This window comes from Silene latifolia, chromosome 6, assembly GCF_048544455.1.
Source record: "Silene latifolia isolate original U9 population chromosome 6, ASM4854445v1, whole genome shotgun sequence".
NCBI lineage: Eukaryota > Viridiplantae > Streptophyta > Magnoliopsida > Caryophyllales > Caryophyllaceae > Silene > Silene latifolia.
The window spans coordinates 28,004,361-28,076,449 of record NC_133531.1 but is presented as its reverse complement, the minus strand read 5'-3'; the positions used below and the strand labels follow the sequence as shown (position 1 = coordinate 28,076,449).

The following is a 72,089-nucleotide window of genomic DNA, read 5'->3' as shown; positions in this document are numbered from 1 at the left end:
GAAATTGTTGTCTTATGCCCAGGTCCTCACGCAAGGGAGAATTGCTTTCACCGGATTCCGATCCCGAGAAAACCTTTAGGAGAAGACGACGTTTTTGGAAGGAAGTGAAAGAAGCCTCTTCTCCCGTACAAGCCGAAAGTGCTAGAAAGTCTTACTTAGACGATCTACAGATTCTTGAAGAGGAGGAGGTTTCAAGTTCATCATCTCCACCACCATCACCATCTACTACCAAAAAGATGGTGAAACTTTCCGATCATTCAAAGCCCACCGCGGCCATGCTTCCGGCCGGAATCACAACCACTCAAATCACCGCGCCGGACTTCGAGATCAAACCGGCTTTCATTAGCCTAGTGGAGAGAAAGCAATTTGGAGGAAGTCCTTTGGAGGATCCCAATTTGCATGTGCAAAACTTTTGTGACTATTGCTCCATGATCCGTCAAACGGGCGTCACCCAAGCCCAAATAAGGGAAATACTTTTCCCTTTCTCTTTGAAGGACAAGGCCAAGCTTTGGATCAATAGCCTTGACCGCACCGCCATGGGAATCACCAATTGGGAGACATTGGCTCTTGCTTTTTACCAAAAGTTCTTTCCACCGGAGAAAACTCAAACTTTGAGGAGCCAAATCACCGGATTCCGTCAACAAGCTCTTGAGAGCTTATATGAGGCTTGGGAGAGGTACAAAGAGCTTCAAAGACAATGCCCACATCATGGGCTAGATGATTGGTTTCTTGCAATAACATTCTACAATGGATGTTGTGCCGAGTCCCGAAGGATTCTTGATTCCGCCAACAATGGGCGGTTTGATCAAATTGACACCGATCTTGCTCATGCCACGATCGAATCTATGGCGGTCCATGATGCCCAATATGTCAATTCCCGAGTTGTGCCATCTAAAGGTAAAGAAGAATCCTCTAACAACTCTGTTTTGCTAGCTCAAATTGCTTTGCTCCAACAACAATTGGCGGAGAGGGATGCTAGAGATTCCATTCAACAAGTCAATGCCATGTCTTCAACGAGCCAAATCGTTGTGTGTGAAGGTTGCGGAGGTGCGGGTCACTATGCCGCTCATTGCCAAGCTCCCATTGAAGAGGTAAATGCCTTTTTAGCTTTAAGACAAAATGCACAAAATGCTTATCCACCGGGTACATTCTCAAACACATATAACCCAAATTCAAGATTTCAACCGAACATGTCTTATAGAAGCAACAATGTGCTAAATCCTCAACCACAACCCCCACCACAACAAAATGCCTATATCCCTCAACAAAAATATATCCCTCCACCAGGGTATCAAAATCAACAAAGGCCCCCACAAAACAATTTCCAACAAACTCAACCTCCACAACAAAATGCCCAACAAAATAACCAAGAGGGAGGTAAGCTTGAGGGCTTGATAATCCGTATGCAAAAGGAATTGTTGGCTCAAATTCAAAAGAATGAGCAAGCTCAAAATGCCGCGATCAAAATGTTGGAGCAACAAATGGCTCAATTGGCCTCATCTAGCTCTTCAAGGAAATCGGGTCAACTACCCCCTTAAGGTGAGCAACCTCATGCTACCCTTAATGCTATTTCCTTAAGAAGTGGTACGAAATATGATGGGCCATCCATGCCCAAAGATGATGAGGAGGTACTTGTTGAGTTGGAGGTCTCTCCAAATGATAAGGCAATTGAAGAAATTCTAAAGAAAGTGGATGACCCACTTGTTGTTGTTGAGAAAGACAAGGAAGTGGAGGATGCTCCTCCAAAGAAAGATATTGAAGCAAAGATTCCGGAAAAAGTCAAAGTGTCATTCCCTCATAGGTTGGCAAAGCATCAAAAGAATTCCCAATTCGGTAAATTCATGGAAGTTGTGAAGAATTTACAGGTAACCGTTCCTTTTACCAAATTAATCACTCAAATTCCATCTTACACTAAGTTCATGAAAGACATTTTAACTAAGAAGAGGACTTTTGATGAGGTCGAAACAATAGCTCTCACCGCCGAGGTGAGTGCTCTTTTGCAAAACAAGTCCCCTCCTAAGTTAAAAGATTCCGGTAGCTTTTCTATTCCATGCACAATTGGCACCTACCAAATTGATAAAGTTTTATGCGATTTAGGTGCTAGTGTGAGTGTAATACCTTACTCTATTTGTGCTAAGCTTAATATGGGAGTCTTAAAATGCACTAGTGTCACATTGCAAATGGCGGACCGTCCTATAAAACGCCCTTTGGGAGTTTTGGAGGATGTTCCCGTTAAGGTTGGTAAGTTTTTCATTCCGGTTGATTTTATTGTTCTTGACATGGCCGAAGATGCCCAAATCCCAATCATTTTGGGAAGACCATTTTTACACACCGCAGGTGCGTTGATTTATGTCAAGAACGGTAAAATTACATTGGAAGTGGGTGACGATAAGGTCACATATAATTTGAATAGTGCTATGAAGAGTCCTATGATAGAAGAGTCTTGTTATTCTATTGACATTTTGGATGTTGTTGACATTGTTATAGAAGACTCTACACCTCGATCTTTGTCTAAAGATCCCTTGGAGGCACTCTTGCTTTTAGAATCATTTGCAGGTGATGATGAGATTGGAAATGAGGAGATTGATGCTTTGGAGCAAGAATTGGATGGAGAGGAGCTATCATTGGAGGAGAGCTCATACTTTATAGGCTTGGTTGCTACACCGCAAGATGTTGAGGTACAAAAACCCGAGCTTAAGCCCCTTCCTTCCAATTTGAGGTATGCTTTTCTTGATAATGAGGGATGTGTCCGTAATCGTTAGTGCTAAATTAGATGAGAGTCAATTGGCTAAATTGCTTCATGTCTTGAGGTCTCACAAGAAAGCCATTGGCTATAAACTTGACGATTTAAAAGGCATAAGTCCCGAATTTTGCATGCACCGAATCAATCTTGAGGAAGATCATAAACCATGTGTCCAAGGTCAAAGACGACTAAATCCTAACATGCAAGAGGTGGTCAAAAAGGAAGTGCTTAAATTGTTAGATGCGGGAATTATCTATGCGATTTCCGATTCTAAATGGGTGAGTCCGGTCCAAGTGGTTCCTAAGAAAGGAGGAACCACCGTAGTCAAAAATGATAAAAATGAGTTAATTCCAACTAGAATTATAACGGGTTGGAGAATGTGCATTGACTATAGGAGGCTAAATCTAGCCACCAAGAAAGACCACTACCCATTACCTTTTATTGACCAAATGTTGGAAAGGTTGGCATGTCACAAATACTTTTGCTACCTAGATGGCTATTCCGGGTTCTTTCAAATACCCATTCACCCGGATGACCAAGAGAAGACCACATTTACATGTCCCTATGGTACATTTGCTTACCGTAGAATGCCTTTTGGTCTTTGTAATGCCCCCGCCACCTTCCAACGTTGCATGATAAGCATCTTTTCCGACTACATTGAGTCTATCATGGAGGTGTTTATGGATGACTTTAGTGTCTATGGTTCTTCTTTTGATGCTTGTTTGACTAACTTGTCCAAAGTTTTGAAGCGTTGTGAAGAAGTTGATTTGGTGTTGAATTGGGAAAAGTGCCACTTCATGGTGAATGAAGGAGTGGTGCTTGGTCATATTGTTTCGGAGAGAGGAATTGAAGTGGACCGTGCTAAGGTCCAAGTTATTGAGCAACTACCCCCACCGGTAAATGTGAAGAGTGTAAGGAGTTTCTTGGGCCATGCGGGTTTCTACCGCCGTTTTATCAAAGATTTTTCTAAGATTGCCAAACCCCTTACGGAGCTTCTTTTAAAAGATGCTCCCTTTGTGTTTACTAACGGTTGTCTTGAATCTTTTAATAGGATCAAGAAAGCTTTGATTTCCGCACCTATCATCCAATCACCGGATTGGAACTTGCCATTCGAGCTCATGTGTGATGCAAGTGACTATGCGGTAGGTGCCGTGCTAGGACAAAGAAAGGACAAGGTTCTCCATGCTATCTACTACGCTAGCAAAACCTTGGATGCGGCTCAAATCAATTATGCCACCACGGAGAAAGAGCTACTTGCCATTGTCTATGCTTTAGACAAATTCCGCTCTTACTTGATTGGTTCCAAAGTCATTGTTCATACCGATCATGCCGCATTGAAGCATCTCCTAGCCAAACAAGAAGCTAAGCCACGGTTGATAAGATGGATCTTGCTTTTGCAAGAATTTGATCTTGAGATTAAAGACAAGAAGGGGGCCGAAAATGTTGTTGCCGATCACTTATCCCGTTTGAAGTTCAAAGATGGAGGTATTGAATTACCTATTGATGATTCCTTCGCCGACGATGTTCTAATGATGTTGGAAGCCAATACTCCTTGGTATGCCGACATAGCCAACTACCTAGTTGGAAGAGAATTGCCACCCAACCTTTCATATCAACAAAGGAAGAAGTTCTTACATGATGCCAAGTTCTTCCTATGGGATGATCCACACTTGTTCAAACATTGCTCCGATGGGCTATTCCGGAGATGTGTCCCACAATGGGATGTGAAAGGGGTGCTAGAAGGATGCCATTCTTCTCCTTATGGTGGTCATCATGGACCATCCAAGACCGTTGCAAAGGTGTTGCAATCCAGCTTCTATTGGCCAACCATGTTCCAAGATGCCAAAAATTTCGTGATGGCTTGTGATGCTTGCCAAAGGACGGGTTCCATATCAAGAAGACATGAGATGCCTCTCAATGGAATTTTGGAAGTAGAGGTATTCGATGTTTGGGGCATAGATTATCAAGGACCGTTTCCTTCCTCAAAAGGGAATCGGTATATTTTGGTTGCCGTTGATTATGTCTCTAAATGGGTAGAGGCAATTGCTACTCCTACCAATGATGCTCGCAACGTGATTAAATTGTTCAAGAAGATCATATTCCCGAGGTTCGGTGTTCCAAGAGCAATCATTAGTGATCGTGGTACTCATTTCGGTGAGAAACAACTTGATGCTTTGTTGGAAAAATATGGAGTCTACCATAGAAGAGGCTTGGCTTATCATCCACAAACTAGTGGCCAAGTAGAGGTTTCCAACCGCGAGATCAAGTCCATACTTGAGAAAGTTGTTGCCAAATCACGAAAGGATTGGAGTATGAAGCTCGATGATACCTTATGGGCCTACCGCACCGCGTTTAAGACACCTATTGGTACCTCACCATATAGGTTGGTCTATGGAAAGGCGTGCCATCTTCCTGTTGAGATGGAACAAAAGGCTTTTTGGGCAATTAAGGAGCTTAACATGGACCCGAAATTGAGTGGAGAGAAGCGGTTGTTGCAACTCAATGAGCTCGATGAATTCCGTTTGCAAGCTTATGAGAGCTCCCGTCTCTACAAGGAGAGAACAAAGAGATGGCATGATAAAAAGATCTTGAACAAGGAATTTCAAATTGGTGATAAGGTCTTGCTATTCAATTCCCGATACAAGCTATTTCCGGGAAAGTTACGATCACGGTGGTCCGGTCCATATACCGTCACAAATGTCAACAAGTTCGGTTCCGTTGAAGTGATGACCACCAAAGGCGAAAAATTCAAGGCAAATGGTCATCGTTTGAAGCTCTACCATGAGAATGTGATCGTTGGTGTGATAGAGGAAATGACCGTTCAACCTCTACCAAAGAAAGCTTAAACCGACTCAAGCTTTTTCGTCGTGCGGGACGTTAAACCAGCGCTTCTTGGGAGGCAACCCAAGCTTTTTATTGCTTTTATTTATTTTTGTCTTTGATTTTCTGCATTTTAATTGTTTTTCGTAGACTAGTAATAAAATATTCAACTTAATGATTTTTCTTTTGTGATTTTTTAGGTGAAAGTGAAGAAAGGAGAAAGTGGAGTGCATTTGACACGCAACCCCATGCAAAAACCCCGTTCGGGGACGTGGTTTTCGAAAAAAGGAAAAACGAGTTACTCCCTTATACGAGAAAGTCAAAAAGCGGGTAAGTGGTCAACCCCGATCGGGGCCGCCTAACCCCGATCGGGGTCGTGGTGCTGTAGCTCTTTTGCATTATTGACGGGTAAGTAAAAAAAAAAAAGAAATGTTTCTATCATTCTTATCTAACCCGACGGCACTCCTCTTCTCTATCTCCACCATTCTTCTTCACTTTTCTACCTCAAATCACAAGGAAACTTCATTTTCTTCATTGATTTGCAAGCTTTGTTCAACCATTAACATCAACTTGGTAAGATCTCTTCTCTTTTCTCTTTAAATTCATCTATTGCAATCAATTAGTTGGATTATGCAAACCCTAAATCAGTTTGGGAGAATTCGATTTTGTGCTTAATAGTGCTAGAAATTGGTTGTAGAATGATTGTTACTTGTTTGTAGTGTGAATTAGTTCACTAATTCATACTATTATGCCTATTAGGATGGATTTTGGTTTGCCTTAAGATGAATTTTGTCTTAAAATTTCAGCAATATGGCACCAAGAAAAGCTCCTTCACAAGGTGCTTCTAAGAGAAGGAGAGGTGAGGCGGAGGCTTCAAATGCAGCAAATGGATGTCCAAATGGAGGATGTTCCACAATGGCATGACCCAGAATATCCAAATGTGATCTTCAATTCACTAGCTCAATACAACAATTGGGTTGTTTTGAAAAGCAAAGGTATGGAACCAACGAAATTCATTAACCAAGCATCTTTAAACAACATTGGAATAGAGAAAAATGTTAAAGCTTTGTTTAAAAATCTTGGCATGAAATCCTGTTATACCATGAATTATAAGACCTTCCCCGAACTCACCCTTGAGTTCTTGAGCTCTTTTGAGTTCCATAGGTCTAAGAGACCCGGTTTCATTCTCTTTGTTACCTTTCGTTTATTTAATGAAGATCATAAGATGGACTTAGCGGATTTTGCCGCTATCTTTGATTTGCCTCATAAGTTGCCAACCGAGTCACCCGACGATTATAACCCCATTTTAACTTGGGATGCCATTTCCCACTTGACTTTTCCGGCTTTTGATCATACACCACATCAATTTATTCATTATCCCGACATAAGGGTTTGGCAAAGGTTTATGGGATGGACCTTTTTTGGTAGAAATGAACCTCACTCGGTGAGGAAGATTGAGTTAGAAATCTTGGGTGCTTTCTTAAATGTTAATGGTGATGAGAAGTGGGGAATCAATATCCCCTACCACTTTGCGGTCCACTTGACCAAACAAACTAACCCCAAGAATAGTTGCATTGTTTTAGGTGGTTTGGTCACAAAAATTGCTCACCATTTGTGTAGATTCAACCAAGAGACTACCGGTTTGAGACCATTGCTTGAGTCTAGGTCTAGGGGAGTTGGTCTTGATTATGAATACTTTCTTTCTTGTAATTGGTTTAAAGATGCTCATCCCAACATGATTTGGAAGATAGGTAGACAAGACTCCATTCGTCTACCCGAGGAAAAGAAAGAAATAAAGGCTTTGGTTCATACTAGGCCTCGTAGTGGAAGTGAACCCTTTGTTAGACCGACCTACCATTTAGCTCTTAGAGGTGAGTCAACTACCACCGTTGAGAGACGTGTGGGAGGTTCATCCTCCCAAGCACGTCATTCCACCTCTAGCATTGAGTCGCCATCTAGCATAGAAATGATGAACATGATGCGAGAAATGAACTTAGGTGTTAATCAAATTCGTGATGACCAACGACTTGCATTACATCCTATTTATGATCATTTTGCTAGGCAAGGAGTTATCCGACCCGAGGGGCCACACCCTTCATTCTATACTTATCCTCCGGGCGGATTTCCTCCTCCATCTCCTATTCCCCCTTCCCCTCCTCACAATGATGCAGGTACATTTGCTCACAATGAACCCGGCCCGGATTTTTGTGGTTCGGATTATGGGATTGAGGCATGCTATGGAGGCTATGGAGGCTATGAAGGCTATGGTGGCTATGGTGAGATTAGTAGTTATGGTGAAGGTCTTGGTAGTGGCCAAGATATTGGTGAGTATGTCACTCCTCTTCAAGGGGATGACTCAAGTGGTAGTGGCCAACAAGGAGAATCAAGTGGTAGTGGAAAGAAGAAAAATAAAGGGAGGAAGGGGTTCAATTTTTGGCCCTTTTCTTAGTTGATCAATGAAGACATCCCCCGAATTCATGCTAGCTTGGGGGGGCTAGCGAGTTGAGTAAGTTTTTAATTGCTTTGCATATTAGTTTAGATCTTGCAACCCATTAGACATAACCTCTAGTCCTTGCTTTGTGCTTTGAGCCATTTTTATGGTTTGCTTGGGTGATTTGGATAGTTGGCACATTGAGGACAATGTGATGTTTAGCTTGGGGGGGGATTGCATTTGCATATAGTGTAGTTTGCATGTAGTGTAGGAAATTTGAAAATTTTTGAGAGAAATTTTTGCTTTGTGCTTGCTTGTTGCCTACTTTCCTCTTTGCTTATCCTAACAATAGCTTGTTGCTAATGATTTATTCTTTAATGATGGGATATTAGCTACATGGGGATGTCTTGACATAGTAGGTGGGAGATGGAGAATGAACCGAATAGGCTTGATCTTGACTTATGGCAAGCTACAAAATGGTAAGGTAGAACCTCCTTTAAGGCCATTTCATCTTTATTTGGTCTCACTTAGGTGAGTGTAGGTAGGGCTGAGCAAAATAAACCGAACCGAATTTTTAAACCGAAACCGAACCGATAACCGTTTTTAGGTGACCGAAAATTCGGTTTTTTTTCGGTTCCGGGGTCCGAACCGTATTTTTTATTGTTGAATCGGAGCGGATACGGTTCTGAATAAATCAAAACCGGTGCCCGGTTTTTTAACCGGTTTAATTAAAATTAAAAATTTAAAAAAAAAAAAGAAAAATATTCAAAGTCCAAACCAAATACCGTAACCCCAACTCCAAACCCAACTTTTTTCATTTTTCATTTGAGAAAACCTAAACCAACAGCAGCCTTTGCCCTTTGCGCTTTGCCCTTTGCCCTTTCGCCCTTTCCTCTTCTCCTCTTCTCATCTTCAAATTAACTCCAGATCTACCATTAATTCACTGGAATTTTCGAGCTCTTAACTACTAAGGTTTGTATATTCATCCTTTTATACATCATATTGATCTTTTTTTCGTCTTTAATCATATATTTTTACTGTTTTGATTGTGTATTGATTGTATAATTGATTCGGATTTTACTTTGTTTTTCATTGTTTCGGTCTTGATGATTTATTTGTTTCGATTTTTCTGTTTTAGTTGATTGATTTTTATTTCGACTTTGTTTTTCATTGTTTCATTGTTTCGATTTTTATGTTTTAGTTGATTGATTTGTTTGTTTCGATTTTTGTTCATATATATTTGATATTTCTGTCTCAGTGATTTGTTTGTTTCGATTTTTATGTTAAATCTCTATGGTATTTTCTCCTGTCTTTGTTCATTAATTCGAATTTTCCAAGTCTTTTTGTTCATATATATTTGATATTTCTGTGATATTTATTCATTGTTTCCGTCACAGGCTCTTTGTTCTTATGAAACCGGTGGCAAAACCGGTGCGGTTTATCCGGTTTCCGGATTCGGTTTCAATTCTAAAAAAACCGGTTTACGAATTAATTGATTCGGATTGATGCAAGAAAATGACAACTTTTAAAACCGGTTAACCGCTCCGAATTGCAAAACCGGTGCGGTTAACCGCTTTTGCTCAGCCCTAAGTGTAGGTGTCTCCTTATAATGTGTGTTACATCAAAACGCACAAGTATGGTCTTCATGTCATTTCTTGGTGAGCATGCATTCATTTGTTTTAGCATTTTGGAGCCATTCACATGATATTTTAGCCTTTTTGACCCATTCACAAAATTTATCCTTAGCTACATCATGGAAATTGCCCACCCTTGTTGAGCTAGTAGCTTAGTTGGATAGTGTTTGGGTGCTCATTGGGATATATTTGGTTGTTTGAAGTCATGTGAGCTTGGTCTTAATGCTCAAAAAAAAAAAAAAAAAAAAAGAGAAAAAAAGAGAAATGAGAAAAAATTGAAAAATTGGAAAATGAAAGAAAATGAAAAAAAGAAAGAAAGAAAAAAATGAATGAATGAGAAAAAAGCATGGAAAAAAGAAGTATGCATTGAAAAAGAAAAGAAAAGAAAAAGAAGAAGAAGAAAAGATATGAGAAATTCTCAAGCATTATTCATCATATTTTGGAGAAATTTCTTATGGTTTGAATTGAAAAATTGGGTTAGAATTGGGATTTGAGCATCCTTGCATTTTGGTAGTTGCTAGCTTGACTTAGCTCCACATTACCATAACTCTTTTGTTCCCCCTTCTTACCCATGTTTATTTACCTTCTTCCTACCCATTTGGCTTCTTTATCATGCTTACATTTGATTGTTTTTGCTTGCTAGTTTTGACATGTTTACCATATTAGATTGCGGGCACATTGTTATAAGTTGAGGATAGTTGAGTGTTCATTCACGAAAATTGTCCTTTCACATATAAAAGAGTTTGAGTGTCCCGTGAGAGTCCATAAGTCGAAAGATCATGCAAGAGCTTAAAGGTTCATTCAAAGTTTTCTATGCTACGCCGTCGTGTAAATCTCATCCATGTCTTGCTTTATTCCTTGCCTATGTTGTTTCGGGTTTTTAAATCATTATGCTTAGCTTGTTTAGGATATAGCAATTGATGGGATTTGGTTTCTTGCTTGAGGACAAGCAAGGGTTTAGCTTGGGGAGTTTGATATGTTCATTTTATATATGCTTTTACCCCTCATTTTAGCTCGGTTTTTATTGATTATCATACTTTAATTAGTATATTTTTGAGCTAATTTTGTGTTCTAGGTGTATTGTTGTGTTTGTTACGGTTTTGTAGGAATCTAAGCATTTAGAGGCTTTTTCCTATGATTTTGTACACCAAGTTCACTAAGCTAAACAAGGCCAAATATTGGACTAAGTGTGTGAAGATTTCTTGGGTTTTGCATGAAGATTAGTGGATTGAAGTAAGGAATTAAACATGAAGCCAAATGCAAAGTCAAGCCCAAAATGAAGGTCCACATCAAGGTTGCAAGCATTGGATGCCAATAGAGCTTAGGATGCTAGGAATTTAGAACATTAACCGGGTGATTAATCGCATATTTAATCACCAACATTGGATACCTTAGCAATTAAGAGGAGATTTAAGGCGATAAACCGAGGATTAAGTGACCCCGATCGGGCCGCCAACCCCGATCGGGGTTGCATGCCTGATGACTCTTACGTTTTTTCCTTCCTCTCCTATAAATAGGAGAGGCAATCCTAGGTTTTGGGCATCCCATTTTACGTCCAAGTTTACTACATTAAGCCTCAAGCATTATAAGTTTTCTCTCATTAGTTTTCATTTCAAGTTTAAGTTGTTTAAGCATTCTTTAGTTAATCATTCAACACTTTGTATTTCAAGAGATTCTCAAGCATTTGTTATTCAATCTTTTGGTTCTAGTTATTTGTTCTTCCATACAAGTCTTCCTTATTAAGGTATTTCTTATTACAAGTTTACAATTTACATCATTGTTTTAGTTATCACATAGTTTTTATAATTGTTACTTTAGCTTTGTTCTTTTCATATGTTATATCACCCAATTAATATAGTTCATACAACCATGTTTAATATTCTCTACAATTTAGTTTGCATTTTATATCTTAGTATGAGTAGCTAAATTCTCTAGTCTAAAGGCTAGGGGAGCCATGCAAAATCAAAAATATAATATGATTAAATAAAGTTTATAATAATTTTGATCAATTGCTTCCATCACATGCTTGCTTTGTTACGCTTAATCTTTGATTATCGGCCGTAGTCGTAGATTAAAACTTGTTTATTCGTTCTAAAGTCGAGAGGCACGGAATTGAATTAGACTAAGCATGTATGGTAGGACGACCTAGTCATGGACGAGAGTTTTTCTAGGACCCGGTCTATGGTTGATACTAATGCCGTAAGGTGGGTATCTTTAAGCCTAAGTAATTGACAAGATTATTAGTACCAAGTTTATCATGTTCATATGTTTACCTTTGCATGAGTGACCCGACCCCTTTAGACTATCTTTTATCATATTATTTACATTGCAATTTTCATTAATCAACAAACCAAACAAATCAAACCCAAAACGTAATCGACCTTGATAAAAATCCACCCATAGCAATTCACGACGTAATTCCCGTTTCCTTGTGTTCGACCTCTATTACTACATTAACTTGTGTCTAGGGAAATTATTTTTGCATAGGTACGCGATAAGCCTATCAAAAACCTTAAATTTCTTAAACCTCACCCGCACCTCTTTTAATCCGGGTAACCGGTTTTTCTGAAATTTTCAAACCGGATTTGAAAACCGGTTACCCGCACCGGTTTTCGAACCCCGTTTTTGGTTGAATGCTCTTGAATGGCACAATAAACATGCTGTCAATTTGACTTTTGAAGACCTTGGTTGTCAAATGTTAAAATTATTTCATAAAAAGCCATACATATTAAAGTTTAAAGAGTCATATACATGTAAATGATGTTCAAAACTACAATTAAAGAGTCACAGACATCTAAAATTACTTCATAAAGAAATAGGGTTTTGATGTTTTGGACTTAAGTCTTGACTTGGTTGTGTTTAATTCATAGATGAAATTATGTTTTTGAGGAAAATTAATCCGGTTTTAAAAGCGGTCTCCGGTTTGGTTTTATTTAGACCCGCACCCGCACCTCATTTATGCTTAAAAATTCGGTTCGGTCCCCGCACCGGAAAAAACCCGAATTTTTCGGTCTTCATTATTCGGGTTTCGGTTTAAAAATGCAGTTCGGTTTTTTTTTGCTCAGCCCTACTAGTCTTGGTTCTTCAGAATGAAAAAAAGGGGTCGAATCGGGTCTTCTCAATTTTTAACGGGTCTATATTCCTTGATCACCCAACCTGTCCACACAAAACCTTATTGAAAGACCAAAGGTGCACACCACCTTCCACCTTTACCCAAAATACCTTCAACTTCAATGTAGACAGCAGACACATGGATCCTTGGGAGAGAATGAAAGAGGGATAAAATTGGAGTTAGGGTTTACACTTTCTGGGTTATTATTCTATGCGTAAACCCAATTCAAGATTGTATTCATATGCATTATTCCTTCCTTATTGAGGTGTACTGCAGTCTGCAGCAGCCATGTCGGAGGTAACCACTTTCTTCTTCAACTCTTTGATTTTCCCTTTCTAATCAATTGTATTTTGCAGCCAATATTACATTAATTCAAACTTTTTAAATCTCATATCGCTCTATATAATGCTGTTCTGTATTGGTGGCGGAGCCAAGGGAGGGCTAGCAGGGGCGCTCGCCATTTCGACCACAGAAATTTTTGAAAAATTGTTAAAATTTCTGAATTACCTTACCCTGAAAATTTTGCATCCCCCCACTATAAATTCTGGCTCCGCCACTCTAAAGAATATTACTCTCATTGTTCTATACTAATGTTTTTCATCTCAAGGGAGCCAAATACTCGCTACTCTTTGGTTTTGTATTATGATTTACATAAACATCAGACTCAAACGCATGACTGCATGGGATTCTATGAAAGTGGTTGTTCTAGCATAACTGTGTTTATATTATTACTTCATCTCTAATAACTGTGCTACAGCACCATTGCTGACAAAATCGCAACAGGCTCTTATTCCTTCTCTTTCTCTGTGTAACACCCAGTTGATTACATCCTAGCAGGACTCAAAGGCGATGGAAGTGTTGGAAGTTCTTGGCAAAGGCGAAGGTGGAGTTCAACATGTTGGACTCTTATGTTGTACCAATGAGTGTAATCCTCAAATCAATGACTGGAAGAGGGAGATTTCTACCTTTCACCGTTCTCCTCCAAAGATAAATGGTGTTTACTTCTGCTTTTATCTTTTGCAGCTAAGGTAAGTGAAGAACAAGGATAAATGACCGCCCTTTCTGCCAAAACTCAGCCAAGGGGTTAGTGTTCTTCATCTATTGCTTCCGTTTTTTTCTTTATGGAAGTCATTAATCATTCTGTATTTCTGTATGCATCCCCTTACTTCTTTGACCTTTTGATTTGATGAGTTTATCTTAGGGTGTTTTTTGTATGAAGTCATGATTGATGGTAGCATTCATGTAAAGTTAATAACAAAATTGAAAGTTATTATGAATTATGGATTGGATGCTATCAACAACGATAGTGTAACGCAGTGGAAAAATATGAAAAATATGAACATAAGTGATTGGCAACATGTTCATGATACGACCTTAATGTGGATATTATATTGGACAAAATACGTCGATCCGTATCTTGGTTTGCTTAAAGATTGACATGCAAAACTATTTTCTTAAAAATATTAAAATGGTAGAAAATCATAATATTGAATTCTGCTAGAGTTATGCTCCAAAATCAATTTAAGTTTATTTCCTATTATTTAGTTATTGTTATAATTAGTGGCTAATCTATATCTACTTTCTACAAAAGCAAAGACATTTCCTGTCTTCCTATTGGCCGCTGAATTTAAGGGAATGAATAAGCAAATTGGCCCCACGTTCATTTCTGCTAATTAATTACTCTCTCGCTTCTCCCTTCTTATATTCTAAATCTAAATAATCTAATTCTATTCTAATACAACAACATCAGAGCCTTAATCCCAACATCATAGCCTTGATCTAATTCTATTCTAATACTTAATAATTTTAGTGATTCATTATTTTATTAAATCAGTGATTAGTGATATTAATTCTAATATTCTGATAATTTAGTAATTTATTATTTTATTACATCAGTGATTCCAAATTCCAAATTCCAAATTCCTTTGCATAAATATTACTAATAATTATTACTTATACTAATACTAATTACGTATACTAACACTAATTACGTATACTAACACTAATACTAATTACTATTTACTAATACATACAATATGAACATCTAAAATCTAAAAATTACAAAATACTTACAATATGACAGTAAAAAAATGCACTAAAAATGCATATAAATGCACGGGTCGTAATAGCAATCGCTATCATTCGATATGGAAGCATATAAATGAGCGTGATTAAATTTGCAATGCCGTGACAATATAAATAGTCCACAATTGGATATTCGACGCACATATAATTTAAGTTACTAATCACTACTATAGTACCATACGATGCAAATTATCCTACAAATGTATAAGTAATCTAAAACTTTACAAATATTCCAAAATTTCATTGTAAACTGCTTTAGTTGTAATATTCGATGTACGCTTGTTATTGTCGCAAATCAATAGCTTCCGGCCTTGTTTGCTTGTAACCCTAGATATCACCACATAAAGTTGTCCATGACTGAAGACTGGTCTTGGAAGATAAATGCTCACTTGTGATAAGGATTGACCCTGACTTTTGTTTATTGTCATCGCAAAACAAACAACAATGGAAAATTGCCTTCTATTGAATCGGACTGGAAATTTACTGGAATCTGAAGGCGTAAGTGTAATGCGTGCAATATGCACCCTATCACCTTTATGGCTACCGGTCAAAATTGTACACCTAATTACGCGAGTTTCTAAATCGGTCACTATTAATCTGGCACCATTGCATAAGCCACGTGGTTGATCAATATTTCTAAGCAGCATAACCATAGCACCGATTTTCAAATCTTAATTCATGGTTAGGGAGGCCAGAACATTTACATGTTCAAGAATTTCGTGGAGTAAAGGTCAGGATTCACGCTTCACCTATAGTTGTATCACCTTTACTGACTTCATCAGAGCTTAGAGCTTAAATTCTCACATGCCCATCAACATATGAATTTACTTAAAGCTCTCAATAAAGATGATACAACTATAGGTGAGGTTGACCTTTACTCCACAGAAAGAATTCTTAAACAATATTAAATGTCCTGACCTCTCTAACCATGAATTAACGGTGCTATGGTTATGCTACTTAGAAATATTGATCGGTCACGTGGCTTATGCAATGGTACCATATTAATTGTGACAAATTTAGGAACTCGCGTAATTAGGTGTACAATTTTGACCAGTAACCATAAAGGTGATAGAGTGCATATTGCCCGCATTACACCTACGCCTTCAGATTCCAATAAATTTCCCGTTCGCTTCAATTGAAGGCAATTTCCCATTGCTGTTTGTTTTGCAATGACAATAAATAAAAGTCAGGGCGAGTCCTTATCTCAAGTGAGCATTTATCTTCCAAGACCGGTCTTCAGTCATAGATAACTTTATGTGGCGATCTCTAAGGTAACAAGCAAACAAGGCATGAAGCTATTGATTTGCGACAATAACAAGCGTACATCGAATACTACAACTAACGTAGTTTACAATGAAATTTTTGAGTATTTGTAAAGTTTTAGATTACTTATACATTTGTAGGATAATTTGCATGTATGGTAGTGATTGTAACTTAAATTATATGTACGTCGAATATTCAATTGTAGAGTATTTTTATTGTCATGGCATTGCAAATTTAATCACGCTCCTTATACTTCACATTTTCACAACACCATGTCAATAATGCTAAGAACTAATATACTCACCAACTTAATGCCATATTATTAGGAATCATATTAGCCAGTGATTATATCAATAACTAAATAATAGGAAACAAAGTTAAACTAATTTTGGAGCATAACTCTCAACACTCTTTTGATCCAAAATTTATTGGAAGTCTCAATCTCTGAAGTCGAGCTATCTTGTCTTCAGATCCTTGTCCCAACAAATTAATGAGACTTTGTTGTCCTCGTATACTAGTTTGAATGCCCGTGCGTTGCAACGGGGTAATTAACTTATTTATAATGCAAAAAAAAAACATAAGGGTTTAATAATGTTTACATTCTATGTCTAATGATTTGTTTACATATTATTAAAATATCTCTTTTAAAAAAAATAAAAGATTAATATATACGTGGGTTAACTCTTATTTATAATCATATAATCATCCCACCTTATACTAATCTTTCGATGTGGTACAATTCTACTATTTATAAGTAATATATTCACCAAACTTGGATTATTTTTCTGATGTGAGACAATTCTACTATTTATCCGTAGTATATCATCAAACCCACATTGTTTTTCAATGTGGGACAAATAACATACTCAGAATTACACCATCTTTTTTGCACTTAGTTCGACATTCAACCAGATCCCGAATACCAAATACGGTTAATTATTACTCATTATATTTAATAGTTATATTTAAATTTACTAATATGATCAAGTACTCTCCATTAATATTTGTCGCTGTTTTTCTTCATTTTTTTTTATCATAATTGAGATACGGAAATTTCCCGTGGTACCCCTTAATTTTGTCAGATTTTTCATGTCACCCCTACTTTTAAGAATCTTCCTATGGTATCCTTGAAGTTCCATTTTTTTGCCCATGGTACCCCCTAATGTAAAGGCTGTTAAATAGACGTTAAGTTTGATGACGTGACAATAAAATAACAATTAAAAAATAATACCTCCTTTATTGTTTTATTGGTACGGATATCTCTCTCTTTTAAATGAAAATTTAATTAAGTATATCATTATAATATTGGAAATTTCTCATAGTAACCTTGAACTTTGATAGATTACACATAGTACCCCTAATTTTAAGTTTCTACAAATGGTACCCATGTGTTCACCTTTTTCTTTCCCAGAATACCATTTGACAACTTCCGTCATAACGTCATTGCTCGTATGACTTTTGACCCCTTTTTCTTTTGTTATTTAGTACACAAACACTTCATCATCTAATTCTTAAATCCAAATTTTATTTAATAAACTAACATTTAATACCTAAATAACAAAACACAAATATCATGGCATGCTCATTACTCAAGTTACTCATAGGAGTAACGACGTTATGAAAAAAGTAAACACAAGGGTATTATATGTACAAACTTAAAATTAGGGGTATTATGTGTAATCTAACAAAATTCGAGGGTACCATGAAAAATTTCCGTTATAATATTGACCATTTTATCGATCTTTCTCCCACCTAAAAAAATGTTACAACTTTAAAAATTTAACATTTAATTCAAGATTATGTTTAAAGTCTCTTATATAATAAGTATACTTTGAGAGATTCAATATATTTGGGGGGATACCTAAGTTCCAAGAATAAATCCTATTTATAATCATGGGATCACCCCAGGTTATGATAATCTTATGATGTGGGACAATTCAACTATTTATACGTAGTATATATATTTATCACACCTACATTATTTTTCAATGTGAGACGAATAACATATTTAAAAGTACATCATATTTTTTGAACCTAATTCGAAATCCAACCCGATTTAATAATAAGCAAATACTACATTATCTATTAATATTCATTTGTTTGTTTTTTATTTTTTTTATCATAATTAAAATATGTGCAAATGATATGAACCTATACTCTAATGATAGAATTTTTTTTAACACAATTCTAATTATATTATTTAAACGTAGTACATTTACCACACCTATATTATTTTTCAATGTGGGACATATAAAATCTATATGTAGAAAATATAATGATATAAACTTTTAAGAGCTCTCCAAGACAATACTTAAGAGACTCAAAAGATTTTGGGTGGATACATAAGTTCCAAATATGCCTCCTATTTATAATCATAGGATCACATCACCTTATATTAATCTTTCGATATGGGACAATTCTACTATATATATGTAGTATATTAACCACACCTACTTATTTTTCAATGTGGGACAAAACATACTAAAAAGTACACAATTTTATATATTAAGAAGTACATCATCTTTAATATGTGCAAATAATATGAAATCTATACTCTAATGATAGCATTTTTGACCACAAAGCTAATTTTATTATTTTCATAATTTTTTTAACGATATTTTTTTGCAAAATGAAATGTAAAAGTTTGATATAAAAATTGGAAATATCACTTGAATATAATTTAGGAAATATACATATTATAATAATTAAAAGATTTTCCACTTTATTTTTTACATCAAAAATTATATTTTTTACATCAAAAATTATACTTTCCTAAATTGATTTTTGATGATGTGGACGCTCTCAGATCGCTCGAAAAAACTCTCTTTTATATATATATATATAGATTTCTTCAATATTATTCATCCATTCCTTAACGCAATTTGTTTGTCTCCATGATCAAGATCAATGCTTCATTACTCTATATACTTCAGTCTCCATGCTCCCTTGATTTCTTAGAATTCTTTGTTAAATTGACAAATCCTTTTAAGTTAATCTGCCACATACTGGTTATGGCACATGATCTTTCCATTATAGTACTTATAAAGCCTTCTTTCTCCATGACGCATTTCTTGTCACTTATTTTGTTGAGGCTCGTTATCTATTTGATAGAGTACTTTCTCTATATCAATTTCGAATCTCTTGTCTTCACTTTCCGACGCACTTCTCGTCACCAAGTTGTTGATGCACAGTGTCACTAACTTTCATTTGTAGCACCTCTTCAAAAACTGATTTTGGATGAGCCCTTCTCTCCGCCACTCCATGGTGCACTTCTCACCCTTTACTTGGGAAACACTTCTCTTCACCAAAACTTTGTAGAGCCTTTTGTTTTTCTCTACCAATCTTGATAGAGTACTTCTCTCTAGCTCTCAATGGCGCTATTCTCACCATTTTTTTTCATTTCTCTCATGGACACTTCTCTCACCATTTTGTTTTTCTGTATTTTTTTTTTTTTTTTTTTTTTTTTTTTTTTACTTGTGTCGCCCCATTTCCCAATCAAACCTGGCTACTTGAGTGGAGGTGACAATAATGTCTACCTTCTCGACTCAAGAAGCTCTGATTCGTTTCTTGTAATAACTAATAACGACACACAATAAAACAAGCTCCCTAATTGGCCTAGTGGGATTATCAGGTTCAACATCTCCTGATACTTGATTCAGCTAGGAAAACAAGGTATGAAACAAAGGTTAAGTCGATAAACACCAAGCTTTAGTAATGTCTAATCTATTTTTCACCACACTATGAATGAACTTGTATATGATATATAACTTCTATTAAGTTGCTCATTCGATTGTGTTTAGTAGATTTTGAAGCTTACTTATTCCTACGTTGATGTGATAAAATGCTCTATTTTCCTGACAGACCCGGAGCACCTTGTTGAACAACATAAATTAAATACTGTATATGTTAGTAATCTGCTATATCATATGTATAATAGATTAATAGCTAGGGAATGTTTACAAATGATTAATACTTCAATTCTTTATTTTGCTTTTTTTTTTGAAAATAAAAAAGAGCGATACCTTTTCTTAGCCATAATATCTTCTACTTCCCTAAGATGTTATCGACCTTGTATATTTCACTGGTCGAAATATGCATATTTTAGCATTTCTTAGAAAGTGTCAAGATGTTAAGATCAATAGATCATTTATATTTCCTTAAAAGAAGTTTCCGTTAACAATTTCAGCAATTCCATTAGCCCCCAACTTTCTAGAGCTCTCAACTTCTTTGTTTTACCTAATTTTTTTTGCTTTTCTGTTGATGACCAAAAGTAGCTAAAGTTTCTGTTCAATCCAATAACCTTTCTACTAACATGGTGACTACCAGATCTTGTTGTTCAACGACTTTCGGTAGCCCAAGGGCTTAAATATTGCTACAAAATGTCTATGATTGGCCAGATGTTGCACAATAATTCCAAAGTATCATTCAATGAACAATACTCTTTAACTTTTATTCAAACTTGTAAGATAAGGTACTTTCTTTAAATCCAGCAGTTTTTGGCACGTTATTAAATCAAGGCCACGACACCAAAACGCTACCGTTTGCAAATATTCTTAGATCACCATGACTGCATTTATTGCAATTTGACCTAGTCAGCTACGTTGATGAGTAACTAAAACCGAGAACTAATACTAAAATAAAATTGGTGAAGCTTTTGTGAATTTTTATAAATAAATTGGTTCTGGGATGATGATCTCTCTTTTTCTTTGTTCAAAAGGGAATGTGCGTTCTGTTATGAAGGTTAAGAAGCTTCAGGATTAGTTCCAGTTACATCAGGTTGGCATATATTCTCGCTAATTTAAACATTTATTTTTATGATGTTACAAGTACTATAAAAAAGCCAAATTGTTGCTTATATTCTTGCTGGTATTGGCAAGTTATATCAAGAGTGTTCGTTTGAAGCATTCAGGATCATGAAAGTCATAGACTCATAGGTGAATCATTATGGTTAAGTTGGATGATTTCTGCAAACCAGTTTCTAGTGGGTTTGGATTTAAGGAATTGCTCTGTTGGAACTGTGCTTTGGTGTTGTCATTCCTTCTCGAATACTAATTTTGGGTTTGAGACTATAGAATGCATGTTCTTGTGGCTGCTTGTCATGGATTGATCACATTTAGTTCATTGACATTTTAGAATCATATCATTTCATGTTCTAGAATCTAGAGTATGTAGGTCCGTCCTCTAGCACTCTGTCAGATTAATTCAGCTGAGATTTTATTAAAAAAGGTTCCGATCAGGTCACCTGAGTGTGGTCACTATAACTACTATTCAACTCGAGATTATTTTAGAACACTAGTATTTCACTTTATTTTATTCAGATTACATCTATTTTAGTGGGAGGGGAGCCTTGGCGCACCGGTTAAGGCGCCTCTTGCCAAAATAGCATAGGAAGGCTTGCCCCTATTACACCTTATGGTGGGACCCCTCCCAGGATGTACTCCCGCTCACACGTGGCAAAAGGTTATTTATGTTCGGATTTTGAATGAGCCTTAGGTTTGATTTTGGTTGATTCTGTAGAGCCGTAGAGGTTCATTTGGTCATTCATCTCAATCGAGTTTGTAGCATCAGTGAGATTGGAGTTTTACCATTATTGAGTTGGTCAACTTTGCGAGAATAACTATTTACCTTCTCTTTTCTACCTTCTCCTTTCACAACCAATTAAAATATCATATATTTTGCTCCCTCCACTTGCCGTCCGACTCCACACGATATATAGTAATTTAATCGGTTGTGAGAGGAGAAAGGAGAAGGCTGGAGAGAAGGTTGAAAGGAGAAGGTGGATAGAAGCTCTCCAATTTTGTAAGTAGTTTGTGTTAAATCAATAATTAATTATCTAACTTATACGAGTATAATGTTTATGAGAAAATGGTTTTGTAAGTTTTTCGTTCAAATTCTTTCATAGTAGAATAAGTTCAATTACATTAACGTATAAGTTTTCCTCATATACATAGTCAGTTAATTTAACTTCGAAGTGTTTAAAGTTGTATCGAGTTTGTGTTGCAATTTCGGTTACTCATTTTGAATTGTTGGCCATATATAACTTCAAATGCTTCAAGTTGGTTTTCCAGTCTCGATTTGGTTTTCTTATACATTTACCCTAATTCCTAGCCAATTCTCATTATTTACTTTGGATTTCTTTTTCAGTCAAATGTTTCAAGTTGGTTTTTCAGTCATGATTTGGTTTTCTTATACATTTACCCTAATTTCTCTCCGTCTCGGTCAATTGTTTACCTATTCCACTTGGATTGTTTCAGTCAATTGTTTGCGTTTTCTACTTTAGGAATGTCTTTGATGGATAACTTGATTCTTCATCATCAATTTGGTCAACTTATCATCCAATAATTGGTCGACTCCTTTTTCCTTGATATTTTACCGTTCAAAACCAAAGGTAAACAAATGTCCGGGATATAGGGTTTAACTTTTTGCTTGTTTTTGAACTGTAAAATACATTTCGATGTGACTTTATAGACCCCAAATCTTAACCCCTCACTAATACTCATGAGTGGTAGGAAGATGCAAGAAAAAGGAGTGACTTAGCATTGACAAGGAAATCTCAAAAGTTTCTTCAAAACGACGGGGTTTATAGTCAATCAACAAGTACCTAACGTAAACTTAAATTGGATAGTGGAGCCCACTGACACCGGCAAAGTTTCAGTAAAGACACAGGCAGACAATAATTTACATGTACCGTCTCGGGATTAGCACTAATCAATCATTTTTAGTAATTACGTGGAATCTCTTCCGACCATAATTAACAACCTTATATATCAAGCGCGTGGGAATAACTTCTACTCGTAATTCTATTTTGTAAAACAATTTTCGGAAACCGATGGAGGCCGATTAGAGGGGTTAGTATGAGCACTCGCTTCCACTGGCTTATTGAAATTTCAAAGTTTTTAATTCCAACTTTTTTCTAGTATTTCTTGTACCATTATTCGTTCACTTTGTTGAGTTTAAATTCTGATTCGGTCACTGGTTGAAGGTGAATGGTAGCATGGTGTCAGTTTGGTAGGCTGTTGTAATGGTAACGTTGTGGCATGAATGCATGATGGTGTCATATGGTGGTTGGGCACGGTGGTGATCAGTGTTTTAGAGGGTTTGACGGGTGATGCTGAATGGTGGTCGAAAGATAGGGTTGCTCGTTCATTACAGGTGACGAGTGTTACGAATTTACAGACATGGAATTTTTTTATTGTTGATATATCACATTGTTCAAAGAGTCAGATAATCTTAATAACTACTCCCTCCGTTCCAGTGAGATGTTTACACTTCCTTTATTTTGTGATGAGAAAATAAAGGAAGTGTAAACATATTACTGAAATAGAGAGAGTATTATTTTTCTTATAAACGTATTTTTATATCACGTCGAGTTGTAATATTATTTTATAAAGAGATGTGACCGTGTGGGTTAGGATAACATATCAAAACGTGAGTGATGCAACTTTATTAGGCAGGGAGAGGTCAACCTCGGCGGCTTAGAGTTTCAATATCATGGGCCATGGGGTGGCACCATCGACTGTGTCACTACAAGAGTAAAAGCTATAACGGACAAGGTTTTTATTGCAAACAATGTATGTGTCACGGAAATGTTATTTGATTTCCTCTCCTTTTTGAGGTGGCATTTGCCCAAAAGATTGTTAGTTAAAGAGTATTGACATTAATCAATCATTAAATCATTTTGCATGTAAATCACCTTTTTCTTTTTCTAGATTTTCAATTTTGCCAATTTAAATGAAATTATTAGACTATAGCACAACTAGCATTTGAAAATTAATGAGTTTAGCAACTATTTAAATTGTTTTGATTTATAGGAGAGTTGCATTTTACCTAATATAAATGATTGCAATGTATGTTGGAATTTAGATCATAAATGGAGTTATAGTTGATAAGAGGTCTCACCTAATATTGTACTGTCATCACGACTCATTTGACACACAAAAAACGAATCCCCTCCTATGTTAAGTGTGTTTTGTGGTGGTGTTAAGTAAAGCGGCATTGGCAATATATAATTTCTAAAGTGCTTTATATTAGAGGAAAATTGTAGAGATTGAACTATATTAGGCCGTAAGCCTGTAATAAAGGGATGGAATTAACAAATTTGAGCAGTGTATATATCTTTGGTTACTTTGGAATTTTTAACTCCCAACATCACGCGTTTTTATTTAGTTAAATTATTAAACTAACTAGAGCTACTCTTATAAATTAATTCATTACCAGACAAAATACCAACAATCATATCTTTGCTGAGATTGAATTATTTACACTTTGAAAGCCATACACGAACTAATGTCGGAATAAATTAAATATGAAAAAAGAATCACAAAAAGCCTAAAACTAAAGTAGGATTAATTAACAACGAAGAACCACCGTTAAACTAATGTAGTGGTCTATGTAAAACGGTTTTATATACTAATATAAGTTATCTATTAAAAACATTTATAATACATACCTCTCACATAGATATGTGAAATTAACAGGACAATTTATGAGAGGATATTTAGGTGAAATGTAGGGTACTCTTAACACTAATTTAGCGTAAAATCGTCAATACATTAATTAATGGTAGAGATTAATGTTAAAGAGAGTGTGTGATAATTAAACCGAAAAAATTCAACATATCTATAGTAGATTTATTATGCATGAAGGAGTACTCGTGTACAGGAAAAATGACACCCCATGCCGCATATCAGCATCATTATTGCCTTATTGGTGTTTTACATGTTCACCACTTGAATTTTATTTAATCTAATTAAAACGACAGGACATTACACTAATAAGGCACTTATAATTCTAATATTGTTAATTATTGATTGATTAATTGTAGTCAATAGACTTTATTATCTTCATCAGATTTTGTATATTCTCATCAATATAATAATGAAAAAAGTGACAATTGGATAACAGAGACATTACCGAGAGTAACTCTCCTTGAGAAACCGTCTCACATTATCTATAATGTGAGACATCGCATAACACATAGAAGACTAACAAAAACAAAAAAAGTAATATTTTGGGAAGAAACTTTAAACTTCTACTCGATATATATTGAGTGTGCATAAGCATAACTACTACTCTGTAAAACAAATCCACAAATTTGTAAGTGTGTAATTCTAGTAAAGAATACTATTTCCATGTTTTAAATAATAAAAAGTAATATCGTTATTAACTCATCCGTTACCTAGAACATAACTAACATTTGACACAAATTCTTATTTCAGACTGCTCTATCCGTCTAAAATGGTCAGACGGATACCATTTTCTCTCACAAAAAACTTAGGGCGTGAGTGGAAAAACACATAGGGGTGTCCCACCACCCATGTGCTTTTCATTTGTGAGAGGTCTTATTGCGGTCTAAAATAAGGCAGTCTTAAGCAAGACGGACTGAACATTTGAAGGGAAAACAAAAACCGACCATTGTGCATATACTCCATTACTCCTTAAAACTTAAAAGAAAGGAAAATCAAATGAGACGGCAATGAGACCTATATAAAGATATTTGAGAAAATTGTATTGAGACTCGGTATCACCTGGTATTGAGAAAATGGTATTGAGACTCGATATCACCTGTATTGAGAAGATGGTATTAAAACTCGACATAATGTGTACCGTTCGGAGATAGTACGTAGTACATAATAAAGATAAACATATACTGTACACTACCGTCAATGTGAACACTAACAGCAGACACCATCTATAAGGCCATAGTTTGTTTTATCTTAAAAATTGAGTTGTTGAAAAATAACACCCTTTTCCATCTCCTTTCCTACTTGCTCCCATAACTTCCCTCCATTATTATTATTACATAACATTCCCTAACTACCTTTGCCAAAACACCAGCACACCCACCATGCCACCATACCAACTCCCCTGCCTCTGCCTCCTCCTCCTCCTTTACGTCACCGCTTCGGCCGGTGACGACCTTTCAACCCTCCTCACTCTCAAATCCTCCTTACAACACTCCAACCCAAAACTCTTCTCTTCATGGCTTCCTACAAAACCTACTTGCTCTTTCCCTGGAATTACCTGTAATGATTCCGGTAACGTTACCGGAATTGACCTTTCTAATAAGGGATTGTCTGGTACTCTTCCTTTTGAATCCATATGCTCCATTTCTTCCTTACAGAAACTCGCTTTCGGGTTCAATTCTCTGTCTGGGAGTATCAAGGATGATATTTCTAACTGTACCAAACTTGAGTACTTGGACTTGGGTAATAACCAGTTTTCCGGACCGTTTCCGGATATTTCATCCTTAAACCAGTTGACGTACTTACATTTGAACTTAAGTGGGATTACTGGTGTGTTTCCTTGGAAATCCTTATCCAACATGTCTGGTCTTATCCAACTAAGCGTTGGCGATAATTCCTTAGACAAAACGGTTTTCCCTAAGGAAGTTACCAAGTTAACGAGTTTGAACTGGTTGTACATATCAAACTGCAGTATCTCTGGCGAAATTCCGCCAGAGATTGGCAATTTGACAGAGTTGATTAATCTTGAGTTAGCTGATAATTACTTGACTGGTTCAATCCCACAAGAAATTTCCAAGCTCAAAAAGCTATGGCAGCTCGAACTTTACGACAACGATCTTACAGGAAAATTCCCTGTTGGGTTCGGGAATTTGTCTAGTTTACAGCGTTTTGATGCTTCACATAACAACTTAGAAGGCGATTTGTCGGAATTGAGGTGGCTAAACAACCTTGTTTGGCTACAACTCTTTGAAAATAACTTTTCCGGCGAAATTCCTGCAGAGTTTGGGGAGTTTAAGAGCTTGGTTAACTTATCTCTGTACAGTAATAAACTCATTGGCAGAATTCCCCCGCAATTGGGCTCATGGGCCGAGTTTAATTTCATCGATGTTTCGACAAATTTCCTCTCCGGCCCAATCCCTCCTGATATGTGCAAGAGAGGTACTACGAAGAAGCTGCTAATCCTGCAGAACAATTTTTCTGGTGAAATTCCTGCCAGTTATGCTAACTGTACAACATTGACTAGGTTTCGAGTTAGCGAAAACAATCTCACTGGTGAAGTGCCTGCAGGAATTTGGGGTCTTCCCAATCTTAATATTATTGATATTGCGGATAATAAGCTTCATGGGTCAATCTCTTCTCATATTTCTAAGGCCAAAAATTTAGGACAGATTTTTGGAGGGAACAATATGTTGTCCGGGAATTTGCCAGCAGAAATCGGAGGTGCTACGTCGTTGGTTTTGGTCGATTTCAGCGATAATCGACTCACTGGCAAAATCCCGGACAGTATTGCTGAACTCAAGAAGTTGAACAGCTTGCATTTGGAGAATAATCGGTTTTCTGGTAATATTCCTGCTTCACTTGGGGAATGCCCACATCTAAGTGATATTAATTTGGCTTACAATTCATTTTCCGGTCAAATTCCCGTATCAGTAGGTTCATTACCCGTGTTAAATTCGTTGAATTTAACGCGCAATGAGTTGTCAGGTCCAATTCCGAGTACTCTGTCGTCATCTACGCTTAGTATTCTTGATTTGTCGTACAATGAGTTGTCGGGTCCTATACCGAATTCCCTATCAACTGATGCGTATAATGGAAGTTTTGCTGGTAATAACGGCCTTTGTAGCTCGGATATCAAGCATTTTACCCCGTGTTCATCGAGCTCTCGAGAGTATCACACGTTTGTGATATGTTTGGTTGTTGGGTTAGTGGTCATTGTTTCTTTGAGCACTTGTTATGTGTACTTGAAATTGATGGTAGTACGAAAAGAGAACGAGGATCGATCCTTGTCCTTGAAGGATGATTATTCTTGGGATATGAAGTCCTACCATGTGGTCACTTTCTCTGAAGAACAAATTCTCGATTCCATAAAACCCGAAAATTTGATAGGGAAAGGTGGGAGTGGTACTGTTTACAAGGTGTCCCTCAAAGATGGAAAAGAGTTGGCTGTTAAACATATATGGACTTTCGACCCTGCTGGGGGCCGAAAAAAGAGTCGGTTGAGCACTCCAATGCTCGACAAGAAAGGCGGTAGGAGTAGGAAGTCGAAAGAGTTTGATATGGAAGTCGAAACATTGAGTTCAATTAGGCATATCAATGTTGTTAAGCTATACTGTAGCATAACAAGTGAAGACTCGAGTTTGTTGGTTTACGACTACTTCCCTAATGGTAGTTTGTGGGATAGGTTGCACAAAAATAAGAAACTCGGTTTGGATTGGCAAACTCGGTATGAGATTGCGTTAGGCGCTTCAAGAGGACTTGAGTACCTTCATCATGGATACGAGAGGCCTGTAATTCATCGCGATGTCAAGTCTAGCAATATTTTGTTAGATGAGTTTTTGAAGCCTAGAATTGCTGATTTTGGGCTTGCTAAGATTGTTCAACCTGATCTTGGTCATGACTCGACTCATGTGATTGCTGGAACCCACGGCTACATCGCCCCAGGTAAAACCGTCATATATACTCCTATCGTATTTAATTTAACTACTCATTAGAACTTTAGAGGATTAATTATTTTGGAAACTTTTATGGCAGAGTACGGATATACATACAAGGTGGACGAGAAAAGCGATGTGTATAGCTTTGGAGTTGTTCTGATGGAGTTGGTGACAGGGAAAAAGCCAATTGACCCGGAATTTGGAGATAACAAGGACATTGTTAGCTGGGTGTCAAGCAAGTTAAAGAACCAAGAAAGTGTGTTTAGCACAATCGACTCAAACATAGCGCAACCTCTGAGAGAAGAGGCCATTAAGGTTCTTAAGATCGCAATCCTCTGTACTGCCAAACTTCCAGAGCTGAGGCCAACAATGCGACGTGTGGTTCAGATGCTCGAGGAGGCTGAACCATGTAAGCTCATAAGCATTATCATTACCAAAGACTGTACAAAGAAGTTGGAGCAGGGTAAAGAGCAAAAGTAATAAACTGTAATGCGGCAAATAAAGCGCTAACAGGTACACTGAAGTTCAGTATCACCGTATTCACAGAGAATATTACTCCGTATTATACTAATATGATATTCTATAATTCGGATATATATTCAGTTTAATATCATCGGGTGATACAAAGTCGTGTTTCATATCGGAGATGATAGAAGAGAGACAGGAGACGGAATCAATGTAGGTGTAGACTGTAGTGCTCATCGATGCAAGGATGCTTAGCGCGTTACGTCAGGTGTAACATATTCTGTATATCTATTGAAAGTAGAGAGTGTTGGAAGGTATCACTGTTGTGAACCAAGTAACTGCAGAATAATTCTTGTACTATGAGTAATTATTATCAGTCATGTAAAATTAATTATAAGGAATAGGAATCCCAGCCTGCTTTCTTTCTTTCATTGCCTCCCTACTTTTTCTGCTTCAGGAGTTCATGTGTTGCTGTCAAATTCCAATATCATATCTTCAAGGATTGTATATGCTTTTATTTTAATGGGAACTGATAAACATCTCAACTATTATTTATTGATACGGACTAGAATATATATTAAATCCCCCAATCCTAATTATTGTACTGTCATTGCGACTCATTTGACATTAAAAAAACCGACACCATATTTCACAAGAATTGCATTTTGTATAACTTTACAAGATTTGGACGAGACTTGTATTTTGCATATCAATATTTTGAGATGCAAAACTGTCATGGAAAAGAGAGCAATCGTCATAGGAAGGGATGTAAGTATAGATCCCTTAAATACAAACATGAATGTGATTGGGTGAGAAGCCCCACAAAGATCACAAAATGTATACGAGAGGCATGTGAAAGCAAAAGTCCAGCAACCATGTGCAGTAAAAAAGTATGCGTGTCGATGTGTGTGACTATGTGTACCATCAACATTTAGCGTCATCTACAAGAATTGGTCGTAGTAGGGTTGGCAATCGACAAATCGAAACCAAATTTGTATCAGGGAATAAGTGGAGCCGATCTACTGTATATAAGCTCATATTCAAATTACTATCGAAACACCGAACCAAATTCATTATCAATCCACTCTACTTGAACACGATCATTTTATTTTTATTTTAAAAAAAAAATAGGCTTTACTATTAAACTTGGAATTTCAGTTTACGCATATAGATTGGTAGAATGAATCAAAACCCTAAGTACAGGAAATTATTGATGGTGCAACGTATCATTATATATTTTCAGTAATTTAAAATTTAAATTATAGCCTTTTATCAATAACACAACATAATTAAATAAAATAAATACACCCCAAATTAATTAATTTCTAAGGACAAAAAGATTCACTGTTCATAATGCGTCCCCGGAGGGACAAAATTTGAACCATTAAAGTAGGTACATGAATGCAGTTTTGATTGGTTGACTAAATTTAGTATTGTGTTTGACTTGTCAATGATGAAGACATGATATATATCTGCCCACCCCTTCGTTCACAAAAACAAAAATGAGTAATCTCCATCTCGCTTAATTGCTGTCCTTTAATTTTCGTATAAAGATAAAAAAAGTGAAGGAGACCAATTACTAAATGATAAGTGGACTAAATTGGGTATGAATGATCAAATTGCTCATCGAGTTCATTCTCATAATAGAAATGACAACAATTGACTGAGACACCCAAAAATGAAATAAGACAACAAATGATCGAGATATAAGGAGTAATGAAGTAGGATAATAATTAACAACATTTCGTTCTAAATGAGTAATTCAGGATTATTAAAAAAAAATATTTAAGAGAGATAATCTTTGTAAATTATTGATAAATAAGTCTCGTATATTTTTTAAATATTTTTATAGTTGATTATGGATAAGAGTAACGACTCTTTATTTGATTCACGATTTTTAAATAATATACATTTTACCGTTAACCATGCTCATTTTATTAGTAAACATCTTTATACTTGACGCATCTATTTCCTTCTAACAATTTTTATTTAGATTGTAAAATAGTCTCATAAAATATTTGCCATGAACGAACTCTATTGAAACCTACTTAGTGAATAGTGATACTCCATATGTTAGGCTTTCATCTAGTCCTACATACATGTTGTTAAATCATGTGTAAAATCATGCATACGGGCTTGGGATGCACCCAAATGAATGAACGAGAGATGGACCACTTAACAACACAATGAAGGTTCCATCCTAAAACCAATTGGCTATAGGAGGAGTAACCCCCTTGGTTATAAAGTGGTACAATATTTCTTTTTTGTTCATTGTGCGACACTCACATGTAAATTAATATGAGATTCTTCACACCTGCCGAGCTAAACAATTTGCCAAACTCATCCAACTTGCATAAAAGAACTTATCTCCAAGGAATTAGAGGTTTCATCGAACTTTTAACTTCTTAATTAGCCAAACGACTCCTTAATCTTCCGATTTGAAGTATAGGCATTATCTTAGAAAGTGTTGATTGCATATTTGAGTAACATTTGGGTGCCATACACAACTTGAGGTAGTTTTACTTTGAGTGGCTCCATAGACCACTATGATATCCTCAACTTTGATCGATCGAAATTGTTGAAGAGCCCACATTAATTTGCACCAAAAATAGTGCCTAGTGCACTCAAACCTATCCCAAATCAGATCGTTTAAAAGTTGATTTACGAATGTGCTATGCTAAATAGTACTAGTGCCTTAAAATGATGCAATAAAGGTCTTTTACAAGTCACCCTGATCTGATAGGGAGCACTTATTTGGAAATGAACCTGTTTTTTCTTTACGTCCTATAGGAATGTAGCATGAATTTGGAAAAAGTCAATCATTTATTTTAGAGAGCGAAAATAAAACGTCATATGATTATTTTACGAAAAATTATTTTTTCTGCACAAGTAAATATACATAGACTACATTTTTAAGGGAGAAACTTCATATAGCGGGCTTTTATATTATGGTGGCTTCCACGTGTTACTCAAACTCTAAATGGAGTTCTTTAGCAAGCGTGAAACGGATCTAAAAAGTTTATCCATATGATTAATTAATGTTCATTATCAATTAACCGGGTACACCACTTGTTTTAAATTTGTTTCATGCTTCCTGTCTCAAAAGAATTTATATATCATCTTTGACAATAAAGATAATACTAGCGGGAGCAAAAAATCTAGTCATGGCTCTTGGCATAATAAATCTACAGGTTTGCTATCACGATATTGGGACATATGAAGGAATATAAAATAGGACAGAAAATCCGCTCTCTGATTTAACCTAACTAATTCAACCTTTCAAGCCTTGTTTTTATACATGACTCTAAGCCAACCTAAAAGTGGATAAGAAGAGCAAAGTGTAAGTTATTCGGGATAGGAAGAGACGGATATAGACATATAGTGTGATGAAGTTATAGGGTTATAGGGTACTTTAAACCTAGAATATCACAAAGAGGAATGGAAGGAACTATTTGAAAAAAATGAAAAGGGTGGCGAGGATGGAAAGAGAAGGAAGAAGACTAGTGATTAGACCCAAAGTGAAGTGCTCCATTTCATATGGTCGCACCTTGCAAAATGGATGGCCTTCCTCTTAGTTCTCCACATGCCTTGTTTGTGCCACTTCTATTCTTCTACTATTGCCCTTAGATATCTTCTAATAACATCTGGTATATCATGTCATCAGTATAATAAATAAAAGTATTAATTACAAGTAATTAAGATAAATCGGATGGCGGTATCCAGATGTCAATGTGGTATCGACTCTCGATATCAAGATAAATGAAATAGCGGTATCCAGATGGCAAATTGGAAGGCGTTCCTCTTAGACCCTATTCTTTTGGACTTCTATTTCTTTGAATCAATCGAATCAACTTATAAAACCGAATCGAATCCGAACTTATAAGAGCCGAATCCGAACTTAGAAGAGTGAATCAACTTATAAAATGAGCCGAATCAATCGAATCAACTTATAGAATCGAATCAACTTATAAGAGCTGAACTGAACTTATATGAGCTGAACCAATATATTAATTTTTGTTACAACTACTACAATACATTACAATAAATAATAAATTACATGTTAATTTTTTTTCTAACCATCTATTTCCATGTTATCATCCTCCTCGTCACTTTCATCTTCATCTTCATTTTCACTAACATTATCGAATCCATTGCCTCGCCAAATGTCTTTTACTACTCCGTCCATACCACACCAATGGTAATATTGAGAATCTTGGCACTATTCATGGTCGTAGGGATTTTTGATATTATTCTTAATCTATAAGACAAAATATAGTAATGTGAGATCTTGTTTGATTTATCGTCATGAATGCTATAAAAATATCAAATTTTTATAAATTTTAATAATGTGTAACTAAAGATATTCACGTTGCAAAACGTGTCTCGACAAGTGTGAAAAAGTCAATATTACCATTGGTGTGGTATGGAGGGAGTATATTATTTCGTACCTTGTACATAGCATCCTTACGCTTACACTAACTTGTTAGATGTTAGATATAGAAGAAGATAACAGGTAGTATGTATTTAACTATTTGACTTACACTAATTTGTGTGGATGTAGTTATTGCGTGGGTTTAATTTATTTTTATTTATTTGTTTATTTTTTTTAAGAAAAATGTGTATAGGATAATTTTAATGTTGGATTTTTTTGCATTGATTTTAATGAAAAACGTACTATTTTTTTTCAATTCGTCAATATTAAAAAACGGGTATGAATTTATAGTTAATATAAGTTGTATGAACTTGTCTAAACTGAACTGAACTTATAGAAACTGAACTGAACTTATAAGAACTAAATTGAACTTATAGGAACTGAACCGAACTTAAAGAGACAAATAAAAGTCCAAAAAAACAGGGCCTTAGTCCTCCACATGCCTTGTTTGTGCCACTTCTATTCTTCTACCCATAATTTCTTTTGATGGCGCGATCGAGTTTGGCAATATTGCTCAGTTTTTTCTGACTTAGTTTTATCTCATTTCAGTTAAGATCGGTTGTATTTAGTTTAATTCAGTTCAGTTCAGCTTAGTTCATGCTCATTTCTTCACAAATTAACTTTTATTTTAGCTCAATTTAGTTCAACGACTCACCTCCATTCAATTCAGTTCATTTCAACTCAGTTTAGTTCAGTCAGCTCCTATCAGCCGAAAAGAACAGGGCTTATGTAAAGATAATATATTTGGTTTGTTAAGACGATACTTTACGTAAGAGTGTCAAACGTTTTATGTTCTTAAAGTGATCAGATTAGAAAAATGTAAACTCGAGCAGTCCATAATGTAAAAATAGTTTATCTTTCTTAAAACAGACATATTCAATGTAAAACTAACCGGGACAAACAACGCCCCAGCTGGATAGCGAACACAAGCTTTTTGTTAGTTCCTACAATTTTTTTTTTTTTTTTCATTTATCTTATTTAGCCTACTTTAAAGTTAAGAATGATATATCTGTTTTAAATCACCCTACACTCTAATTATTATTTTGGTTAGTTCTCATAGCAAAGAAAAACTATAAGAGTTAGGGGTCGTTTGGTTACCCACTAAGGCCATGTTCTTTTAGACTGAAATTGTCTGAACTGAACTTAATGAAGCTAGCTGAACTGAACTAAACTAAACTAAACTTAATGGAGCTAAATTGAATTGAACTGAACTAAAGTGAACTGAACTGAACTGAAATAATAATAACAAAATTATACTAATAGTAATAACAATAATACCAATAATAATAATAAATATTATAATAAAAATAATACCAATAATAATAATAAATATTATAATAATATTATCATTAATAATAATAATATATTAATATAATAATATAATAATAATAATAATCTAATAAGATATATAAAAAATAAAATAGTAATATAATAATAAATATAGTAATAATAATAATAATATATTAGTAATATGAATGATAACATTATTAATAATAATATAATATATTAACAATAATAACTAAGAAATATATAATATAATATAATAATAATAGGTCTAATATAATAACTTATTAATATAATAATATTAAATATAATAGTAATAATAAATATGTTATGAATAATATTAATAATAACGAATATATTAATAAAATAATAAATATAATATAATAACTTATTAATATAATAATAATAACAAATATGTGATGAATAATATTAATAATAATGAATATATTAGTAAAATAATAAATATAATATAAAAATAATAATAATAATAGTAATAATCATAATAAATATCAATACTACTAATATTCTCATTAATCATAATATAATAATAAATTAATATATTAAATATAAATATAATAATGTAAACAATACAAATTAATTAATAATAAATATAATAGTAATATAATAAATATAAAGATAATATAATAATAATAACAATAGTAAATAAATTAATACAATAATAATGATATCAATAAGAATATAATATAAGAATAATAATATTAATGTTGAAATAAACTAATCTGAACTAAACTCGAATCGATCTGAATCGAATCAATTGAATGAATGGAATCAACTTAACTTAACTTAGTGAGTTAATCAACTCATTAAATCCAAATTAAGTCCAAAAGAATAAGGCTTAAATAATATAGGATTTTAAATTCATGTGAATTGCAAAAATGTGCATATTGTTTGGTTACCCCAATTAACATGAATTAGAAAGTCCCATGAATTTCAATTCTTTCATAATGGAGGAAGTTGCTTACCTAAGCCCCTAGATAAGTGGAAATGCCTACATGAATTGCACTTCCTTTATGACAACCAAACAATATTTTCTAATTCACATGAATTCTAAAATCATGTGTTTTATGACTTTCTAGGCAATACAAATTTCTACCTGCAACCAATCAACTCCTTAGACGTTTTTTCTATAAATAAAGAAGTAAAATATAAAAAGAAACTTCAGAAAAGTTATATTATTACGAGTAATTGAGAATATATGTATCAAAATTGTTCTCTTCCATGACACCAAATATCATATCTCGTTATCTTATCATTGCGTTATTGTTTTGTTTACTAGTGCTAACCAATCATGTACAGAGTATTCGGCAATCAAATAAAGGTTTGCCAAATCCAAACCTCATATTCTCTAGCATAGAATAGAATCACCTTGGAATCACGTATTCGACATAGTACAAAATGGAATGCAATTCATTTAAAATAAATACATTTTGCAAGAGGATTACTTAACTTCATCCAAAACCATTATTTTTATTTGGTTGCTATTCAATTAAGGGTTAATTCTAGTGCTAACAAATTGGTAATTGGATACAAGTTGATATCAAATTAACGATATTTTAAAAAATTATCGACTAGATCAAGTTATTTTGGAATCATGTCCGATTCAATGCTTAGTCGCTTGATCCAATTAAGTTCATTTTGATCAAGATAGATTTAACTAATTAGCTTGAATTAAAAAAGTTTAGGGTGAACAAGGACGAAGTCTATAATAACACCCTAATTTTAATATATTCGTCACAAAATATTCTTCTTAGATTAATTCATCTCAACAGTTGTGGTGGATTTTGAAACAAAAATAAGAGGGTTAAGATTTAGACACCTACTATCACGTGTGAATACTTATACTAAATCGTCGAGATACAAAACTTCAATAAGGAGTGGTAGAAGATAAGGCTTCCAAATTTCCAATATAGCTAAAGTCCTTCACTAAATAGTGGAGCAAATTCTAATTACAACAACTCTCATTGAAGACGGGTATATTTGTCACAAGCTGAAAACGGGTCAAGTAATATTTAAGTGCGTAGATAAGACAAAAACAGAATATTATTCCTTAGGCATTATGCTTCACATGTCCCAAGAAAACTTATTACTCGTATATTGCAACAAAGTGGCCACTCATTGATGCAAAGAACTTTACATGTCCAATACGTTGAATCCTTGGTTCGCAAAATCACAAGTCAATGTAATCATTAAAATAGGAGGTGATGACCAATGAATTTGGAGCATATAGACCAAAGCTTCAATAACTAAACTTATTACACGGGATGTGTCATGCCCTTCTTAGAGAATGATCGCGATTAAGTGCACTCAATCTTCATAGAAATTATAAAACACAGGCTACATTGTCCGGTGCATGTCCACCTTTCTAAGTAGAACCCCAGAAATCCGAACCAAACTACATGAAAATGGACCCGGTTAAACCTCAAATTGTAACTTAACAACACAATTTGACTTGAGATTACACTAAATCATCAACCCTAAACTGCCTTGGTCCATCCTGACTCCTGAGTAACTCGCCTGATGGGCCGGTGGCTATAATGCTATACCGTGGGCCTTATTGCACGGTAAGCTACAGATCCACATTTCAGAATACTATGGCGTTGGGCTGTTTGTTCAATTGGGCCAACAATCAATATTTTTCGAAATGAAATAGCATGGCCAAAAATTTAGGGTAACAACTAACCAACCAGCCTTTTAAATTTTTTTGGTTACATATAAGTATACGACCAAGTTTTTAGTTAAATTTTCAAATATTTTTCAAATTTAGCTAATGAAATTACTCATTTGTTCATGCTGAAATTTTTCACTCTTCTAACGGGGAATCCTGACTTTATCATTGATCTTAAATCTATGAAAGTGGTAATTAAGCCCCTTAACTTTGTGAAATTAGGCCCCATAAATTTCATTTGGAGCAATCAAGCATCTTTCACCAAAATTGAAATTCAACCCCATTTTTAAAATTTTCACAAGAATTTTAATAAATAATATTTTATATTAGTATTAAATTTTTTATTAAATACTAAAAATTACTAATTGCAACTTTACGAATTTCTACATAATTTATTAATCGTGAAGAACACTTTTACATACATATTTAGTAAATTGTTTATAATTTATATTGCATTCATACATATATAATAAATTGTCTATATACTACGGAGTATAAAATTCAGAAAAAAAATTTATCAATATTTAATATAAATATAAAAGTTCTAAAATTACAAAACAAAATATTTTATACTCCGTATTTGATAAATTGTATTAAAAGTGATTTGGTGAAAATTAAGAAAATGCGGTTGAATTTCACTATTGGTGAAACTTAAGGGGTTTGATTGCTCCAAATGAAACTTATGGAACCTAATTTCACAAAATTAAGGGGCTTAATTACCACTTTTGCGATCATAAAACATTATAAGCTATTAGAACACTAATTATTACGAGTGCATAATTTCCTATCACAATTATTTCTTATAATTAACGTCATTAAAATTTTACTCGATTCAAAATTACCAAATCAATTAAAAATCAAGCCAAACAGATTCGAAAGCGTATATACTCGTATTATTGAATGCATGCAGATTATGTAAAATACAAAGAGTATCTCATACCCAATATTCCAAGAAGAGCACCCCCTATCCTACGTAATATGACCATGGGTGGTGAATGCGGTGATTCTTCTTGAAAACAAAATACACAAATAAAGGATCACGACTCACGAGTTTCAGGATGATGATGAGACCATAACATTAGTACTACTATTACACGCCGTCACTCAATCAGCTTAATTTGTCGGTACACAACGTACACCTTACGTACATAAAATGGTAATATTCGGAAACATTCAAACAACAAACAATTACTCCCTCTATTTTTTTATATATGACTTTCTCACATTTCGAGACATACACTTCTTTTTTCAATATCTCTCAAATTATATGCTTAAATATAGTGATATGTATACTCATATGAAAGAATTTTTCATAAAGAATTTAATGGTATAATTTTTATAATTTTCTACCAAATATATTTTTCTAAATATTAAAGTCAAAGGCTCGCCTCGAAAAAGCAAAACGTCATATATTAAAAAATGGAGGGAGTACTCCGTATATTAGGTCTACTAGCTTATTTCACTTGCAAAATGGGTTATTTTGCTAAGGGTGAATACCGGTCAAAATCAAACTGGCAAAAAAAACCAGATCTAAAAATTTGATGGATCGATTACCGGATTACAACTTTCGGTCTTGAACCGTACCGAATTCAAAATATTTAATTTAGTTTGGTGTAGTCTTAAAACGAAACGGACTTAAGACTATTTTCTTCACTATTTCGTATACGATAATTACGCGTTTTCGGAAATCAAAGTCAAGCTGTAACTTTCATAAATCATCATTAAATAACCGTTACCTTCTACATTGAGTTTTTATACTTTCCAGAAAATATAAAGAGTTTTCAAATTATGAGAAAAAGAATTAATCTCAAATCTCGAATAATCATTTTATAAAGATTTGAGTAAATTATCAAAAACTACCTTTTATATACAACTTTTTAAAATTTACTCCCTTTTAATTTTTTTTTTTAAAAATTACTACCTTTAAACGCACTTTTTTTAAAAATTGCTACCAAACTTCTATTTTTGTGTTTTTGTGACGAAAATGCCCCTAATCTTTCTAATTGGGCAGAATTGGGTCATTTTGTTTGCTTCATATCTGGAGTTTTATATAGACAAAAATTACGTTCTTTATACGGATAGAATCTTGAAGAAGTCTACTTTCCAATGGCGTTGGAATCAATAAGTTTTACCGTGTGAATTTTGCCCAACAAGCCTTCAAAGACGATACGATTTTAAAACGAAATTCCCTGTTTTTTCCAGTTAGTGTCTCTGATATTGAGGAGCCATTTCCATGCTGTTATTTTGATTTAATGTAAACGCCCTTTCACATGGTTGTAGCCCTTTGAGTCTAGTTTCCGAATTGGTAAGGTAGACTTCTGGGTGATTTGTAGTTTGTCGGGAATCGCAATTCTCGTGGAAAGACGCAAATCTGTCATAAAATCGTATCAGTCTTTGAAGGCTTGTTGGGCAAAATTCACACGGTAAAACTTATTGATTCCAACGCCATTGGAAAGTAGACTTCTTCAAGATTCTATCCGTATTAAGAACGTAATTTTTGTCTATGTAAAACTCCAGATATGAAGCAAACAAAATGACCCAATTCTGCCCAATTAGAAAGATTAGGGGCATTTTCGTCACAAAAACACAAAAATAGAAGTTTGGTAGCAATTTTTAAAAAAAGTGCGTTTAAAGGTAGTAATTTTTTAAAAAAAATTTAAAAGGGAGTAAATTTTAAAAAGTTGTATATAAAAGGTAGTTTTTGATAATTTACACTAAAGATTTTTACAATTCAGTGGGTCGAAACAAAAACTGATCAGCAAAAAGTCAAAAATTTAGGTCAACTTGTAAAAATCACTATTAATTGTCAAAAATTCACCTGAAAACATATTTCAGTCCTTTAAACAGTGGAGTTGGAATTAGGTAAAAATCTTAAGTACAAATTAAATAAGAAATTTTACAAAATCGTTTGTCGAAAATTTAACTGTACAGGAATATTCCGACCATTGTCCACTAAATTATTTATTTCTCCCAAACCATAAAACTTTTAAACATGAGACCAACGGCTTTGGTAAGCTAACTCACTGGGTTATCTCTCATAAAAATGTCAACCTTGTATGATGAACGGAGGTCAAATGGCAACTAAATCAAATAGGGGTAAAATCTGACGGAATAAAGTTCAGCTCTAGGTTCATTTTTACTAGGTTGCAAGCCGTCATTAACACCCTCCTACTCCTATATCAACACAACTTAGTCAATAAACTTTTGAGAAAATTGTTGATTACAGCCTTTTATAAACCTCATTTTGAAAATTACAGCCTTATATAATTTTTTTTTTGCAAATTACAGCCAAAAGTTTACTTCTGATGAGAAATTACATCCAAAATTTTTACTCCGGTGGACAATTGATATCAAATTGAATTTTCGTCACTTAAGTTCATGTTTTATGACCAAATTGCCCTTACCCTCCTTCTTTATAATCCCTGGTTCATCTCCTTCTTCTATTATACTCCTCCTTCTATTTTCACTCCTTCATCATCTCTTCAAATTTTCAATTGAAATTTCTTCATCAATATTACCAAATCATTTCAATTTAGTTCTACCCTATTTAAATTTTCTTTATTTTATTCTACCCTATTTCTATTATATTCGAAATTTCTCCCCTATTTTTAATTTTATACCTTGTAAATCATATTTCCCCAAATTCAAGTTAATTAGGGTTCATCAAATTTGGGTAAAATGTCTTCAAATTGGTCTGAGAATAGTTCTTCCCCTTGTAGCTCAGGATGTAGTATTGGAGGTAGACGAACATGCTCTTGTGCAACCCAATTTATTATTGCCACTTCATGGACGACTAATAACCCAGGTAGGAGGTTTCAAGCTTGTGCTACATACAACCCAGTCAGTAAGGTGCGTGGTTGCAAGTTTTTTCAGTGGATTGATCTTAATCCCACTAACTGGCAAAGGGATGTTGCGAATGAAATCTTGTTTCAAAAAAATCGCTTGAAAAGTGAGGTGCGTATGTTAAATTGTGAGGTTCAGTCACTTAAGGAAGAGAGGAAAATGATGAAGATGGAGTTGGACAACCTTAAATCATAAGTGAAGAAGATGGATGAGAAGAATGGTAGAAATGGAAGACATGGCATTTGCAAAGCTGTTATTGTCACAGCAATATTGTTGTTGCTTGTATGGAAATTGTTGTAGGTTAAAATTGTTGCTTGTACTTGTCAATTTCCATATGTATTGATGGTTTAGCCATTTAGGTAAGTTGATAAATGTACTTGTAGTGAAATTGGCTATTAATCTTGAGAAATATAACAAAAAAAGACTGATTTGTTCCAAAATAAGCTTTCACATTGCATTCCAAATACTTGTTCAATGTTACATCCAATACTTGGCCAAAATCAGGCAAACTTGTCCAAAATCAGAAGTTTAAGGAAACAGACTTTCAGAAACAACAAACAAAACACATAACTTGAAATTCAATTACAGATTTCTAAACTAATCCTTCAACAATTTTCCCTAACTTGACTTGGCTCACTCATCGAGCTTCCTTGTGTGGCTTTCGAGATGAATTAGCTTGACTTGCAAATTGAGAAGGATGAGCAGCTTTGTATGCTTCCTTTATTGCCTTTCTTGTTGCAACCTTGTCTCTTTTTTCCTTTGCCCATTCTGTATTCACCAATGGTCTGCCACCTGCATTTTTAGGAGCTCTAGCCTCTGCTGCTGGATTCTTGCAGGTCCTTTTATAGTGTCCTAACCCACCACAGTTACTGCATTTGTTTGACCTCTTCTGCCTCTTTACTTTCTCTCGTCTCTGTGCTTCACCAGACTTCTTTCCTCCTTTTCTTCTTTGAAGGCCTGCCAGGCATCTTCCTCTCATGTGGTGGTAGAGGTTCAGGTAAGCCACTCTTCTCCCATTGTTTAGACCCAGGCATAGGTAAAACAACAGGTGCATATGCTGACTCATACTTGGCTTTAGAGTAGGCTTCATCAATATAATCACGCACAACTTGTCTTTGCTTCATATAGAAGCAACAAAGCATGAATACAAGGGAGTCCAGTGAGGTCCCAATGACGACAAGTGCATGATCTTGTGTGTAAATTAACACTGTGAAACTCTCCCCTATATTCCACCTCAAACAACTCTGTTGTTGCACGTTCAACCAAACAAAACCTAGACTCTTCAATAACTTTCTTAGTGTACTTTTCAGCATAAGGCATGAACTTGGCTTTATATTTCCCAACTCCTTCCCTTTTCGCAAAGTTTCTCTTCATCACATATCTCCTCATCCACTCCATGTGGGTGAGGATAGGCTTGTCCCTTACCTCTCTCAAAACATTATTAAAGGACTCACACAAGTTGTTGAGGAGCATGTTTGACGTACTTTGAGTGGAAAATGCATGTCTTGACCATGCACTAGGTGGGATTTTATTCAACCATTGATGAGCTTCTTTGGATAACATCTCCATTCCTTTCATTTGAGCTTTAAATTCAGCCTACATATAAATAGAAAATTAGGAAAACTCTAATATAAATTGAATAGATAGAGTTTCAAATCTTATATAATTCCAGAAAATGAAAGATCTTACCTCAGTTGTTGCTCTTGCTGCTGACCAGAAAGTATCTTTGTAAACTTCACCAGACCAAGTAAGCTTGAAGTTAGACCACATGTGTCTCACATAATACCTAACCTCGGCTTTTGGCACCACTCTATTTAGTGCATCAAGTAGTCCCTTCTGCCTGTCTGACATAAATGTCGGACCTTCCCCTTCCACCTTGCCTAAATCAGCTGATAACAACTCCAGAAACCAACACCAAGAGTCCTTGTTTTCAACCTCTACTACTGCCCATGCTATAAGATAGAGGTTATGGTTCCCATCTTGGCCAACTGCAACAAGACACATCCCTGGATATGCTCCCTTCAAATGGCACCCATCAACTCCCAATAGTGGCCTACAACCATTGATGAAGCCCACCTTACAAGCATTGAGGCAAACATACAACCTCTTGAAAACAACTAGAGGCCTTTCAATGCCCTCACACTGAACAGAAGCTGTACTACCAGGGTTATACTTCCTTAAAGCATCAGCATAGTCATAAACCTTGGCATACTGGTCTTTGTTGTTTCCATAAATGATCAATTTAGCCCTACATCTTGCCCACCAACACTTATCATAGCTAACCTCAACTCCCAAGTCCTTTAGAACATGGTCCTTGAATTTTTTCAATTTCCAGTCCATGTTTGTCCTCCAGAATTCAATGTATTTTTCACAAAGAAATTAAGAGGTCACTTTTCTATTATGGGTTCTAAAACTACAAGTATGCTCAAGATTAGATGTTTTAATTTGAAAATTATCAGTCATATCTAACTTTGTAGCATGAACCTTGTAATGACAATTCCAACCCTCACACTTACACTCCCCAAACCCAAGTTTAGATCTTTTAGAATTCCACTCACACTGACACCTTTGCACACAGTATGCAGTCACCCTACCACTACAATTGTGAGAGTACCAAAAATCATAGCCATTTTGCACAGAATGATAAATAAGAGCTTTTCTAAATACCTTATTACTTGGAAATATGAGGCCAACCTTTAGAACAATTGGCTTGCCGAAATCAGTCTCTGGATTGAAGACTTGATAACCTACTGCTTCATCATCTGAGCCTTGTATACTATTCAGCTCATCCGAGTTATAATCAACATCTTCCCCAACAAAAACATTCAGATCATCAACATCCCTAATACCAGGTTGTAAATCTCCCTCAACTCCCAAGCTTTTCTCAAATCTTTCTAATATATCAACCTCTTCAATGTCATTGTTGTTTAAAAACAAATCAGGTTCATATTCTGGATCTGACACATCATCATCACTTAGATTTGTCTCACTCTCTTCTGAATCACTGAACTGAACAGCTGATGCTTTTTCAGATAACCTACTGCTTCTTCCCACCCTCTTCCCATTTCCCTTATTTCTAACAGCAACAGATTTTACCCTCTTTCCCTTTTTATTCTCAGAGACAACACCCTTCTCATTTACTTTGTTCTTCTCAGTAACAACCACCTTCTCCTTGCCTTTGTTCTTCACAGTCACACCAACTTTCTCTTTCCCTTTACCCTTAGCAGATACCACCTCAACCTTCTCCTTATTTGTAACAACACTTTCAACTGGCTCTTCAATAAACAGCTTCCTTCTAGGTGGCAGTTTACCAGGTCTCCCCCCAAGATCTATAGGAAGTTCAGGAAATTTTTCTTTTATTTGTTCAGGAGAAAGATTGATAATAGGGCTGCTGGTATTTACCCTAGGGCTCCTCCTTAAAGCTGTGATTTTTTGTGGATTTATTGCAATGCCACTGACTTCCTGTCTGGGTGGATTAAAGGCAAGAGTGGTGGGTTGTAAAGTGGTCCTAGAACTTTGACCAATGACAATATCAGGCTGTGATTTTTTTTGGACTGAAGAGTTGATGGACTCACTTTTTTCTTGGGCTAAAGAGATGCTGGGCTGTGATTTATGTTGGGCCACAGAAATGGGCTGTGATTTTTCTTGGGCTAAAGATATGGGCTGTGATTTATGTTGGGCTAAAGAAATGGGCTGTGATTTTTGTTGGGTTATAATTTCAGAAGTTTCAGAAGTTTCAGTTGGTATTGGAGGAGGGATTGATTTCTTCTTGGTAATGTAGAGGTTTATGAAATTTGTCTCATCCTTTGTATCCAACCAAACCCTTATATCCTCCTGGATTTTAAGAAACTTTCTGGCTTTTGGCAATAGTATCTCAGTAGTGAAATATGACAGCACTAAACCATCTATATCTTCATCATAGAATTTGTCACAAATAGAGCTCAACAACTCCATATTCAGCCTATTATGCCAGATTGCACATTTAAATTTAACAGCACCACCCACATATGCTAATTCACCCTTCCTATTTACAAACCTCCCAGAATGGTATATGCGAATATTGCTCATCACTTCAAAATATGAAGCCCCTACAAATTCAGTCGAGTAAATTGAGTAATTAAAGATTCAATTTCTACCAAATAATCAACACCCATTATATCTACCACTTTTAAATGCAGTAAAAAACGAAATTAAGAACAAAATCTAAATTGAGACATAAACCCTAAATTACGATTCAATCAATTGAAATACGACATTTTGGGGAAAACACAAATTTACAGCAACACTACCAACAACAACCAAATTGAAGATATATTTAAGATAAAAAAACAAAAAAAAGGGTGTTTCGATACTTACTTTTTGCAGTTGTATCATCTGACTCTGGCACCGTCTCCCCACTCATGATCTGCTGCCTTTCTTTGACAATGGAGGATCAATCACAATAGAGGATAGAGGTACAGTACAAATTAGGGGATAATTTGGGGATTATGTGAAGAAGATGAGAGGGTTTAGGTTAATTGAGTGTAAAATGTGTAAGGAATGAGAAGTAAAAAGAAACAAATTGGGTAAAGTAGGGAGTTAATTAGGCAGGGGTAGTTCGGTCACTTTTTAGCAAATTTGGCTGGAAAGAGGATGGTGGTGCAATTTTGGAAGAAAAGTAAACTTTTGGCTATAATTTGCAAAAAAAATTATATAAGGCTGTAATTTTCAAAATGAGGTTTATAAAAGGCTGTAATCAACAATTTTCTCTAAACTTTTACACATGACTAGTATCTACTCTAAAGCATTCATATCACAAGTTTAATCATTTTATAATATATTTTAAATAACATGGCTTTGGGATTCACACAACCGCATATCACTAGACATGATTCTACTATCACACAACGTCCAACCACATAATCAACATCAATTTGTAATTATTTTCAAGCTCATGATCAAAACAATTCAACTTCAAATCCTCATTTCACCCATTCCACTCTCCTAAAAATCAATGTTACGTTCCGTAACCTCAGTTATCCATTAAAACAACATTCAAGGAAAGCAACCAAAACTCCTACGACAAAATAAACAATATTCATTTTAATTTACCCCACTCTTTGATATCTCTCGAGGTAACCGGTTCAAAACTGAAAGGGCCAGAAGTTTGGTGTGAGGCCCCCCCCCCTAACTCATCCCAAGTCTTAAGTGGGCTCCTAAAAGTTTCTATCCGGGTTCATTTTATTAGACACATCCTATATTTATTGGTTAGGCTTGAGGATCGTTTTTGCTCTGATACCACTTTGTAACACCCCCATTTATTCGGGAGGCTTTACCTAGACATTCCCAAATAAATAGGACTGTTACCATCTCGGTTTCCTGAGGTAGTAGATAACAAAGTCCAACTCACCAAAGTACTTTAAATAAAAACTTTAATGATTACATATGTTTTACAATTTTAATCAACTAAAACTTAATATAAAAATAAATACAACTCGCAGCGGAAAATAAATAAGTGATATAACTATATATGTGATCTAGACTTCATTTAAGGTTCCAAGTTTGGCTCTCATCCCAATGCTCCCAAGTCAGCTAATCTTTGGTACCTGTCAAATCTGCTCCCCATAAAACGGTTCACCGCAGGTGTTCACGAATACACAGTCAACCGCGAGGTTGAGTAGGAATAAAGTAAACAACAATAATAATCCAACCAAATTAGACATCTTTCAAGTTTTTATCACTTCATTCGTACAACTTACTTACATCTCTGGCAGTAGCACAACTCCCTTAACACCGTGCTATGCTCAACTGGCAGTAGTACTTGCGTACCATGCTCACCTGGCAGTAGTACCCTCCGTACTATGCTCAACTATCTATGGTAGTAGTAATTACTTACTATGCTCATCTGGCAGTAACGATTGCTCGCTATGCACAACTGGCAGTAACACCCTCCGTGTTATGCTCAACTAAATAATCAACTCTCAACAACAAATACTCAATAATAATCCCGTTTTATTGCTCAACCAACATCTTAGCATACACAATTACTCTATTTCCAACAAATCACAATATTAACCTTCACCTCATAAAATCGTCACAATTAAATATTCATTCACTGAACAATAAAACCGAGTTGAGTAGGAAATTCCTACCTGGCAAGCAATTCCGAATAATGCAATCTACTAAAAATATTATTCAACAAACCCGTTCACAAGCCCGTCACCCATAGGTAAATATATTTATAATTTAATTATTAATTATCCAATACATATCATAATTTAATCGATAATAATTTATTTACGTTATATTATTTTCTCGTGTAAAATATTACGTAATCAACCCGTCTTAATAAATAAACAATTAAAAACTATGGTAAACCCACTAACACCCACGTCACCCACGCAGCACCCCAAACACACAACCCCCATACACGGTTGTATCATGTGTACCCCAACCCCTTACACTCACCATACACGACACCACCGACCACCTAGCACCACCACACAACCCTCCACCTTCTAGCCCGCACCACGATGACCCCAGACAACTTCCTTCTGCCATCCCAACCGTCCCCTACAGCTTCCAAATTCACGCCCTAGCCACGACAACCACAAACACACAATTTACCGAAAACCCGACATCAACCAACACCACATACTAAACTCCTCGCCAACACCACCACAACCACCACTACCACCTCTGGCCACCACCGTTGACACCTATGTCCCACGGTGACTCCAGGGGTGGTCCCCTTTCCCCGGTGCGGTCGCAAACACGGTCACAATGCTTGTCTTAAGACGGTCACGTCGCTTCCTCTGTTTCCCCCTGTTTTACGCGAACTCCGGCCACCGTCGCACAAATACTGATAAAAACCACCAACGACCACCCCAAAGTTGTCGACCAACCGCCAGGAACACGGCCAATCCTCGCCCAGGTCACGACTCCCTCCACATCGTCCCACAATCCCATGTTTATACATAGGGTAACTAACCTATAACCACCACTAATCCTACGAGTTCCGGCGAGACACCGCACACACCACCACCTGTAACCACCCTTGACCTCCCACTAAGGTCTACCAGCCACCACGAGCCAACCAACCAGGTCTGGGTTCAAAAGAGTCACAACAAGGGTAAAAATACCAGGTTCAACGTGTCCCAAACACCCACGAAAACCCAGTAATTACCACGCCCCTGACGGTCAACGGCGGTCAAACGGAGGTCCGGCCAACCCCCTGGTGTCCCACAGTCAAGTTCACGGTCAAAGCAAGTCCTATGGTTGTCTAGTTTACGAGTTATATTAGTTACAAAATCAATACATTAAATTGTCAGACGATGTTACCTTTTATCGCTAATTGCCTCTTCCGTCTTCTAAATCTCCTTCCTCTTCTTTTATGAATTACTTTTCAGGTTTGTTAAGTATTTATAGTCTAGAATTAAAGAGTATATGAGACCAATTAGGAAACTATTGCCTTTTCTAATTATTATTAGGAATTACCAATTTATTATTATATTATTAAATTCCGCTTTAAATCTCGACTACTACTCTTGTTAGGCCTAATATAATCAGCCCATTTATTCACAACACACGGCCCAAGGCTTATTACTAGCTAAACCCAATTCCCGACTTGCTTATTTATTTATTTATTATTTAATTAACGTCTTTCTCGCAACTATTATTAGAAATCTCATTAATTAATTATTTAAATTACATAAATTATTCTCATAAATTATTATTAAATTATTGGGTATTACAGGTAATTATGGTGCAAATGGGAGCTTTTTTCAAATTTTCTACCACAACCTATGCTCCAGAAGATAGCTTCAATCTTCCTTATTAATGACCCTGATCTCGAAGACACGTTGTATTGGGTGGGCACGTCATCCAGAAAATTTTATATTAGATCTGAGTTGGGGTTCTTGAAAGGGGAGGATATTTCGTCCGAACCCGAGTCCATTATATAGCGCACAATATGGCGATTACCAGTCCAACAACGAGTCCGAATGTTTTTATGGCTTGCTGCTCATGAGAGGACTATGGTTAATGTTAATCGAGTTAAAATAAATATGGGAGATAATCCGATGTGCCCGTGATGTGAAGAAAGCGAAGAAACGACGGAACACCTTCTTCGCTCTTGTCCAATATCACGGCAGCTTTGGCGCATAGTAGGTATTGATGGTTCAAATCATTCCTTTTACAATTCTTCATTTCTAGATCGGTTATCTAAAAGCGCTAGCAATGACGTTGATGCATGCCAATTTCATACGTTTATTATGTTCATTTGCACGCATTTCTAGACTATTTTGAGTAGCGTGAGCTACTATCCTCCCAGGAATTGGCTACTTTGTGTTGTTTTGCATTTACTGCAGATTTGAACCCGAAGGAGTATAAAAGAGCCAAAACCCGTCCTTGAAGTTGCATCTTGGTTACTAGTGAAGTTGAGCTTGGGAGAATCACGTTGGAATGCGTGAAGACATGAGGAAGCGTGCTAAAGTGAGGGATAGATACTGCTGATCCGCTGAAAAAGTCGATCGACATCCGCTGATGGTCGATCGACTGGCTGCACTTGAAGGAAAAGTCGATCGACTGGTTAGAGTGGTCGATCGACTATTTTACCCGGAGAATTGGTCGATCGACTATGTCAAGTGGTCGATCGACTATTTTGCTTATCAGACCGCGTTAATTTAATTAGTTAAATCGGCCCATTAGTTGTTTAGTTAAACAATCTCAGCTATCTCTATATAAAGACAGATTGAGAACAATTTTAGGTTATCTTTCACTTTTGCAAAACACTGTTACACACTTACACGTTACTTTAATTTGCTTTGGAATTCGGATGTGAAAACTTGTAATCGTTCGTTCCTCAATTAATTCTTATTACTTATTTCGTTCTTCTTCTTCTTCTTTATTAGTTGCAAATTTTATGTTCAATCATTATTTACATCTTATTATCATGTTTAATTTAGTTATCATTATTATTGTTAATTTCATTCATTCGATCATGAGTAGCTAATTTCTTCATGCTAGGATTTAGGGGATCCATGGTTGCATGACGGTACATAATTAGGATATTAGATCTGGAATAATTATATGTCTGAATGGTTAATCGTAGCAATTAATCTTATTTTTTTTTGTTTTGGTAAAATGTGAGCTTTCATTAATAATAATAGAAATAAGTCATTACAATGCATTTCATCAAACTATTTCTTGGCAAATCAATAGCAGCACATAACTAGGGGACACAAATTCCTAACCGGAGGAGCCAACTTTTATCAGCATGCCCTACCACTGATGGAAGAAGCTGCTGAATTCTTGATCTAACAAGCCTCTGGACATCAGCACATAACAACTCTGGCCTAGCTACTCTCCCTTCCACTCTACAAAGATTCCTTTCCATCCAAATATAGTACCATCATGCCATCTTAGTCATATGACAAACTTTAATCTGCAATGTTGAACAAGCAGGAGTAACTCCATCCAGCCCAACCTGCAACCAATTCTCCAGACCAGTCAAAATTCTGCTACTTTACTCACACATACCAAACAGGTGTATATGAGTCTCCACATCCCTTTCACAAATAACACACTGCCTAGACTCAGCCACTCCTATAGCAAACAGTTTCTCCCTTGTATTCAAAGCTTCATGATGAATGAGCTATCCAATAAAAGAGTGTTTAAGCACACACCAGGTATCCCACACTTCCTGATACCACTGTAAAGGTGGGTACAGTCCCTGCTTAATCTTATTTAATTAGTTGAATGCATGCGGCTAGTTATTTAATCTGGTAAACTCCGATCTAGATCAAGAGATTGGAAAGAGTGAGATCCGCTACGGACAATAATAGAATACTTTAAACAGAGCGAGAGCATATTAGAAAGTTTGTAGGGTGATTAGTGGACCAAGAGGACCTTATCACTGCCTTTCAGACCGTAATTTGACTTAGTCTTTAACCCTACCTTTAACCGTTATTAGACCATGGTGAACCGACAATCCTAGCTATCTCCCTTAATATTTTTATACTCGATTTCTACGCTTTATTTCTTTACTTTTCGCCTCTTTAGTTTAGTTATCAAACAAATCAAACCCCAACTTTGTTACTTAGACGGACTTATAATTAGCATATAGAACACATTTGTCTCCCTGTGGATACGATCCCGACTTCCTCTACTGCATTAGGTTAGGCCAATTGGTTATTTTTGATTAAGTGTGTGATTTAGCCTGTCATAGTTATTTCTGTGGTAAGTCCAAGTGGGTAGGTCCAGTTCAGGTAGTCCCTAAGAAAGGAAGGACTACAGTGGTGAAAAATGAGAAAAATGAATTAATACCAACTAGAATAGTAACATGATGGCGGATGTGCATTGACTACAGACAATTAAATGTCGCCACCAAGAAAGATCACTTCCCCCTTCCTTTTATTGATCAGATGGTAGAAAGATTAACTTCACATAAATTTTTCTGTTATTTAGATGGATATTCAGGTTTTTTTTACTTGCCCGCATGGTATTTTTGCTTATCACAGAATGCCATTTGGATTGTGTAATACCCCAGCTACCTTTTAAAGGTGTATGATGGAGATATTTTCTGAGTATATAGAGTCTATTATGAAGGTATTTATGGACGATTTCAGCGTATATGGTAATGATTTTGATGATTGTCTGTCTAACCTTGAGAAAGTTTTGCAGCGATGTATTGAAGTTAATTTAGTGCTGAATTGGGAGAAATGCCATTTTATGGTCAATGAGGGCATTGTCCTTGGGCATTTAGTGTCCGATAAGGGTATTCAGGTTGATAAAGCAAAAGTGCAAGTGATTGAGCAATTACCTCCTCCCGTTAATGTTAAGGGAGTTAGGAGTTTCCTTGGTCATGCTGGCTTTTACCGTCGGTTCATTAAAGACTTTTCTAAAATTGCTAAACCACTTACACAATTGCTACTTAAGGATGCTCCATTTAATTTTACTGATGAATGTCTTTCTCGCTTTTAACAAAGTTGAAACAGCCCTTGATTTCAACACCGATCATTCAGCCTCCAGACTGAGAGTTGCCTTTTGAGATTATGTGCGATGCTAGTGATTATGCAATTGGTGCGGTGCTGGGCCAGTGGAAAGACAAAGTTTTGAGTGCTATTTACTATGCGAGCCGAACTCTGGAAGAGGCTCAGGTGAAATATGCAACAACAAAAAAAGAGCTTTTAGCTGTGGTATATGCGTTGGAGAAATTCAGGTCTTACTTATTAGGTTCGAAAGTTACTGTATTTTCTGACCATGCAGCGCTGAGATACCTATTTGCTAAAAAAGAAGCCAAGCCAAGACTATTGCGATGGATACTCCTTCTTTAGGAGTTTGATTTGGAGATTAAAGACTAGAAAGGCGCTGAGAATGTGGTAGTTTATCATTTATCACGCCTGCCATTGCAAGAAGGGGGAGATTCTTTAACTATTGATGACTCTTTTCCTGATGATATTTTGTTGGCTATTTCTAATGCTGAAACTCCTTGGTATGCTGATTATTCTAATTTTATTGTAGGTGATTTATTACCTCCCAACTTGTCATATCAGCAGAGGAAGCGGTTCCTTCATGACGTGAAGCAGTACTTCTGGGACGATCCTTATCTGTTTAAGGAATGTGCTGATGGTCTTTACAGATGGTGTATACCGCAGTGGCAGCTGCTCTTCTTTGAAAGCTGATTACTCGCTCTTCTTGTTGGCTTGGAAAGAGCAAAATCGATTCATATCAGGAAGCTAATAATCCACATGGACAACTCTCCTTATGTGAGTCTCATTAATGAAGATCAACTAGTCAACAATAGCTTGAAGTTTATTGTCAAACGGTGTAAAGAATTATTACGGGAAGAGCACTGGACAGTCAAACTAGAGCACACTTACAAAGAAGCGAACCGGGCAGCCGCATTTTTAGCAAACCAAAGAGTTTATTCGAGCACTATTCCTACCCATTTAGATAGTCCAACAAGTAGTTTACGAGCCATCCTTTGGGAAGACATATTTGGGGTTGCGATTCCCGGTGTAATAGCTAGTAGTTAAACTTCGGGGATTCGCCCCTCATTCGTACCAAAATAAAATAAAATAATAATAATAAAAAAACTGATCTGGACGGAGGGGGTAAATGTTAAAAAACATGAAATTTGGACCATTCAGTCCGGACATTACTCAAGCAGTTTGGATCGGACGAAGACCGAAGCTTGAAAAGATGAAGACAAAGGACCTGAATAAATTCGTTTAGATTCAGTCTAACCCGACTAGCATCAGATGCGGTCCTTTTTCTGGTTTGGACCTAAACTTACTCCTCCCTAATTTTGATTACTTGTTTTAACCGATATATTTTTATAAAGTGAATTCGTTTTATATAGTTTTAGGCTATATCTGGTAAAACTAACTGAAAAGGTAGTTGAAACCTGAAAAGGTAGCTGAAAACTGAAAAGCTAACAGGAACTTGAAAAGTTAACTCATAAGGTAGATGAAAATTAAGAGCTGATAAGGTAACTGATTATATTAAAAAATGTTTAGCAAACTAAATGAAAAGCTAACTGATTTTGGTAAAATGACGTAAAAAGATATGATAATTATTTAATGATATAGATTTAAGGGGTAAAAAAGTAAAATAAAAGCAAATCGGGTACCTGAAATCTCAAATGCTACTCTAGGTAGCATTTCATTTCAGGTACCTTATTTGGTTAAATAAGCTTCTTGCCAAACGCTTACAAAAAATAAGGTACCTGGAATTTTGGTCAAATAAGCTAGTTTGACCAAATCAGGTACCTGAAATGTATTGCCAAACACAGACTTAGTACTTTGTCTAAAACAACTTAATAAGAGATTTAACTTTTTTTTATGAAGATATATAGATCAAAGAAAATCGTCGTTTGACCTCTTTCCATCTCATATACACTGTAATTCATAAAAATAACAGTTTCAATGAATAGGTTATATCATACCAAGATGTTTTTTTACCAAACCAAACGTTTTTTTTAACAAAAACGATCGAGGCTTCAAAGTAACGAAAAAAATAAGTTGAAATAAAGGGGAGATACGGTGTCACGTACGAGATTGGACATGGGTCGTGCTAGGGCGTGTTTTAGTAGTGTCCATCATGCCTATAATTATGATAGGGCTAATCAGGGGCGAGGCCAGGATTTTCTCTTTGGTGTAGCAAAGTATAAAGGACACGATTAATTGTTTGAAGTACTAAGTCGATTTATACAATAGCATTTTGCGAGTTAGGAATCAAGTAGCTATTACATTAAACTTTACTCCGTATGTCATGTCTTCCAATTATTTTTCAATATTACTAAGCATCTGGCAACAGACAAATAACTCTGAATTTGTCTGTTGTCAGATCAAAGTCACTCAAGTATCCACATTCCACATAGCTAAACAAACCTATAACATCATAATTGCATTAAATATTTGAACGTATTTTCAAAATTTTGGAAAGGAGTAAATAAATTGGGGAGATTAGAAGCGTTAATGGAACTGTATTAATTACGTAATTAATGGTGTAGCAATTTTAATTTTTAGAATGAATTTTTCCAAATAATGATGTAGCAAGTGCTACATCATTGCACACGCGGCTAATCGCACACCCAAATCAAAGATAAATTACCCAAGTCTAAGCTAACACAAATGAATGTAGTTAGATAAGTAGGGGTCGAATCACAGGAAGACAGGAGTTACTAAACTAGTTATTATGGAGTGAATTTTATTTAAGTCGATGACGATTGGTTGTTTGAGTTTGGTTTGTAAAATAAAACGATTAACAAGATGAAAATATATCAACATAAAAGGGGATCTAGGGATATAGGTTTCACATGTAAACTAGCATAATAATATTGTCAAATTCGGGTATTGTGATGTCGGTATTGTCTAGGTCAATGGCACATGCCTTTCGGTTTATTACCAACCTTAAGATAGGTCCTAGAGGCTTTCGATCTTACTTGGTCGTCTTACTACTCATGCTTTGCGTAATTCCCTTCCCGACTTTCTGTCTTAGGTCAAAAATTAACAATTATAAACAAATGGCTTTGGCCACAAATCATAGTTTATTAATTAAAACAAGCAAAGAAGTAGAGAAAATATAATGACAAAACAAACCCAATTCAACAATGAGACATATGCTACATGCTGCATCCCTTTCCCTAGATATATAATCTACTCACACATAATGAAATGCAAACAAATGAAAAATATATATGTAAACAATAACATAATTATAAATTAGAGATGGAAAAAAGGAAATACTAAAAATAAAGTAGAGAACAAGAAATTACCAATAAAAGGAAGAACAAGAACTTGAAAATAAGAACAAAGTAATTTTCAAATAAAACCCGAAATTAAAGCGTAAATGTTGATAATTAACAAACTAAGAACATAAGGAAAATCAAGTTTGTGTAGACTTAAGGAAATGTATAAAAAAGTATAAGATGAAAGTTCGCTAGTAATAGGCTTAAATAGACAATGAACTAGAAAGAAATGAAGAGTTGCCTTAGTTGCACAATCCCCAAAAATCAGGGGATCAAACATATTTTGGGGGCGTGACATTTTTTACCCAAAACATGATCAGGTACCAAACCCCTAGATTTTGGGGGTCATACAAACTTTTGGGAGCGCAACATTTATCTTATATGGCCATCTCGCACCAACCCAAGAATCTGGGGTTTGAACAACAATTAGGGGGCCTTGCGATCTCTTCCTTTCTTAATTAGTACTCCATTTCTTCATGCAAGCAAGTGCCAAAAAAATCTCGTTTCTTCTTCCTCGGGATGTGTGAATCTTCCCAAAATGCCCCTATATCGTCAAGATTCGCTAACCTCGTGGTACTCGGTGATTGCCCAAATGATACTCCCTCCATACCACACCAATGGTAATATGGACCCACTTTTCTCCTCAAAGAAAGTGGGTCCATGTTACCATTGGTGTGGTATGGAGGGAGTAGAAAAAATTCACAAATCGCTTCATTTCCTACAAAATGCAACAAAACATGCAAAATACCTAGAACACGGAATTAGCTCACATAATCACTTCGTAAAGTGTAAATTATTATGTAAAACCAGGCTAAAAGAGGGGTAAAAATCATTTAAAAATAAGACACATCAAATTATCACTGGCAGGATTCGAGCATGAGGGCCTATGGGTTGTGCCGTGTTGTGCCCATTTTTCCGATTCCCCGCCTTGGCAGCCCAAGCATGATGGCACGATTGGTCTTGTTGTGTCATGCCTTAGGCTTTGTTGTGCAATGGGATTGCAGACCACCGGGCCACTTCGATGAATGGATTTTGTCGTGAAACCAACACCAAACAAACTCATAAAATACCCAATTAAAAACAAGTAGTAATCGGGGTCGAACACATGAATGGCGGGGATTTGTACTTTGTTGGTTGCAAATCTTATTCTAATCTAATAAATGAGATATAGATGTGACTAACTAAACTATAACTACAACTAAAAAAGAGCAAGATTGATTAAAGTGTGAAACGTAAATGATTGATGGAAAACTAGGGTATTAGCTAGGGTTCACCCAAGCAAGGTAGACTAGAAATGGTGTTAGCTAGTTATGGGTAATTAATGGTCTAGGATTAAGGGGCTAATTTCTTAGTTCTCCCAAAATTGAACACAAAATGTTCACTTTGATTATCAACTCATCACAAACACATTATCAAGCATCCTTAAGAACTCTCATTCAAGGAAACACTAAGCATATAATGATTAAAAATGTAAACTTTCACTCACACATTTCATCAAACACCTTCTATGCATGTTTATGAAGACCAATAAATCACCAAAAATATAAATGTTAGCAATCCATTCACAACATCTAACCCTTACTTGAGATCCCCCTAAACCCTAGGGAGGACTACTCACACATGCTAATAAGAGAAATGTAAACAATTGAAACTAAGTGAACAAGGAAAGGAAATATACCAACACTTGAAAGGTGGAACCTTTGGATTAATAAAGGGAAGAATTTATTCAAAATCTTCACTTACAAACCCAAGTAACAAAAGAATGAAGTTTGTTGAGAGAGAAACCTTTGACTTCTCTATAGGAAAATTAGGGTTTTAGCTTGCAAAAATGGCAAGGAAAATCGTAAAAAACACAAAATAAAAGCAAACTCCGATCAAAAGCAAAATTTAGACTTTCGTTCTCGCACTGTTCTGATTTACGATTAGATATGGAATAACCTAGTTCATCTAATGGGCAGCAGGCGATACCACAATCATGTGATGCTCAGAAAACAAGGGAGGTCAATAAAATTGTGGGTATTCCTGTTCTGGATTTGGATACGATAGTTGATGAAGCAGCGGTGATCGATTCTGAGGTAGCTGCAGAAGAGGGGTCTTCTACTATGGTTGAGGAAGAGGTGAATTGGACGGAAGTATCAGGTAAACACTCATCTCAATCTAAGGATAATTCTTCTATTGTTACTAAGGAATTATTGCAACTTACTGCTGATGATGTTAATAAGGAATTGCAATTCTGGAAGACTGCAGTTGTTTGTTATGTGCTTGGTAGCAACCCGCCCTGGGAATTACTATCAGGTTTCATTCACAAGCTCTTGGGGGTTTATAAGTTCGATAAGTTCGATAAGGTCTCTTTCCTCCCTAATGGAGTCTTTCTTGTGCGATTCCCTACTAAGGAATGTCAAAACCTCGTTCTTCAACAAGGCTTACCTATGTTTGACAATAAGCCATTAATTGTCAAACCATGGACTGAATCATGTAGTCTGTTGAAGAAAAGGGTCCAATTTGTGCCTATTTGGACACGATTATGTGGTCTCCCTCTTAAATTCTGGGGCAAATCAAGTCTGACTAAATTGGTTGGGTTGCTTGGGAAGTTTATTAGGAGGGATGGGGCCACTGAGGATAGGACGAGGTTGGGTTATGCTAGATTATTAGTGGAGGTGGAGATTGGTCAAGAGTTTCCTGACAAATTATATTTTAAGGATGAGAAGGGTAAGGAAGTAAGTATCCTTGTGGAATATGAATGGAAACCAACTGTATGTGGTACTTGTAAGGACATTGGGCATACTAAGGACATGTGAAAGAAGAAGATAGTCTCTGGACATGGTCCTAAGCCTATGCAACCTACTAAACCTATACAGAAAGTCTGGAGACCTATACAGAAGAATACTGGTGGAACTTCTCCTCAGCCTGTGGCCATCACTGTGAGGCAGAAACAGGCACCAGTTACTCCTGAAGTTCCTTTTGGGGGACAAACTTATCATAACTCTGATCTCATTACACCAGCAACTGTCATTCACACTACAAAAATAACGCGGGAAACTGACGGTAATTCTGACGAAAATATTAAATCGTCATATGTTTTGTACTAGTGACGGAAAAGTGACGGATATTCCGTCAGTAGTTGTATCCTAACGGAATATCCGTCACGATACGTCAGGAGTTACTGGCGCGTTAAAAAAAACAAAGGCGCCAATATATTCTGACGTAAAATCCGTTAGCAACTGTACCATTCCTGACGTAAATTCCGTCATAGGTAGCCTTCAATAAATCAATCAAGCAGTTAATAATTGAGAGAAAACATCTGACGGAAATTCTGTCAGGAAAGTCAACATTTTGTTGATTTTCCTGACGGAATTTCCGTCAGATGTTTCCTCTCAATTATTGCCCAAACGGCAATAATTGACAGAAAACTCCTGACGGAATAACCGTCAGGACCCGTGTTTTTGAAACATCCGGACGGAAATTCTGTCAGGAAAGTCAACATTGACGGAATTTCCGTCAGGATTTTTCCTAAATACCGAAAACTCACGAAACAGCCCGTCATTCTATCGCACATTATTTTTCCCCCAATCAATTTTTCTCCCAAAACCTAACACTAAATCCGACACCACCACTACCACCCTCCTCTCCTTCCGACCACCGCCATCTCCACTCCAGGTTTGTCGTTTCTCTCTTCTTTTTCCTTTTCCTTTTCCTTTTCTTGTCTTTATTGTTTTTATTTGTATAGGTTGTTGCCGCCAGATCCGCCGCCGTCCACCACCGTCGTCCACCGTCGCCGTCCCCCTCCACCTTCTTTCTCATCATTCCTTTTTACTTATGAGTGAAGTTAATTATGTATTTTTTATTCTCCTTTTAATTAATTTTTTTGCTTAATTAGCTTAATTAGTAGTAGTTGGTGTTGATGCATGTTGAATTAGGATAGAAGCCATTTTGTTGTAATGTTTTGTGAAGTGTTAAATTTTGTGTAGTAGTTAGTAGTAGCTTAATTAGCTTAATTGGTAATAGTTAGTAGTAGTTTTGTGAAGTGTTAAATTTTGTGTAATGTTAATGTTTTTAAAATGATAATTTGACTTAATGTTAATTAGAATAGATATTTAAAATGAAAAATTAGTCATGTTACTTAGTTTTTGTTAATTGACATTATTAGGAAAGTAGTCATTGTTGTATGTTTTGTTTTTAGTATTATTGAAATTAATGTTCATATTGACTTAGTACCCGTTCAAAAACTACTCATTAGGAGTACTTCTTAAATAGTCCCCGTTTTGAGACTGTCTTTGTACGTTTCAAGTCACTTAGGTAGTAAACATGTATTTGTGATTTGTTAATGAGGAAAGAGCTCGGTGACAATTCCTTTAATGTTTTCTGAATGCATATGTGGAGTAATTATTTATTCTACATTGTGTATTTGGAGAACAGAGGGGAGTTACTGCCGAATGTTTTCCTCATTAATAAATCGCAAGTGTGTGTTTGCTAGTGACTTGAAACGTAGATTGATGGGTTTAGGTTGGAGTGATAAGGATCCAATTCAAAAAAAAGAAAGACTACTTGTTGACAATAATTATTTGTTGGTGATAATGTTTATTGAGTATTATTTTTGGTTGTTATTGTTTTTTTATGACATATATACAAACAAATTGAATTGTAGATATATATAAACATGAAAAGATTAGAACGAAAATGGATGTATGAAAGATTAGACGAAAAAAAGAAACCGAAGCGTGAATTTGCAAAGGGGGTGAAAGAGTTTATAGACTTCGTGGAACAAAGTAGTATGTATAAGAATTTTGGTGAAGTAAGGTGTCCGTGTAAGAAATGCAATAACAAATCTTTTAAAGGGAAGAAAGAAGTTCAAGATCATCTTTGGTCGAATGGTTTTGCCGATAATTACTATGTATGGACGTATCACGGTGAGGAAATGCCTACCAAAGGAAGTTCAAGTAGTATCGTAGTTAGTGAGAATCCTTACTGGGAGCTCGTGATAATGTTTAACAAATATTGGAGGAGCAACTCAATCCCGGCGACCTTAGCGATGAAGAAGTGCGTTATGAAACCCCAAACCCTCAAGTTTCTTCCTTCTATAAAATGCTAAAAAAAAGCCGAACAACCAGTGTATGAGGGAAGTAATATGAGTTTGTTGCAAGCGGCAACTAGGTTGGTAACACTGAAATGTGAGAATAACATATCTCTTAGATGCGCGAATGGGTTTGTGTCGTTCATAGGTGACATTATTCCAAAGAATAATGAAATGGCCCGCAATTTTAATGAGATTAAGAATGTGCTTAAGGGACTCCAACTACCCCACGAGAAGATTGATGCATGTCCTACTAGATGCATGCTTTTCTGGGAGGAAAATGCTAATCTTGCGGAATGTATAATGTGTCATGCATCTCGGTATAAAAGTACAAAAAATTCAAGTGGGAGGCGAATTCCTTGTAAACCGTTAACTTATTTCCCGCTTACGCCAAGGTTACAATGATTATATGCAACCAATTACATAGCAGGTGAGATGAGTTGACATCATAAAAACTCTCGATTAAGAGAAAGGGGGATAAAGGCACACCCAAGTGATGGAGAAGCGTGGAAACATTTCGATAGAGAACATCCAGAATTTGCAAGTGAGCCTCGTAATATTGTAGATACCTCATTTATGCACCTCTCGCAAACCACCCGGGGATGATTGGGCCGCATGTTTGCTACGCGGAACGATTTGTGACAGTTCGTAAGTTTATCGTCAAGTGATTGCTCAAATACTAATGTCTACCTCTTAGTTGTCATCTACGTGCCGATACGGTCGTTTTGACAGTAATTAGAGTACATTTGGAGTCCGGGCCTAAAACCGTCTTCATTTTCTGATAACCATTAAATCCCGAGTCAGAATGTTCTGGAATGTTCCGGATATTTCTATTCCATATTTTATAAATAGTTCACAATATTTATCCTTTGGTAAACAATTTCTCATAATATTCACATAAAATATTAAGGAAAACCGAATTATTCCGTCCTTCTGTAACTCAAACACAGAAATCTTTCTTCCGCAGGAGGAAACCCCTTGGGAACAGACGCAGCAGGTGTTGCGCCTCTTCCAAGAGACGCAGTGACTGCTGCGCCTCTTCCCAGGTCCTTTTCTGCGTAATTTTCGTATCTTTTTTCATATCTTTCCGAGATTCACTTCCAAAGACTCTCCGAAACCCTAATTCTTTCACGTGATTAGTATAAATAGGAGCCTTCGCTCCTCATATTTCTCACGGAGTGTCCGCCCTTCTCTTCTCCCTTTGCATTCTAGACCTTTGTTCTTACTTTTTGGCGTCTACGTGCTTGAACATTCGACCACGTAAGCTCGGATCCTTCTGAGTACCAGCCTCGTTTGCATGACCGACCAATTTGACCAACTCCACATCAATCAACTTAATTAATCTAATCGTTTTCCTCTTACGAGGGCACTTTCGTATTTGCATTATAGTTCGAGTCGAGCATCGCTAATCGATAACTTAGTCCTTCTCGTTTCGTCAAACATGTAAGTCTGAGGGTGTAAAACTCTCTTTTATTTATTGTTATTTATCTTTTTGTAACTACTATTGTAAGGTTTATGTCGAAAATACTTGTTAAAACCGATTTCTAAAACCGTGCTTTAAAACCTCTTTTTGCGGATTTCCAGAAGACAAACCGTCGAGAAAGGACGCAGCAACTGCTGCGCCTCTTCGAAGGGACGCAGCACCTGCTGCGTCTCTTCGTGAGGCTGCCGCAGTTCCTGCTTCCTTTCTTCTTCCGTCGTCCTCTGTAATTCGTTCAAGTTTTTATTTGTATATTAATCATCGTCATTCACATGTTTAATTCGTCATAAATCCGACTTAAATCCCTTATAATCTCATATTTGAGGGCTTTCGTCATTAAATTCAATCCGAGTTGTAGAAATTCGATTTGTTCATATTGGGTTTCTGTAATTCACCTCTTTGATATATTTTCATCTGTTTATTGTCATATGCATCGCATGTTCATCGTTAATTTGTCATCAATTCAACATGTTTAATCTATTTCATTCACCCATTTCACTAATCAATCGTTCATTCATGTAAATAATCCGTCTTTAATCCGTCTCATTCATGTTTTATTGCTTTCATGACCATCAATCATATGTAAATAATGAATTAAATCACTTCTATCCGAGTAAATATATTAATCAATCATTAAAATCACCAATTAACATTAACGATTTGCAGTTCCGGCTTCACAGCCAGAACTCACCCTTGGAACAGACGCAGCAACTGCTGCGCCTCTTCCAAAGGGCGCAGTCCTGCTGCGCCTGTTCCAGTATGAGTTCTGTCTCTGAACCCCGTTGTTGCTTGATTTAGTTTAATTAGCTTACGTATAATTAACTATTATTCGTATTATCGCTTAATGATCTGTTCGTTAATTCTTTCTTTTATTCATTTTTCCAAATTATCCGTTTTTAAGGTATTTTCGACATAAATCGCCTAATCCATTGTAATTATTATAATTTTCGTTATTGTATTTATCTCATTATCTTGTATGATTTGTATGTTTTCACATGTAATTGAACATTAAATCTTACCTCGACATTAATTGTTTGCTAATTGTTCACCGACTTAGCCTAATCTTCACATGTTAGGATTAAAACTTGGATGTTGCATTGCATGCATATAATCGACGATATATCAAGTATAGACAATTTCCCTAATCATTAGTAGAGGCCGCTATCGAGGCGGGCGGGATTAGGTGTTCGATCAAAAGAGCTTCCTAATACGTACCCTCACCCCTTACTCCAGATCTCTGTGAACATCCGTGTTCATTGGCATCCACGAGAGTCATTCTAGACATAGAATGCTAAGGGTAACGATTGCTTAGTGTTCATGTCACTACTTTGTGTCTTGACATGGCACAAGGTATTCGAACGGTTCCAATTTCCCATAAAAATTGGTGTCGACTCCAACAAAAATGCAAACGCTTGTTCTCTTCCTCCCAAGCGCCCCCGTGGGCCCCCCGTTGTTCACAGTTTGGCGACTCCGCTGTAATACCCGCCCTTTTTAGAGACCCTTTGACCAGCGTTGACTGACCTTGGGAGCGGGATTAGTCTTAGAATTGCGTGCCAAAACCATCTTGGGTTGCGTGTCATGAGTGGTACTCGATAGAGTAGAGGCTACTCGATCGAGTAGCTAGGTTACTCGATCGAGTAGGGGGTCACTCGATCGAGTATGTTGGGTACTCGATCGAGTACCGAGTTTTCAGCGAGGGTTTTATATCGAGTTTTGTTAAATCCTCAAATCACTTCCGCCACTTTCCTCCTATCCTTCAGTCGCCTCTTCCCCTTCCCTTCACCTCAAAACCTCCATGGAAGCCTTTTGAAGATCCTTGTGCCTTAGGAGAGCGTCACTTGTGTCGGGTAGCGGTCTTTTGCTGAGTTTTCTCCCTATAGGTATGTCATAATCATCATCCGTGTCCTTGTTCTTTGCAATTAGGGTTTGCTTGGTAGTAATAGATGATTGTGCTATGCTTATAGGCTTTGCTTGATTGCTGGATATGCCATGTGTTGGCATGGATTGGTTGCAGTTGCTTAAAGGTAGGTTCGCCTACTCAGTTTCTGTAGATGGTCTAGTTTGTCGGTCGTTGTGGTTATATTGTGATTGCTTAGTATCGTAATTGTATTGTGACGGCTGTGGTTGTGATTGTGGTTGTTGTCTCTGGTTCTCGAGATGCGTCTCGGCTGAGTGGGGTCACTTGCGGGAGTGACGTCACGCCCTAGTTTCGCCCTCAGTGGAACCCGCCACGGGAGGGGATGTGCACATTAATGGACAGGGTTATCGCTCATTATGAGGAGCGGGGATTTGGTGGGTACGGCTGCGGTCCCCCACTGGCAGGGCTGGTCCAGTGGACAGTCAGTGACATAGTTGGTTGGGTTATCGTGACTGTGTTTGAGAATGATAGCATTGTTTGTATCGATGATTATAGTTGCCATTGTCGTATCTTATCTCAGTACTGACCTTGTGTGGTTGTTTGTTTGTTATGTGTCTGCCGTGATCCCTTATGGTGAGCAGTCGGTCTTAGCAGGTGTTGATGTCGTTGATAGTTGGAGTCCGGGCATGGATGAGTCTTCACGAGATTCGATAGGCGTAGCTAGTAGTCCTTGAGTTGTATCTTTCATATCGTTTGTTGGTTTAAACCGCTTGTAATACAATATAATAGTTCATTTATCAACGTTTGATTATTACTATCCTCGGGCAACCGAGATGGTAACGCCCTTATATGCTAAGGAAGGCCTAGTTAAGGCTCCTCTGAATATGGGGATGTTACAAAGTGGTATCAGAGCGACGATTTTGGAACCTGTAACAAATGAACATAATGAACGTAGGGAGTCTAATAAAATGAACCTGGTGTATGTATAATGGGAGCCCCAGCTGATGCTAGGTTTTGGGTGAGTAGGCGCCCTCATTTCAAAACCTTGGCCCCATGACACTTAAGCCGACCACCGGTATGGGAATGTGGAGTCCGTGTGTCTATGTGTAATATGTATGTTAATTGTGCCGGAGCTATTTCCGGTTAAGACCTTGTTAGAGTTAATAGGGGTGTGATAGTGGTATTTGGGCCGCGTATAGTAATCGTTGGTGAAATTAGTGGAGTTTTTAGAATGATTATTGAGTTTATACGATGGTTATGAGATATGTGACGGAAGTTTATGTAATAGAGATGCGTGAAAATGTGGAATTGAATGTTGTGACATGAAGAGTGAACATGTAGGTGTTTGCTATAAGTTAATGATGACGGGAGTCATATACGAGTTTATAAATCCTACAGTAATTACTATGATGATAGTTATAGTATAGTTGAGTTATAATTCGAGACATAACATATAGTAATGCGTTTAGGCCTTATTTGTTGGTTGAAATTTTTCCGCTGCGTAATATTTGATTCGTGCAAAATGAATTGCTTATGATAGAATGTAAGACATGATTGAGTAATTTGTTTAAAAAGTATGTATTTATGTGATAAGTGAAAGAAAGAATTGATGTTAATTATATGCTTCAAATTGAAGTGAACACGAGTTTAGTAGTAACAAGTAAAGTAAGTTTAAGTGTAATATGATGGTGTGATTATATTTATAGAAGATTAGGTAGCAGGTAAACCGAGTTGGGTAACTTGTATAGCGTAATGTGACGTACACTTTATTCGTTGAAGAATTACGTTTTGCGTGAGTAATGGTTGTAATCCGTGATGGAGTGTGATAATTCGTGCCGAATTCCGACCTTAGTTTGGAATCGACACGCAATGTTGTTTTGCAGGAATTTTCAAGTTACTTAGTATTTCTGACCGAGTACTTAACCATACTTGACCGAGTGCGAGTGCTTACTAGACCGAGTAGACCTCACTCGATCTAGTTAGGAAGTTAAGATGTCGGGATGTGGGAAAAATTCCTGCAGATACTCGACGAATTAGCTCCTACTCGATCGAGTAGGGTGGTACTCGATCGAGTACCCTAGGCACTCGATCGAGTAGGTTACTGTACAGTGAATCCTACGGGTTTCTTAAAACCCCTAATCTTTCTATTTCTTCTCATTCTTCCTCTATATTTCGAACCCTAAAGCCTTGTTTCCTCTCTAAATCTCTCATTCTCTTGGGTTAGTGGTGATTCTTGGGGTTGATTTCTTTGCTTAATTTCGTTCCTTTACTTTGCTACTCAATCAAGGTATGCTATTCTTCTTAATGTACATGGTTTACTGATTTGAATGTGTTAGAGAAGTGAAACAATCTGAGATTTTCGATTATTATGATCAATTTGGTGCTTTTAATTGTTGGAATATGATTCACATGCCTCCTTTCCATGTTTGCTTGTGATTAATTGCTGTAAATTAGACTAGAAATTGCAAAGATTGAACCCGAAATTTCTAGGGTTTCCGAAATTGAAATCGATTTTTGGTTGTTTTACAATGGTTAGATGGTAGAATTGAGCCCTATGTGTTGTTTATATCATGTTGAAGGATGGATTTGATGATTTCCACTTTAAAAAGTTGCCTTAAAACTCCGTCTTAAAAGTGCCTCAAATGGGGATTCGCGATTTATAATTGGAATTTGGTGTTGTGAATGACATTATAAGTATAAGTTGAACTCCAATATGATAATAGAAACGATAATTGATGAAAATATGCCAAAATTATCATAGCTGTAAAGACCGTCTGAAAATTCTAAGTGAATTGTTGTTCATAATATTGAAGGGTGATAATGATATGTTCCAAGTTATTCTTTTCCACGAACTAGTAAGAATGCCTCACATGTGATTAGAAGTGTGTTTGGAATAACCTTAGAATCATGCTAGGATATTCGAATTTGTTGAGCATATGTAATCACCATGATAATTTCTTTCACAACTATGGCCTATGAGTAGTACTAATCTGAACTTGTATGTCAAATTTTGGAAACTGTTGGTGAAAGTGATTACATAGCTTAATATTCAAGGTTAATGGCATGACTTATGCGCTTCACATGTTGAAATTTGTTAAGTGAATTGGTGTACCTAACTGAATAAGTTAAGTTCAAGTTACATGAAGTATATGCTTTACGTGTTTGTGCAAGTTGCTTAAGTCATATGTCAAAACAGATGCCGAGATCGAACATAGGAACCCGCCAAAGTAAACGGGGAGGGGTAATCCACCGAGATGGGGAAGGGAGTGGACTGTGGTACCCGCAGTTCAGAGTACCCTTCTGTTGTTTTTGTTGATTTCAAGCAAAGAGAGCGTTTTGTAGCTTTACAAAAACGCAAAATGAGACCTACAAGGTGTATAGACACTACTTTGTTGGAGGAGTTGGAGATCGAGACGGATGTCCGTCACATATTTGAGACTTTGGGTCTTCTTGGGTTGTATAGGCTGAGGAAACACACTTATCCTTTTCTCACCTTGGAGTTTATGAGCTCCTTTATCTATGACCCCGTTGGCCAGACCGTTGAGTTTCGGTTGATGAACACTAGTTTCTTGCTTTCTATGGACCAATTTGCTTCTCACCTTGGGTTGGCCAAGCCTCCCAAGGACTCCATCACCGACATCCCTGCTGAGTGCGGTGTATGCCGCCTAATGCCTTGCCTGACCGGGAAACCAGCTCCTACCTCAAGTAACATGCTGATTAATGATGTTCAGCATGTCACGTTGAGGATCTTTCTCCGTTCTCTCTCGAACCTTCTTTATGACCGACCTGATATCAGTAAGCTAAACAATCATAAGGTGTTGCTTTTGATGTCGTACCTCAACCCGGAGTGGACCAGGAAAGTGTTCTTTAATGCTCCTTCTATGGTTTGTGCTGCCCTTGCCTTGATGGCTACTGCCTCTTCCCGATACTTGAGTTGTGGCGCCATCGCCACTCGGTTAGCTGAAAAGCTAACCTCTTTCGAGGCTTCTTCGGAGTACGTGCCTCTAGCTAACCCTGTGCCCACCATGGACCATGACTACTATCTCGACCTGAAATGGTTGAGGACTTTGGTGACGGCGGCCCTAGTTTGGAGGGTGTGGGCGTGAGTTGGATGAAGATTCCGCTCTCGAGCACCTCCCACCCACGGAGCCCTTAGAGCCGACGGTAGTGACGTTGGACTCCGATGACGAGGAGGAGGAGGAGGAGGATGATGATAGACCCCGCCATCTGCAGACCTACCTCATCGACGATACCATTCTCGAGGTGATTCCAGAGCCGAAGAAGGGAGAGAATGCGTCGGTCGTGGCAGTGGAGAGACCTAGGTTGGGGAGAGGACCCCATCGAGTGAGGGAGAGGACCTCGGAGACCGAGCCACGGCCGGTGGCACCACAAAGAAGAAGACAGCCTTTTCCGTGCTACCCTTACCTCGACACCCCGGAGACGCGATCCAGCTACTTGGCGGAGAGAGTGTCATCTACCTTGACACTCCGAAATATGCACGAGATGGCGTACGCTCAGGGGATAGGGACCGAGGGACCGCATCCGGTGTGGTGGAGTGGAGTTGGGGATTACACAGGGGTTTTCCATTCCTACGGGGTGGATCAGTCGACGTGGGGGACACCTCAGTCCTTTGCCTACGGTGGCATGACTCCATGGTACGTGGGCCCAGGAGCAGGAGCAGGAGAAGGAGTGGATGCGGGGATCGGGTCATCGGGAGCAGGTACTTCTGGCGGTGGTGGTGATGATGAGGTGATGTTTGAGCAAAGAAGAAGAGCCAGCAGAGTGATACTCCTTGAGTTATCCTTGTTTATAGTCGTTGGTGGTAGGCGTTGGTAGTATGGTTAGACTTTGGTAGTTGTTTTCATGAAAACCTTAGTTATGAACTTGTATTGTTGGCCATAAGGCCGGATTTGATATTTTGACTTGTTGCAGGATGTTAGAAGTCGGGGAGTCGTCCCGACTCGATTTTATATGACAAATATGTGCATGTATGTTGGCTTATGACAGGTTGTATAGGGGTACTTGGCCTGTAGGTACTCGACAGAGTACCCCGTACTCTATCGAGTAGCTGCAGGAAGGTGGGATAAAAGGCATTCTGACCTGTAGGCTACTCGATCGAGTAGCCAGGACACTCGATCGAGTAGCATGGCACTCGATCGAGTATCGCTACATACTCGATCGAGTAGCACTGTTACAGGAGGTTTTCAAAAATTAAAAATGTTAAATTATTTTATAATTGCAAGTTTGATGTTTAAGGTAGTTATTACTTCATAGTAACACCTTTGAACCGTTAATTTCATATGTTGGAAGTCGTGTTTGAAGTTTTATAAGCGTATTTGTCACAATTAGTGAAGCGGTAATAGTTTCTTGTTACTTTAATGTTGCATACGACCTATTACGAGCTATTTATCGGAGTTATAACTTCTTGTACACTTGCGCATACCATATTAACATGTGTTGTCGATGGATCGTATATTCGGAGGTTGGTGTATGAATTCTAATTTAACGAGTATATAGTTAGTGAGTAATGTCCATAACAAATAATATGGTTTTATTTAATGTTATGATGCAAATAATAGGTAATATGTGTTGTAATTTTGGTGGTGAACTTCGGGGACGAAGTTCTTTTAAGGGGGGAAGAGTAATGTCGCGAAAATTATCGCGAAATAAAAGGCTGATTTCGAAATTATGTTTTGTTTGCCTATAAGGTTTTGTTGTTTAATTGCAAAATTTTCTAGTACCTCGGTTACTTTACTTGTATGAAGTGTAATTAGTTACCTCGGTTTGTGGAGTAATTCACGCGTTGAAGTGAAAATGATAGAATGAATTGTAAAGGACCGTCATAAAGAGTCTTATCTCGGCGCGATGCGTCGTAATAGAATGAATTGAGTAACATGGTGGTGTTAATTGTGCAGTATGAGGTTGATATGAGATACATTTCGGGTTGATAAATTGTTGTCACATGAGGAGCGATGGTTGTTTGTGTTGGCTCATATGGCAAAGTCGATGTTTGATACATAATCATTAGTAAGAATTGATGCATACATGTAGAATGACAATCAACGATGATAATGCTTGCATGATAGTGGTAGGAGTCGATAGGTATAAAGTATATACGGTGATGATGATGACATGGGGGGGGGGGGGGGGGATGGTATTTCCAAGGAGTAATGGTTTGAGCGGGAAGTTTGGTGAGGTCGTATTGTTTCCGAGCCTTGAGCGGGAGATAGGTGAGTTGAACTTCGGGGACGAAGTTCTTTTTAAGGGGGGAAGACTGTAATACCCGTCCTTTTTAGAGACCCTTTGACCAGCGTTGACTGACCTTGGGAGCGGGATTAGTCTTAGAATTGCGTGCCAAAACCATCTTGGGTTGCGTGTCATGAGTGGTACTCGATAGAGTAGAGGCTACTCGATTGAGTAGCTAGGTTACTCGATCGAGTAGGGGGTCACTCGATCGAGTATGTTGGGTACTCGATCGAGTACCGAGTTTTCAGCGAGGGTTTTATATCGCGTTTTGTTAAATCCGCAAATCACTTCCGCCACTTTCCTCCTATCCTTCGCGCCTCTTCCCCTTCCCTTCACCTCAAAACCTCCATGGAAGCCTTTTGAAGATCCTTGTGCCTTAGGAGAGCGTCACTTGTGTCGGGTAGCGGTCTTTTCTTTGAGTTTTCTCCCTATAGGTATGTCATAATCATCATCCGTGTTCTTGTTCTTTGCAATTAGGGTTTGCTTGGTAGTAATAGATGATTGTCTTGTGCTTATAGGCTTTGCTTGATTGCTGGATATGCCATGTGTTGGCATGGATTGGTTGTGCGCTTGCTTAAAGGTAGGTTCGCCTACTCGGTTTACAGATGGTCTAGTTTGTCGGTCGTTGTGGTTATATTGTGATTGCTTAGTATCGTAATTGTATTGTGACGGCTGTGGTTGTGATTGTGGTTGTTGTCTCTGGTTCTCGAGATGCGTCTCGGCTGAGTGGGGTCACTTGCGGGAGTGACTTAACGCCCTAGTTTCGCCCTCAGTGGAACCCGCTCATTATGAGGAGCGGGGATTTGGTGGGTACGGCTGCGGTCCCCCACTGGCAGGGCTGGTCCAAAGGGATGATCGATGTGATGAGTTGGTTGGGTTATCGTGACTGTGTTTGAGAATGATAGCATTGTTTGTATCGATGATTGTAGTTGCCATTGTCGTATCTTATCTCAGTACTGACCTTGTGTGGTTGTTTGTTTGTTATGTGTCTGCCGTGATCCCTTATGGTGAGCAGTCGGTCTTAGCAGGTGTTGATGTCGTTGATAGTTGGAGTCCGGGCATGGATGAGTCTTCACGAGATTCGATAGGCGTAGCTAGTAGTCCTTGAGTTGTATCTTTCATATCGTTTGTTGGTTTAAACCGCTTGTAATACAATATAATAGTTCATTTATCGACGTTTGATTATTACTATCCTCGGGCAACGAGATGGTAACGCCCTTATGTGCTAAGGAAGGCCTAGTTAAGGCTCCTCTGAATATGGGGGTGTTACATCCGCTGGGGATAATACACTTACGTGTAGCCAAGGGTGAAACTTGAACAAGGTTAGGGAATAGTTTATACAAGACAATTGTCGGTTTTGATAACTCGGTCTTCCTAGACCGTTTCATTCGGCCTTCCTAGGCCCAACCCAACCCATTCGACCAATCGCCCCGTCTAAACGGTCCAAATTCTTATTTGGGCCTAAAGATGGATAGCGATTGACGTCATCCATACCATGATGCTTACTCTTGTCTGTATCAAGGGCCTTCACTACTTGAGGAAATGGACTAGGAATCGGCCTTACTCTTATTTGGTACGAGCCTCTCCACAGACTTCGGGTTTGATGGTTCGGTATGGCAACCCACCCTTTAAACCAAAACCCTTTTAAATGCACTCAGCATCCCGTTATAATGCTTGTATAAATGTTTGTACCTTACGTGATCACCATTTCTAAACGAAACCATGACGATTTTTACAAAAATCAAAACCCTTTTTTTTAATCAAAATCAAAACTCTGTCCGTTTGTCGAGTCAAAATTCGGGCCACAAGCCCATTTCAAAACCTCACTTCGAGTCCACTCCTACAACTACACTATAGTTGGCTAGGATACACATTTTCAAAATTTTGTCCTTTCTTCAAAACTCACTCAACACAAGTGGCACACACCCACTTCACGAGTCAAAAACATTTCTTCTTTTAGCAAGTGTGTTAGAATGGTCGATCGTGTTTTGATTCGTCATCTG

The 72,089-nt window shown here is 36.8% G+C and overlaps 2 protein-coding genes, 1 long non-coding RNA gene and 1 other non-coding gene across 4 annotated transcripts; 2 read left to right on the top strand and 2 right to left on the bottom strand.

Moving 5' to 3' along the window:
• Positions 1-608: 608 nt before the first annotated feature.
• On the bottom strand, positions 609-715 carry LOC141589330 (small nucleolar RNA R71). The gene has a single exon (XR_012520273.1). It is a non-coding gene; the product is annotated as a small nucleolar RNA R71 (small nucleolar RNA).
• An 18,860-nt stretch (positions 716-19,575) lies between these two features.
• On the top strand, positions 19,576-21,965 carry LOC141586610 (uncharacterized). Its single transcript, XR_012519606.1, has 2 exons — positions 19,576-19,760; positions 20,806-21,965. It is a non-coding gene; the product is annotated as an uncharacterized LOC141586610 (long non-coding RNA).
• Positions 21,966-25,712: 3,747 nt separating this feature from the next.
• LOC141586609 (receptor-like protein kinase 7) lies at positions 25,713-29,391 on the top strand. Its single transcript, XM_074407900.1, has 2 exons — positions 25,713-28,495; positions 28,586-29,391. Exons 1-2 carry the CDS (start codon positions 25,936-25,938, stop codon positions 28,966-28,968), a joined length of 2,943 nt encoding a protein of 980 aa, XP_074264001.1. The 5' UTR covers positions 25,713-25,935; the 3' UTR covers positions 28,969-29,391.
• A 12,444-nt stretch (positions 29,392-41,835) lies between these two features.
• LOC141587918 (uncharacterized) lies at positions 41,836-43,538 on the bottom strand. Its single transcript, XM_074409383.1, has 4 exons — positions 42,888-43,538; positions 42,405-42,794; positions 42,123-42,316; positions 41,836-42,037 (listed from the first exon to the last, which is right to left on the bottom strand). The coding sequence occupies exons 1-4, from the start codon at positions 43,536-43,538 to the stop codon at positions 41,836-41,838; spliced, it is 1,437 nt and encodes a 478-aa protein (XP_074265484.1).
• Between the last annotated feature and the right edge of the window lie 28,551 nt (positions 43,539-72,089).

Bases quoted from the DNA above. Each gene is read 5' to 3' on its own strand.
- LOC141587918 (XM_074409383.1), bottom strand. From the start codon at position 43,538: ATGGACTGGAAATTGAAAAAATTCAAGGACCATGTTCTAAAGGACTTG. The intron at 42,317-42,404 runs GTTAATTTACAC...TTCTATATGAAG, and splicing joins ATAGGGGAGAGTTTCACAGT to CAAAGACAAGTTGTGCGTGA. The intron at 42,038-42,122 runs GTGAAGCACAGA...ACACTATAAAAG, and splicing joins AAAAGGAGGAAAGAAGTCTG to GACCTGCAAGAATCCAGCAG.
- LOC141586609 (XM_074407900.1), top strand. From the start codon at position 25,936: ATGCCACCATACCAACTCCCCTGCCTCTGCCTCCTCCTCCTCCTTTAC. The intron at 28,496-28,585 runs GTAAAACCGTCA...CTTTTATGGCAG, and splicing joins CCACGGCTACATCGCCCCAG to AGTACGGATATACATACAAG.